Here is a 72,089-nt window from a genome sequence, read left to right as displayed (position 1 = left end):
TTGCTTCTGGGTGTCCTTGGAACTAAATATTTTGCGATGGGGGGGGGGGGGGTCCGCGGCCAAATACATATAATTTTGCACCACTGATATAATAGCAATATAAGTGTTTCAGAATATGTTGGGATTTAGAAGACATTTGTGGAATCTGCCTCAGGTCTTAATGGGTTAATAATTTATGTTGACTACAGCATCCTAAGTGAAAGGGCCCAGTATTGCCAAAGACTGAAACGGTTTGAAATTCTGAAATTGAAATTGAGACATAGTGATGACACACACAGACTATTTAGTATCTATACAGGATGTCTAAACTGTTGCCTGTGTTTTGACTGCAGCCGTACAGCGGTCTCTTCCTGAGCGCTCTGCTGGTGGTGCTGCCTCTGGAGTCACTGACCCACGGCCTGTTCCACGAGCTGGGCAGCTGCCTGGGGGGAACCTGTGTCGGCTACGCCCTGGTCGTCCCCACCGCCAACTGCAGGTACAGAGGGGGGGGGGGGAGTGTTTACTTGTCCTGGGGGAGGGGGAATTACTTTTCCTGTTTCACCCAGCAGTTGGCTGCTCAGAAGACTCGGATGAGAGCACAGGGGGGAGCTGTTATCTGTTAAGTGTCGTGCTCAGGGACACTTCCACACTTTTTATTGTATTCACCTATGGCATACCCAAAACGAGGAGCCAGGTTGAAAGTGGTTAAGTTTGTCTTTTTCTTTATGTAAACAATGAAAAAATATTAACAAGAGTTTGTGACTAAATACAACACATGTTCTTTCTTCCATTTCCTGAGAAGCAACACTTTGGACATACAAGGTTTCCTCCCGACAGCAACCATACTGTATGAGCTATGCACTTAAAAATACTGCACAGCGACCCAGCAATAAAAACGCACACAAACATACAGACTACTGTATGCACACACTCATGCACTTAACACACACTGAATTGGACTAGCTTTGGGGGCCTGTTTGGACATTACAGACACCGGCACATGCAATCACTCATTCCAGTAATCGCCAGTTTGCATAAAATCAACTGGATAAATAGACCAATAACTAATGCATAAACATTTCTGCTAATGTTTAGGCTCTTAAGGGAGCGTTCAACAGCTCCCTCCCCGGAATACTAAGTCATCAAGTCAGAGCCGTTAGCCATTAGATTTTCCCCCTACCAGCCTCTCCCCCTAGCGAGCACTCTCTGTTGGCTGAACGCTTTCAGAATAGCCAAGTTCGATGTAAAGAACGTCAACCCTGTCTCGTTATGAAGTTTTGCATTTTAGCTCTTTTTTTTTCTTGCATCCAGGCCCTCAATTGACCTCTTAAATAGAGGAAGCTAGACAGATGGGATTGTTTTGCCATTAGGCCTTTACAAGTGCCTTTGTGGGTAATTTTGGTATTCAACCCCAGCAGTGGTCAGCAGCGTCCTGATTCCTGAGTGCAAAATACATTAGGTCTTTGAAACATGTGAACCTGTTAGCTTAGCAGCCGGCTTCAACATTGGAGAGGGAGGATCTTTTTCATTTTGAAGTCCAGTTGAAGTCAGTGGACCGGATATCAAGAGCCTTTGGGACTGACCATGACCAGCCTCTCGGTTTTGAACCTGCTAGCCAAGGAGCTGTTAATTTAACAGTGTAAGATCGTTTTGTCAGACATTAACCCATTAAAACCTGAGGCCGATTCTAAAAAAATGTTTTCTGAAAAACTCACGTTGCTACAGTATATCAGCGGTTCTTTTTCATGTCAAGGACCCCCAAAATTATATGTATTTGGCCGTGGACCCCCATCTCAAAATATTTTGTTAAAGGGACCCCCAGAAGCAAAGATTTGAGTTAAAAACATTCAATTTAAAAAATATGTTTATTCAAAGATTTTCACATTTTCGAGATTAAAAAAATAGAAGATCTACAAGGTTGTATATCTGCTATTTTTGAATAGCCAAAGTATAAAATAATGTTTTTAATGGGTTAATTCTGTGTTGTTGTTTGTGGTGGGAGGTTGTATTCATATTCCTTAAAATCAAGAAATATAATATGGTACTGTATGTGTCACTCGGAGCAGAACATCAAAGTTTAGTTTGATGACATATTAACCTGAACAAGTAATTTAATCAGAAAATGCTAGGATCTATTTTTGCATCCTCCTCTTCCTCTCTGATTCAGTATCATTTTCAAATTTGAGGGGCCATTTTGCATTTTGGCTGCTGTCCCAAAAATACCATACTGAATTTGCCGATTCAGTGGGGGCGGCCGTACCTGAGTGAGTAGATTGGGTAGGTTCTAGGCCATCTGGGAATCGGAAGGTAGCTGGTTCGACCCCCAGCTCGTCCCGCTGTATACGTGTTGAAGTGTCCCCTAACACACTGATTCTCAACGTCCGGTCCGGAGATGACCTTTGTACCCTCTCAGAGTTAAATTACCACTGAGGGTTTTACAGTGTGATTTGGGGTTCCAGTATAGTTTAGTTGAGTGATGCTCAAACTTTTTTAATTTGAAGCACTCCCTACTTTGAAAAAAGCCTCAGACCACTGACCCCAATTTGATACACTCAGAGTTACAGACCCGTAAGAGAACCAGTGCCCTACACAACTCCCTGCTGTGCGCTCACCACAACCATCTGAGTAGCCATCAGCTGGGTGGAGCTGCAAAAGCAATATCCGCACCCCCACCCCCAGGTATCTGCTGGTCCCGAGGGACCAGCAGATACTCCCTTCCAGCACAAACGAGGGCATTTTAAGAGTGACGGAGTCATTAGGTCTTCGAACACATTTATGGCTAGTGTGGCCTTTTTCTTTGTTTTTAACTTGTTAGCCTAGCAGCTAGCTCTGGCAGGCTGGCGCCTCTCCCGGTGATTTGGGATGCAGCTCCATGTCCTGCCAGAGCCTTTGGGATGCTCTGTATGCCAGGCCTGCACACACACAAGCACCTCCGCTGGGACAGCAGGGAGCAGCTTCATGGCTGCACATCATGTTTTCACAATGACAAAGAGACCTCAGGGGTGGGTTGGGGTGGGGGGGCGTACCAGGACCAGGAGAGGCAAAGCAGTTGAGAAGAGAGACGTAAGAGAGGTGGATGAAGGGAAAACCGAGATGCAGAGAGAGTCGTAAAAATGTATAAGAAAGAGAGAAGGAAAAAGATAGAAAGAGGATGTTTAGGAGCGAGCCGTAAACACAGAGATGGTGGCGAGGGAGGGAAGGAGGGGCGAAAGGATAAAATGGGGAGTGTTAACCCATTAAAACCGGGAAAGCATCTGCGTAACTACTTTAACCATTATTTTATACTTTGGCTATTCATAAATAGCAGCTCTACAAGCTCATAGCGCTTCGTGCCGTGCTAATGGGTGTTTTTCAGAAAACTGTTAGGATTTAGAAGACATTTTTAGAATTGGTCGGCCTCAGGTCTTAATGGACTAAGGCAGGAGACGTAGTCTGAATGCCAACCTTCAGCCCGTGGCTCCCCAGAGCACCAGGAGACCAGAACAGATAACGTATGGCTATGCTGTGAACACCAGGTGAAGTTTGCAGTATAAGCCCTTCTACAAACCCTTTACAAGAAGAAATAAAAAGAGTTTTGTTTTGTTAGGAATGGAGGGTTATACAGTAGCTACTCTCAACAAGGGAGGACTGGGGCGTCTGTCTGTATGGCGCTAGGGTGAAGTTAACTGCCCACAACCGCAGAGACCGGGGCTTTTTTAATGCTCCACACTGCCTCCGGCTTGCCGTGCGCTCCAACAAGACACAATTTCCTGCATTGTTTATTTTGTTTATTTTATTTTACTCGCGGGTGGGAAGCTGGGTGGTGAGGACTATCTCTAATGCTGCACTACTGACTCCTACAGGTTGGTAAGGGCACCAGGAACCGAACTCCGTAGAATAGCACGTTTCTCCCCATGCGTTACACCCTCTCCCATTAAAAGAAGCAGACTGGCAGCATCGCGTGTATCGGAGGAGACACTGTGGTTGACATTGCGCTCCCCCCAGTATAAGGGGGATTGGTAATTGGCATAATGACTAAAACTAGAAAAAGAGAATCGCAAAAAATGAACAAAGGACTAAGATTTCACCTTAAAGGAATATCATACTTTCAAACATATTTGGAGTCATTTTAACCTCTACTCTGGCTTTTGTGAACACAGCACTCCAGACAGTTTTTAAGTTGCTTGATTCAGTATTTAGAGATTTGATATTCATTTTATCACACACGCCCCCTTCCCATACAAACCCTTCAAACTTCATTTTATCAATGTGAGATTAATTGAAAACACCTGCCCTTGGTTGTGGTGGCTGATATTGGCCTTCTAATGCGTGAAGGGGCTGTGTTACTTTTGTCATTTAATTTCTTATAATTTGTTTGAAAAATGGAAATAAAAAATTAAATGCAGAACGGTGACACTAGGGTTCAGGTGGTTGTCAAGTTTCTCAGTGATGTGTAACTAGACTTGTTGACAGAAGTAGAAGTAGTATTTCAGAAGGCTGTCTGAAAACCCCGTTTCCTCTGATGAGAACAATTGCAGCGCCTTGTGATTTGACAGCTGTGCCCGCCGGCATTGCCATTTCAATATTCTTTGCAATGAACCGTGCGGCCCCTGCACCAGCATTTATACTGTACCAGAATGCTGAGTCACATAGATTCAGTGTTCAGTCGGTGAATTAATTTCACTCGCACAGAGCAGGTGTACTTCTTAATTAGCTGACCCTACCACTCGGTTCCATTTTACTGTGAGCACCAAGATGTGTCTGTAATTACGGAATAAAAAATGAGACAACATAGAGAGGTGCTACCAATGTGCCTACGATTCAACAATTACCGTCTTGTGCTACTCATTATATCGGCACAAGACTCGGTACAAGATGTATTTGTATGTCCTTACTGCAAAAACAAGAGTAATTTCCATTCCACTTAGCATAATTGTCTCACGGCTTGTTGGACCAACGCACAACTTAACTCTTTGACTACCAGAAATAAAACATAATTTGCTAAGCCACTGCCAACAATTTTCGAGTGATTTCACTAACCTTTGAAAAATCATATAATATTCATCTCCAGTATGATCGATCCCCCGATCGCTTTAAAAGACGTATCCGAGTCTCGTAGAATCGGGGGGGGGGGGGGGGCACGTGCCGCTGCAATCATTCATTCCATAGATATGGGCAGTTGTAATGTAGGCTGTTTTCGCCAAAAAGCAACAGAAACATAAAAAGCCATTCTTCCACATCGAATAACAAGGAAGTGAATGCACTGTTTGTTTTTTTTTGCAATCACGTGACCCGCTGCTTCTCCCCTTCACTGGGAGCCGAACGGTGACCCATAGGCGAGCGAACAGCGCCATCTAGTGGAAAACCACTTAGCAAAATATGACGAGAAATCTCGTCATTGGCAGTCAAAGAGTTAACAGCTCAGCATGGCTAATGGCACAAACGTAATGGAATAAATCGATCACGATACTGAGCATGTGAGTGATATTTACACGATGCAACTCATTGGGTCTGCACACTATAAAAATCTATTGGAAATGTTTTGTGTAGGTGATAAAAATAAAAAAAAAGAAATCGATAAAGTAATCGCTAAGAAAGTAATAGATAGTTGCAGCTCTAATTGCATATGGCCTGCTCTGTCACTGAAGTGCTGGGACATGTGTGTCAGTGTCAGTACAGTACATCAGAACATTTGTCTTCACACCAAAGTCACGAAACACATCGTTATTGTACACATTTATCGCGTTCCCTAGAAGATGATTCCAATTCTACTACCGCATGAAACCATAATCACAAATGTATACGCCCTCTGTGGCTTTAACAAATAATGGCTGCCCGCTAGCCACTCTACATGCTGGGTACATAAGAAAATCAATTCACACATATCACACATGATAAACTTTCCCCCCGGGTGTTTTTCTCTATGTGAGGAGAAGAACAAACAGAAAATGTACCAGCAAGAGTGAAAGGGAAGGTATATAAGATGGTAGTGAGACAAGCTATGCTGTACGGCTTGGAAACAGTGGCACTGACAAAAGCAGGTGGCAGAATTTAAGATGTTACGATTCTCATTAGGAGGGACGAGGATGACAAGGTCAGGAATGACCCAATAGAGTGACAGCCCAGGTTTCTAGGGGATAAAGTAAGGGAGGTGAGGTTGAGATGGTTTAGACATGTGCGGAGGAGTGATTATGGGTACATTGGGAGAAGGATGCATGAAGAAGTAGCTGCCAGGCAAGAGGAGAAGAGGAAGGCTTACGGATGCGGTGAGAGAGGACATGCAGGTGGCTGGAGTGACAGAGGAAGATGCAGAGGACAGGAACAGATGGGAACATGATCCGCTGTGGCGAGTGCATGGCGACCCCTAACGGGAATTTGGATGGAAGAAGAAGAAACTGTGTGTGTGTGTGTGTGTGTGTGTGTGTGTGTGTCCATTTTGTGTATGCATGTTTGTGTCCACTAGATCTGGGTGTTAACATCCACCTCTCGTTATCAGGCAGGCTCTCATATGCAATTGGCATTCTAGCAGCAACAGAAAGGGGTCAACTCATCTACCATTCTCTCTGCCACTCTATCCCTCTCTCTGTACCTCTGTATCTCTCTCACACACACACACACACACACACACACACACACACACACACACACACACACACACACACACAGCCTATTATTACATCTCTGCCCTCACCTTCCCTTCACCTCAATTCCCATCCTTTCTTTTTCGTTCAGGCTCTTTGCTCAGTGCTCCGCTCTCTTTCTCTCGCTCTCTCCCTCTCTCTCCCTCCCTCTCTCTCTGCCCTTCTCATATCCACCTCTTTGTTCACGTTTTCAACACGCTTTGCATGCGGCGGGCAGGCCGCCCTCTTCTGCCTGCGCTTGGCTTCATCCCCTCTGCTGCCTGGGAGCAAGTTCAGAAGTCAAACCGGCATGTTTCAGACTTGTTATGTAGGTTAAGAACCCTCCGATCAGCTTCCCTCTGCCTCTTTCTTATTACTTCATTTGACCTTTTGCACTATTGCACAATTCTTTGCAGGAGCTTCCTTGACTGTCTGGTTCACACTGTCTGTGAACTTTCTCTCTTCCTCCCCTCCCTCAAACTGTACTTTTAGCGTACCCCCCGCCGGCCTCACTCCCATTCCCTGTTTTGACCATCAGCCAAAAGAGCCCCTCTCCATTTGGAGCCTAACCTTAAGTTCCTGATCTTTTATCCTCCCCTCTCCTTCTCCCCTCCCTCCCTCTCTCCCTCGCAGTGCCGACGGCCAGCCTGCCCTCCTGCCTCCGGAGCAAGTGCAGGAGTCGAACCTGCGCTCCACGGGCATGCTAAACAACGTGCAGCGCCTCTTCGCCCATCACATGGTGCAGACCTTTGGCTGCGACTACTCGGCGAGCGGCGTGACGCTGGAGGCCCTGCAGGCCAAGCTGCGCGCCTTCCTGGATCTGCGCACGGCCGACGGTCCGCGCCACGACACCTACCTGGTGTTCTACAGCGGCCACAGTCGGCCCGGCACTGGGTCCTGGGCCCTCGCAGGTGAGAAATACTGTTTGGGGATTGGAATTTGTTTTGTTTTTCAGAACGGGGTTTGTCAGTATATGTACTGTATGTCTGTCACCTCAAAAGTAGACCAATCACAGCTCATGCCTCTGCATGCATGATGTCACAAAACGGAACCACCTTTGGCCATGAAAGAATTGATGCAGGGCTGCAACAGTTAATCAAACTAATTTATTTAATCAGTTATTAAGAATAAGCGATAATTGATCATTTAACTAATAATCAATTAGTATTAATTGCTTCCTATTTTGGCCATGTCATTCAAAAACTTTGTGAGCTTCTAGATCTTCTATTATAACTATTTATGCACAACACTGTTATGCAACGAAGTATAAATAATATATCAACGATTAGACACGGGAAAATATGTAATATTTTTTATTGTCGACTAAATCGATTAGTGTCTCAGTGCAAAGTGGCCCAATCCAGTTATTACCAGACCTCCAAATTATTGTTAGCATATCACAGATTTTCAGGCATTCAGTATGTGGACACAGCCTTGAGTTTTATTGCGCATCTGCTCAGTGCACTTGCTGAACTCGCCCACAGTTTTGCTACCCACAGCATCAATCATTCTGTAGTGCAGCTACTCGGCAGGCAACCCTTTTTTTGCTCCTTGTTTTTGCTGGACCGCAGGGGCCAGTCACTGAGTCACTAAGTGACTGATGAAATTGCCCCATTAGTTGGTCGGTTGGCCTAACAACTATCTAGCTGATCGCAAGGCAGTCGTCCCTATGGGCTTTAGTCTATCCTCAGTTGGCCTTGACAACGAAATACCCGATAGAAGAGTATGAGTATTTCACCAATACTGTTTTTGTTGGACTGTATACTGACCTATACAGTCTCAACAAAAACAGTTACTGATCAAATATTTGGTGAGAATGCTTCACTCTGTCATGATCAATTTCACATCTACAAAGGCTAGTTTGAAAGGTTGTCAATAATATTCGGGAGTTTCTATACAGGACATTGTGGTTGCTACCCTGTCACATTCAACAATCTTTAGCTGCCGCCCAGAATACATTGGCAGAACCATTGTTTAAGAAGCATCGCAGGCACAAACCCTCGTTTAACAAATATTATTGGTTTCGCTCATTTATTTAGCCTATTATTAGTTATAGCAGTCTGTATGCGTGCACGCACTTGCTTGGTCAGTGTGCTCACACGCATGTTTGTTGAGTGCGTTTATGTTGTTAGATCGGTAAGTTGCGTCTGACGGGCGTCACATGACTTGGTCATGTCTTTTTGGGAGTCGCCAGACAAAAAGTTTGAGAACAACTGCATTAATGCTGTCATGATTGTTACTGGTTACTGAAGGATCCTGTGGAACTTTTGTTTTCTTGTACATAGAGGTGATTAAGAAAACAATTTCATATTCTACAGAAGAAGAGAACTCCTGCACACTGTCTCTATTTGTGTCACTTGGGGTGTAGATGAGAAAATATCGCTCAATGTCAGCAACCTGATAAGTAACCTTGTGTGTGAGTGGGTGTGCAGGAAAGCACTGTGGGAATTTAGCTGTGGGTCTCTAAGAATGGCTATACCAGTTTGTCAATACAGCAAAAAAGAAAACTACTGACTACAAGGCGCTCGGGGTGGCGCAGTGGTAAAAGTGCCTGCCCACCACCGCAGAGTTTGTGGGTTCGAATCCACCGTGGTGCATCCGGCTTTTTTGGGCATCTAGATACGAACACAATTGGCCCGTGTTCGGGGGGAGGGAAGCCTGGCAGGTGATATCACTGCACGTATCTTACGGGCTGGGGCGGCACACTGGGATAAAAAGAAAAAATAAATAATAAAGGGATGAACCCTTATGATTTTGGTTACCCCAAGGCCTTTCCTCAGGCCAAAAGTTTAACATTTCACACAAAATGTCTTAAAATCAAATGGGTGGATTACTGTGAAAGTTGTTGAGCTAGTGGATGAACCCTAACCATTTGAGTGTCCCCATGATGTAGACTTGACCAATGCTTCTCAGCTTATATTCTGGGGACCCGGCCCCTACGGTTCCATTTGAACCTGTAACTCTCAACAGTTACAGACCTACAGTATAAGGGTCCATTTGGTTCTATTCGTAAGAGTTACTGTAAGGGTCCATGGACCCTTACAGTAACCTCACATTGACCTCACATTGAGAAACGGGGTACCATCCTCAGGCCAAAAAAAATACTCCCTTCATTTTCTCATCCCTTCCCTCTTTTGTTTTTCCCACTCCTAACTCCTCCTCTGCCCTCCTCCTCCAGGAGGTGACACTCTCCCCCTCGCCCAGCTGCTGGAGTGGTGGAAGGAGAAGAACGCCGGCCACTGCTCTCGCCTCATCGTCGTCCTGGACACGGAGAACTCCCTGCCCTGGGTGAAGGACGTGCGTCGGGTGGAGGGGGCCTACGTGGCCGTGCAGGGCGCTGAGACGCCCCTCCCCAGTGGCCTGGACGCTGAGTCGGGAGACGGCCTCCCGCGCCTGGGCGACTTCACCGCTGACTGGGTGGAGTTCAACTGCAACCCAGGCGGCGACGGCGGCAGCCGGGGGCGGGGCGGCGTGACCGCGGCCTACGGCTGCTCCAAGCGCTGGAGCGACTACACGCTCCACTTGCCCACCGGCGAAGACGTCGCCAAGCACTGGAAGACGCACTTCCCGCGGGCGACCTATCCCATGGTGCACCTGTCCAGTTGGTGCTGCGGCCTCAACCTCCTCTGGCTGTGCGGCGTGTTCCTGCGATGCTTCAGGAGACTCAAGCTGGCCTGGTTCCCTCCAGCCGTCCTTGACACCGGGCAGGGAATCAAACTGGTGAATTGGTAAACTTGTGGTGCGACGGTTGGGGCGGTATGACTCGGTCGGAGCGCACATCTGGAGTCGGAGGAGTCGATGCCAAAGGGACAAAAATTGCTACCTTCTGCACAAGCGCAAAACTTACACACACTATTTCCAACTGTATTGACGGAGGTCGGCGAAGTAGTCGAGAAAGGGGAACCTTCAAAATGTGACCTAACGTGAATCAGAGGTCACCATAACAGACAGACAATCCATTTAATTCAATGGCACAGTGGGTTTTTTCTTTTTGATTGGTAGGCTGTTTTTTTTGTTTGTTTGTTTTTTAAATACATTCAGATTAGCCAATTATTTTTAGCCCCTTTTTTCTCCCAATTTAGTCGTAATGTCAGTTAATCCACCGACACATTTTTGTGGTTTGCCAACTGCTGTTGTACTCTTGTCAGTGGGTCACCTGCCAGTGAGGAGCCCCCCACCGGGAGGACGTAGCGTCTTCATTCTACTCCTCCCGGTCAACCCGCTGACAGGCATTGCCTCAGCCCGTACGAGTCACTAGCACAGCAACGAAGATCACCCTCACCGCCCGGCTTCCCTGCCCTGAACATAACCTCGGTCCCAGCTTCACTCATCTGCGAAAAGAAGAGCCTGGTCACGACCTAAAGCAGCGGGTGTCTAGGAACTCCTGAGTGGACAGGATTTCCGTTTCCCCCGGAAATGATATTTTTTGACCAATCACAACACTCGTTTCATTCACGGAGAATGTTAACAGATTTGTAAAGCATCAACGTCATTTCCTTGGGCGGTACTTCCGCCAAATTCAATCATTTCCGGTTGTCAACTTCCTAGACAACCAACATCCCAGGTCTTGCCCAGCCTACCCTGAACATGGCCAGTTGTGTTTGTATAGATGCTCGGTCAAGCCGGATGCACCGCAGTGGATTCGAAACCCTAAACTCTGCGGTGGTTGACATGTACTGTTACCCTTACACCACCCACGCGCTGGTTGGCTGCTTTGTATACTTGGCTGGCTAATTTGTCTGGTTAATTTTGTCAAAGCTGTTTACGTGTTCTGCTTTTTGATGAAAAGCCCTGTTACTGTTTTCTGCAACACTGCTTAAGACTGAAGTTACCTTATATGTGCCTTTTTATTTAAAGCTCATGTACTTTCTTGCGACACTTTATGTGATACCTTATTGAAATATGCACTATACTTCTGTTACTGCATTAATTTCCTTTGGGAACAATTTTCTAATAATCTTTTTTTCTCTTATATTCTGTAGCCTATGCCAATAATGTTGATTTTTTTTGTTTCTTATTGTGGGAGTGCCTTAAAAGCAGAACTTGGGAAATGAATTCTTCTTGATTGTACTCATTTCTTTTTTTAAGTTTGCTTTTATTATGTTATACATACAGACCTTAAGTTGGTGCACCAAAAATAGCCAATCTATGTGAGCTTGTAGATTGGCTGTTTTTGCGTATGACTCCAGCTACTGTATCCGGCTTCATTCAGAGTAATCTGAGTTCCCAGAAGTTTTCCCCAGCTCTCGCATACAAACGGGAAGGGCGAGGAACATTCAGAGCAACTTGGAGTGAGTGAACAGGGAGGGGTCCATTGTCTTGCTCAAGACTTAATAAAGGACCATACTGGTGTCAATACATATAATTGTTCATTCACAGCTTATGTTGTACCTAAAGAGACAATTAGTATATTTCGACTCGCTGATTGTTTACACCGTTATTAAAACATTAGCAAACATAATAATTGATTCGAGGTTGGCTAATCCTCTTAGACTTTTCAAATTAATTGCATGAACAAGTTGAGCCCTATTTTTTTTAAAGATATTCCTAAATATTTATTTATTTATTCTATTTGTTTAAAAAAAGAAGAAGAATTGACCTATAATGACATACCCAAAATAGGAACATCAGGGTTAAAGTGGTTATAACACAATGATGATATATAATATTTAGTGTGTTGGATTACCTATCTCAAGTGAAGTTTCAACTATCTGCTGTTGAGTTCCATACAGTAAGTGAGTGAATGGCATCCATGGGCTTCCTTGGAAATCAAACAAGCTACTGTATGCACACACACAACATGCCAGACCACCAGTATGGTCCTTTAACATGATGAAGACACTGGTTGTTGCGACGACAACCAATCACACCACACATCCCAGGTGTCTCAACCCTGCAGGTTTCTGATAGTTTTAAAATGTCTTCCCTCCTACAATGAACCAAGTGAGACGTTGCCCGTCGGACATGAACCAGCACGATATCGCTAGATAAGCTACTGCTGCCCTCGAGCATGAGAGCTTCCTGTGTAAAGAAATCGATTGTATTAGTTGAGGCGTGTGGGTGGGCTAGCTGGTTCTTAGGCATGTATGGTTTCAGTAAGGGCTCAGGAATGCTGACTATTCATTGCTTCAGACGAGATGCATAAAGTATGGTACTGTACATTCACTGACAAGCAGTTAGCAGTACTGAGGAGTTTCTTATCAAGCAGGGAGTTGACCTGCACAGCGTCAAAGCATCAGGGCATTTCCACTGCCTTTTATTGATGCAGTGACCATAAGGGCCTGTATCAACCAAGATGTATACTTAATTTACCTCTATCTCACTCACACGTAAAATCTGCCGCATTTTCTGGCCTGAGAAGATCTCAAATAAAGAGCTGCACAGGATGACCAGGTGCTCCAGTGTTGTCAGAAATCAAACGCCGCCGTCTACGATGGCTGGGACATGTGCTCCGAATGGCCCAGGATCGAATCCCGAAGGTTGCACTGAGATGGACCCCAGCAGGGAAAAGGAGTCAAGGTCGACCCAAAACCACCTGGTGACGAACCGTGACAGCTGAGCTTCAGGAGATGAACCTTACGTGGGGCGAGGCACAACGTCGAAGCATTATGTCCCACTTGGGACGAAGACGATTAAGTACAGTAAGTCACTCACACACACACACACACACACACACACTGAATCTTAGTCTTCTACACAATGTTTTTGTTTTCACTCCCTTGCTCCTCATCTCCTGTGGCTTTGCTGTCCCTCTTTTTCTTGCTTTTACTTTCTCCCTATCTTTCTCTGCCCTCCTCTCCCGTCTCCCCACACACACTAGTTTTGCCACTAACTGTAAGAAGAGTTCAAGTCATACATTCTCCACATATAACCACACTGCAAAATCCTTACAGTTCCATTTTTACACCCCCTGAGTTAAATGAACACAACATTTTGCTGTGCTGTACTTTTTTCTCCCCTGATTGACTCATACTTCGCATAGTGGCTGGAACTAATGACTCGCACTGTTTGATGACACATAGAAAATAAATAATATATAGATATGATGTGCCATGCCAGCGATGCACTGTGGTATTTGGAAGGGGGTGCTGAGGAACGAGAGCAGGAGAGATGGAGCGATCTTACTGGGGCGGAGGATAACAGAAGTGGAGGAAAGAGGAATTCAGGGATAAAATGGACGGATATAGCGGCGAGGGCCCTGTAATGTGTCTAGCCAGTCTGTCATTACCATGGCGACGTGCGAGGGCCGTGAACAAAGACAGACTCCACTCTCTGTCCAAATACTAGCACAGCCCTGCAAATGTCACGATTGCAAAAAGAGACAAAGCGAGAAAACGAGAGATGAAACGCACGCTTCATTTATCTGTCCCTCCGTACGTCGGTGTATCCATCGATGTCATCTACTTGTCTGCCCGTCTTGTCAACTGCCATCCATCTATTTCTGCACAGTATCAATATTTCATCTATCTTTCTATTACAATAGCTGCACAACAGTCAGATCAATACAGCGAAATGATTAGGCTAATAGGAAGAAATATATTGTCTGTCCGGTGTCCTCTCTCTCTCGCTCTCTCTCTTTCTAACACCTAAAGTCTCCCTCTTACTTGTTGGAAGAGGATCATCATCCTTTGTCTCAATTTGGAGGTATCATTATGCATCCGTCCGTGTCTTCAAGGACAGAGCTTTTATCATACAGTAGGCATAATGTTATGTGCTATAGATCTGCTATGTTTTGCTATTCATCAAACAACAAAGTAGCGCCTAAGTGGTTAACATCCTCTGGGCTTGATGTGTTGTGTTGGTCTCAGACAACAGCAGGGCTGCAGGACCTTCCTCATACCCACGGATGCCATTAGGCATGCATGGTGCAAGCTTTTTTTGCAGCGGTGGAGGGGGGGATCGGGATAGGAATAGAGCCATACACAATCCGGCACACAAGCAAATGTGGCTTATTCATTGTCCAGTCAGTCAGTGTGGTTATGGAACTATTAAATTATGTAATGTTAAGTGTGTGAGCAAGGTGGTGTGCAATCTGCCCCGCTGGCAAAAAAAAAAGAACGATTACAGCAAACTTGCCAAAGATTTACGCTAGTGCTGAGGCAAGCATGTGTGTGTACCACACACCAACACTGGCCTTAACAGTGCTAGTAGTAGGAAGTAGGTTGGTTTTGTGCACACGTGTGCATGAGTGTCCAATAGAAGACTAGCAGCCCAGTTCCCCATACACCACGCTTTTGTGTGAGTGTGTGTTTATACATTATACTGTACTAGAGTTTTTTTTTTTTTTTCCTGGGGGTCCGCGGACCCCTGTGGAACATGGCGGAGCCCTTCGGCTGTTTTTTTTTTTTTTCATGAAGGTGGTTGCTTGTTTCTGCCGCAATTCTGGGCGTGGACAAGTCAGGCTGGGCTGGCCTGGCCTGGTAGCTGTCATCTCTTCAAGCAGGGGAGCATGGTGGTACGGATGATGGTGAGATGGCAAGTCATGTTGAGTTTGATGCCTCATTGCAGCTCTCGGATACATAGTACAATCCTCAGTGTTGAATTGCTCAAGTACAAATTTAAACTCTGAATCACATTAACAATGAGAACTTCCGACACATTAGGTGTGGTCCCCATCAATCGGGGCAAAAAACATCAAGTTGGGGTCATGCCTATGTTCCCTCAGCCTTATGTTCCCGCAATCCATAACATTTCATTATTTTCAAATAAATTATTAGGCCGGTCAGTCTGTCGGACGCTTCTCAGATCTCCTATTTTTTACCAAATGCGTGCCCCATGCGGAATAGGAACACTAGGGTTCAATATAGGTTAAAAACTATATAGGTTAAATAGTTTAATTTGTATCTTGAATTAGATTTTCTTAACTCACATTTCTCATTTATTTCCAGCTAAATATCTTCAGAGATCCTCTGAAATAGCTTTCAGAAACAATGGTTAGGGCTGGCCATTGGTCAGATTACACAATGATGTCTTTCAGGTGGCACAATGGTTCTCAAAGTGGGGTCTGGGGACCCCCAGGGGTCCTTGACGGAACTCCTGGGAGTACCCAGTAAAATGAGAAACATGTTTAACCTTTATACTTTGGCTTGAAATTAGCACATCTGCACACATCGCATCACAACACGTGAGCTTGTAGATAGGCTTTTTTCAAAAGATTTGAAAAATCTTGACCCTGACACAAAATACATACGTATCAACTTGGGGGTCCTTGACATGAAAATGTTTGAGAATCATTGAGGTAGCACACTGGGCCTATTATTATGATATGTTATTGTGCAGCCCTGATCACTGGAATATTGGCCCATGTGTGTTTACATGCATACTAATAGTGTACGTTGATCTTACCTTGTTTATAGAAATATTGTGATCATTTATATGGTTATATGAATTCCTTTATCTGATTTCCCAAATCTCTTCAGATTTCACTGTGCACGTCTTGTTCAGTTGAACCATGGCGTATACCAGAATGCTGAATATTTCCCCTTTACCCAATGTTGTTTCTGTAGAGCTTACAACAATTATGATAATAGTCATGTAGATGTTGTTGGTACTACCTATCACATCAACATGACTATTAGCATAATTGTGCCCCACATTTTGAGTGTTGCATATACATGGCTATCGGTAATGTGATTACTCTACCAATTTGGTGGAGTAATCACATTACCGATGTATATTATGCAACACTCAAAATACTTGCGTAATAATACTGATCTCCTAATAATCTGAGTTTGCCTTTGGGGTGTGTGTGTGTGTGCGTGTGCGTGTGCGTGTGCGTGTGCGTGTGCGTGTGTGTGTGTGTGTGTGTGTGTGTGTGTGTGTGTGTGTGTGTGTGTGTGTGTGAGAGTGAGAGAGACATTATTAACCCTAGTTAATGTCAAAAATAGCAAATCTACAAGCTCACAAACGTATCGCAATGACGTGTTGTGAGCTTGCAGATCAGCTATTTTAGACAAAGAGATTTGGTGAAGAGGAGAAAAAGGAGAGGGTCAAGTACAGACCCCTGGGGGACCTCAGCCAACGAAGTTTATAGGGTTTAAACGGTTATTATAAAGGCAGCCTTACAGGTCGTTCCCTATGAGACTTAACCTCCCTGTCTGGTTCCCAAGTACCCCTCCTACCTCTCTGTCTGCACCACTCAGAACAGGGAGGCTAATCGAATCGATGTCACACAGTCTTAATAGCTGCTATGGTGTAACTGTCACTGCGTGGAGGTAATACCGTAGGACCCACACGCAGACAAACAGGCTGGAAGCAGCCAGGTGACGGTGCAAAATGTATTTGTACACAGGAACAAACAGAAACCTACGATAGAAGGTGACAGCTGTGCTGACAACCTAACAAAACTGGAAACAAATACCATGACTGGGGGGAAAAACAGATGGCGGCTATAATAAAATGATATGCTAGAACTTAGAGTTTATGCTGTAAGACTAAACCTAGAAGTGCTCTTACAGAGATATGTGGTTTGATTACAACAAGAGACACCTGGGAATTAAAAAGGCTGTGGTTTGAAACAACCAAATCAAATCTGATTTACTGTACGCTTACGCCGAATACCGTTATTATAAAACGTGTCACATCGCGTTGGGAGCTTGTAGATCAGCTGTTTTCAGCTATTATTGGCAAGCGAAAAGAAGTTTTGGGTCTGAGAGTTAAATCTCATCAAACGGTGAAGCCGTGGTTCAAATGCCGAATAAATATTGGACCTTGAAATGAAAACGGTTGAAAACCACTGGTCTATATCCATTCAAACTGCAATCAGGAAAACAAAACTGTTTTTTCTTTGAAATATATAGCCTAGAAGAGGCTTTTCTAATTAAGCTCCTAAAATACAACATATAACGGCTTGTATACACGTTCTCTTTCCATTGGCTGTGGTTTTGAACAAGGGCGCTGTTATGGAGGGGGTCAGGGCTCTGTGTGTACTTTATGAGAACATTAGATTAGAGGCTGGACTCATCTTCTAAACTGGATTAGATCATAAAAGAACAACCGGCTTCTGAGGGCTATGTCAATATGACCCCCAGACGTGTGCGCGCACACACACGGACACGGACACACACGAACACGCACACACACAAAATTTCACAGATACAGTACACACAAAAAGAATAATAAACCTCTCATCTCCCTCTCTCGTTCTCCTTCTCTCTCTTTAACATTCTCTCTCTCATCTCTTCATCTCTCTCTCGCTCTCTGCCTCCCTCTTCATCACATCCCCCCTCGCCCTTTCATTCTGTATCTCTTTCTCCCTCCCGCCCTCCTTCCTTCTCTCTCCGCAGCCTATTGCTGAGTCTCTTATTCCATGCAGTTGATGCTCTGTCACCGAAAGATTGCTGATCTACAACCTCACAACACGTTGCGTCCCGGGGTCATGAGTTTGTAGATCTGCTATTTCGGTGTGCCACATAGTCATACGATGAAGTATAAAACATACTTTCCGTCTGTCCTCTCTGTTTTTAATGTCTGCTTTTGCGCCCCGCAGTGTGTCTGACATTGAAATGTCAAAAGCCTTAACTCAAATGTGTTTACTGGCCAATTAGCCTTACAAGGCTCCTCGCTCTTGGGGAAATCATTTGAGAGGGACCGCCAAAACACTCCTCACTACCTTTGTTGCCCTTTCAAACATGGCCATGGTCTTGGCAGTCTCTCAGAACTGCGTATGTGAATAGTCCCTTTCTCTGTATGGCAATTCCAGCCAACAGATTCATCGCACTGGCGATGAGGCAAAGTGGAGATGGACGTTTGATGAAATGCATTGAAGTGATGAACAAGCTAATGAATAGATACTATCTTTGAATGATTGCGACCTTTGTACAATAATCGGTTCAAGAAAATAAAAGACATATCAGACGTTGTTTTCTGTCTCGTTATTCGATGTGCACACTATATAATTTTATCAAGTATAGAGCCCAGTAAGTAGTTTCTGACTGTGCAGTAAGTATGGGCTGTCATTGCTAGACTGTCAATTAGAGACAGCATGTCAACCAATCTTTGCAATGACAGCCCATACTGCCCAGTAAGAAACGTACTCTGTGCTCTTCAGATAGCCTACCTCAATACAATTATATGGTGTGCACATTGAAAAATAAGAGCTCAGAAAACTGAACTATCAGACAAAGGTCGCAATCATTAAGAGATATTGTCTTGAATAGAATGCGACCAAAATACAATTGGAAACGCTACGGTGCCAATTGGACTTTTACCCTGTACCCCATTTTAGTGTGTGTTGTTACTAGTCTTTGCCAAATCATTAAACTCTTTCCAAGAAGCAAGGTCGAGGCACACAGACACAGGGAACTGGACATTAGCTTTGCTACAGAGAAGCAGTGCCCACACACTCACAACATATGTGTTCTGACGTGCATAGTAAGTTTGACATGCATAGTTAGTTAGCATAGCTAGTTTGCAGTGGTGGAAAGTAACTAAGTACATTTACCCAAGTACTGTACTTAAGTACAGTTTTGATGTATTTTTACTTTACTGGAGTATTTACAATTGTCAGTACTTTTACTTCTACTACACTACATCGCAGAGGCAAATATTATATTATAACATCTTTGTAGATTTTGATTATTATTACAAAACATACATTAACCACTTTGAAAATAGCCGATCTACAAGCTCACAATGCGTTGCGATAAGTACTTTCTACTTTTGGTACTTTAAGTACATTTTGATACCAATACTTTTGTACTTTTACTCAAGTAAATGTTTAATTCCGGTTACTTGTAACAGAGTATTTCTGCATTGCAGTATTGATACTTTTACTAAGTAAAACAATTTAGTAGTAGCTATTTGAGCTAACTATGCTCACTATGTCCATTAATAATAATCCATAGATGGTCATTTAGATAGTGATAACAAGATTGCTCAGACAAATCCCAAGAGTTGGTTTAACTGAAACTCCCTCAACTATCAATAAGGCTGGCTGATTTTGTGAGCTTTTTGAAGTTGAAATTAAGCAAGCTGCTGTGGATGTGTCTGCCTCCGGAGGCAGCCAAATATGCTCAGCATGAGCCAGATGATGTTGATGCACATAATTCAATTAACGGTGAAAATCGGAGGCTAATGAGACTGTCAGTGCCGTGGGATCGGAGGTACAGCTAATTAGCCTCTGTTGTCACAGTTGGGTTGAGATGGGACAAGGGATTGAGGCTGAACGACGAGCATGGTGGGTTTCCCATTCTAGTCCCAATGCAAGTGTGAAATGTGTACAGTGCATTTAGTAAGATGTCCCATCGCCAATGGGGGAACATCGTGTATTCTCTTTTATGTCACAGGGGAAACTGGATTTATCATTCATACTGTATAATACAGTATGCTATTCCTATTGCAATTTCTCTTTTATTTTATTATTATATATTCTATCCACGATGTCGAGGAAGCTCTAAGTACAGTACAAGAATGCCACTGACTGCAATTTTGCGACAGCTGCATTATACAGCTGCATGTACTGTAAGTGTGACGGCCCCTTGGCCTTAGATCAGTGGCCTGTGTCCACACACAGGTTTCCTTGGGCTCCTCTGAGGAGAGGCTCATTATTGGGTGGGGTGACTGCTCACCTTATATAACGGGGTTCATGTACATTATGTAAATTATACTTACCGTATTTTCCGCACTATAAGGCGCATCTGAGTATAAGGCGCACCTTCAATAAATGTATTATTTTCATATATAGGGCGCACCGCATTATAAGGCGCATCCGCACTATAAGGCGCACTGACGGAGCGCCTTATAGTGCGGAAACCAAGGGAACCAATATTGATACATATATAAGGCGCATCGGATTATAAGGCGCATCCGCACTATAAGGCGCACTAACGGTGCGCCTTATAGTGCGGAAAATACGGTACTTACTTATACTTATTTTTGAGCGGTGCAACCGCTCCTATAAGAGGGTTTAGGACCCATCCGTGGTGAAAGTTTTTCTTTCTGTCGTGAAAATGTGTTTTTCGCTGTGCTGTGGAAAACACGCCCATAGGCTAAGCTTTGCAGGACGTGCTGTGATTGGCTAGCGAGACACATGATAAAATTAACTTCAAACTTCACAGACGCGCTGTGATTGGCTAGCGAGACGCATGATGAAATTAATAATAATGTAAAAAATGTAAGCGCGTCACTTCGCAGGACGTGCTGTGATTGGCTACCGAGATGCATGATGAAATTAATAACTCATAAATATCACCGCTCACTTCACACTGGGTGTGATTTTTAGCTACTTGATGTAAATAAATCTACTTATCTACTAATTATTTGTAAGAGTCATGTGGGCTCTCCACTTTGTCCACAAATTGTGCCAGGTCGTGACAAAAGCATGTGACAATAAAACCCTTGATCCTTAATCTTCATAAAGATTGAAGATTGAAGTAGGTTAACCATTTAAGCACCATACAAGCTTACAAAGCGTTGTGATGCAAGGAAACGCCAATGATGCAGGGTTAACGTGGGTTTACACTGGACGGGAAACGGCCGGTCCAGACTCAAATTGGACTTAATACAGCGTGTGCCAGGCTATTTCACGGTCCCTGGGAAAAACAGTCACTTTTTTTCAGAGCAAGGCATACGCACGAGTGACCAAGCAGGGATTTGGATGTCAGCCAGTAGCCAGGGAGCTGGCTCACGTTGTCGTGTCCCTATAGACCCACGCGTCCTGGCTCCAGATCCACTCTCATCTCTCACAACGCCGTTGATGATACATGACTCACCTCAGCCCCACACTCCTGTCCTCCCCACTGTCTTGTCTGCCTGCCTGCCGGGCTCAGACTGCGGTTATGGAAAACACTCGCCGTGGCTCTTCCGTCAACCATGACATAACAAGGCCCTCCGCCGCTGACTGTGGAGACAAACCTTTTTAGCGTGGTGTAAAAAAAAGCCTGATGTGTTTAAATGTATCTGCGGCATGAATGGATACATCAGTGGCTTCACCAAGGGTATAGCCAGGGGGCTATCACTGGCCCCCATACTGCCCCACCTTCACAAGTCCAGGTCCAGAATGGCGTTGCCATTTTGTAAATGTGTATGTAATCTTCATTTATCCACTGCACAGGTGATTAGCCTGCAGTTTTACCAGAGCCCTGTTAATCAGCATTATACCTGCTTCCACCAAGCACCACGAGGACTAAAGGTCATTACACACCGGCGATTATGCGAATATACGCAAAATTCGCACTCGTTCCGAATAATTAAAAGACGCTTTTTCGCTTAGCTTTTTCGCTCCGTGGAAGCTTTCATTGACTTTATAAGGTTTTTTAAAAAAAAGGTATTATTCGCATGAAAAAATCGCCCCCGGTGTGTAAGGAGCTGTAGGGGTGGGTTTTGAGTCAAAAGTCAGTCAAAAGTCAAAAAGCATTTGACTGTCCGTCAAAGTGCATCACACTCAGATCCCTCCCTGGCCTTGGTGCTGCACAGATCACAGTCTGCCTCATAGGCAGCAACAGCTAAGCCCAGCCTAGTGTCTCTGGTGCCATCGTCAGATGCTAGCCTAGCTGGCAGACCACCAGACTGCTAACGGCTAAGCAATGCATATACAGTACAGTACCATGCACTAGAAGACTTTGAAAATACTTTGAAAAGATGAAAGTCTGACACCCCTCTCACATATATCATACACTATAGAAGTCTTTAAAACAACTGAAATGACTTTCAAAAAGACTTAAGTCTGACACCCTCTTACATCTGAAGAGAATGCTTAATAAGTCACACAGTTTTTAATCACAGACAATACGATTTTGCATAGAGCAGATTAGGGAGGAAATAACAAATGCAGTATTTGTCTGGCACTGTCCTATGAGAAGCGTTTCTTGGTGTAAAGCCACTTCATTTGCAAAATTCATATTTGCCAAATAAACTACATGGACTGTCACAGCAAACTGCTGCACGGGACCTCCTATTCTACTGTAGAGTAGAATAGGTATACTGCTCAGGGTTCACTTCGGGCCTAAACAGATATATACATATATACATACATATATACATATATATATATATATATATGTAGCAGAGAGAAGAATGAAAAATGTTTTATTTAAAATGGGCTGGTACAATCTGAGTATGCTTCCAGTACACTGGACTAAAGGCAAAAGTCTGCAGACAGTTCATTGGATTCTCCATCCATATACTGTACTGTACAGTATGTGTTTGCTCCATAAGCACCTGTTGGTTTTTGACAATGTTCACGTCATTGAACTTGACATTGAACATGTGGCACTTTTTGACAGTATTTCATTGATTTTATCAGAATGTCAAAATGAGAGGAAAGACTTAAAGGTCCAGTGCAATGAAATCTTCGGTCATTTTATTTTGAAGTTTCAGTCTGAAACGGCCTCGCAACCAATCAGAATGTTCCATCCCTTGACGCTATAGGCACGGTAGAACCTCACTCACTTGGTGCGCAGTGTTATTGTTTGCTTATTTCTAACCTAAAATGTTTTCAGATACATATTTTAGTGTGTTGATTAAGTTTAAAACGAGTAATAGACAGTCTGGACGTCATCTTGAATGAGATTAAAAACGGAGTAGTTCTGTAATTAAAATCAGCTGTGGTTGGAGGAACGTGCAGCTATGGGAATCACACAGGTAAACAAAATCAAGATTCATTTATAGTCATCAAGCAGCACGTTTTCGTTCACAGGAAGTAATTAAGATTGGCTTTTTAGGGGCTTTTGATGTAAATATACACAAAAAATGTTTATTTCTATATATTTTTTTAAAACATATTTTTCATTTCACTAGACCTTTAAGACAGCTCAGACTGAGTTCTATGACCACCATACACCAAACGATCGAAATGACGGTAGAGCACTTCAACTCTAACAACTTTTTGGGGAAAAAGGCAACAAGATGGGAGAGTTGGCCATGCCAAATCACAATCACATACTAATTCTATCAGTATGGCCAGAATATTAAAAGTCAACGGCAAGCAAATGCTTTCTCTGAACCTCCTTAAATGCAGAATATAATAAAAATTGTGTGACGGAAAATAGAGAGTACATTAAAACTGTTGAAGGAACCTGCTCCTCACAGCTACATAAAACATTGCACAGAGAACACATTATACACAAAATATAGGACATCTCCTCTATTATGGAACTCAGGAACTGCTAGCTAAGCATGATCACACAATCAAAAGACAAATGATACGTCAAAGAGATGTACATAAATACACACAACGTAGAAAAGAAAAAAAACATTGCCTGTGGAAATAGTCGACACCTCAATAATTAGTGATGTTATGTAGTTAGTTAGTTAGTTAGTTAGTTAGTTACTTACTTACTTACTTACTTACTTACTTGTCTCGTGTAGCCAGACAACTATTCTACAATCTCCGAATACTATATAGAGTCTGGAACTACACCTCCCGAAATCTGGGAGCTGGCATCTGTTCATCATTGCTGTTCACGAAAATATATTTTTTAATATCTTTACATTTGTTTTCTTTTATTTCCATTTCTGCTAAGCAGCAAGCTATATTAGCTGATTTGGATTTATATTAGGATGAATTTGCGCCACTGTAAAGACTAAATCGAAATCCGTTTTATCGCTTGATCATCAACAGAGCTTCCGTGCTGCAGACTGTAAGACCGGAAGCATTTGAAAAATGTGGGAGGCAACAGTCTGGCCACACGAGACAACTTAGTTACTTAGTTACTAGTTACTTAGTAAAGCTTTCAGCATTATGGTCACTGAGACCAAATACTTTAGCAAGAAGAAGGAACATGTCATTAACGTCTCCCTGTTGTTTCCCATTTATTTTGTTGTTGTTTGTTATTATTACCTGGCTTCCTTTTCCTTTCCCTGTTTCATCTGTCTCTCCTCTCTATCCTTTCCTGTTCATCCCTGTCGCTCTCTGTCTCACTTTTTCTGCTTCTCTGTCTCCCTGTACCTCTGTCTCACTATCTCTGCTTATCTGTCTCCTTGTCTCTCCCTCACCCTCTTTCTGTACCCCTCCGCCAGCCTGCCTTTCCCTACTTACCTGTCTTGTGTTAGCCCCTGTCAGCTTTGTCTCCTGTGTTTTTGCCTGCTAAACCCCCCTACTCATCTTGTTAGCCAATCCTTGTTTCCCTGCTAATTCTGGTCCCTGCCCACTCCAACGTGTGCCTTGTCCCGTGATTCCCCAGTGTATGTGTAGTAGCTGTCTGTTCCTTTAATGTTTGTTCAATTGTCTATTTCCGTAAGCCTGTTTCAGCCTGCCTGTTTATGTAGCCTGTTGTTCTGATAATTATTCTGTGAATCCTGCCTGTACCCGGGCCGTGCCTGTGTGTCCTGTTCCTGTACTCAGCCTGTTGTCTAGTAAACTTTTGCCTCACAATTCCTGTTCGTTCATTCCTGCGTTTGGGCGCAGCTTCTGAATCCTGACCGAACAGATGTCCTTTGTAATTTGATACTATTAAAATGGGTCAATATGTGAACTGTTTCCTCACCATTGAAGCAGCAGAGAGCCTGGAATTATGTCAACGCTTTCACAGAAAATTGTGCAAATACTGCAGAAGTGTGGCTTTGAATACATAAACCATAGTAGGGCAAGCATATGATGGTAGTACCTCTGACATGAGTGCAAAAACACATGGTGTGCAAGTGTGCATTAAACCAGAGGCTCCATTAGCTTTTAATCTTCACTGCAATGCACATTGCTTAAATGTAGTATTAGTTAGTTAGTGTGAAATGCATCCCTGAAGCCTATTGTTTATTTTCTCTTCTGCAGAAATGGTATGTCTTTGTAAAACAAAGGAAAGAATGCGCTGCCTGGGTTCAATCACAGTGGCTCAAAACAGGTGCTCTTCAGTGGAACAGGTATAGGCATAGAAGCAAAGGGACCCAAAGTTCTGCTTGTGGTGAGGCAGACTGTACGAAAAAAAAATACTGAGGCACTCCATCTCCACTTCAGGTGAAAAAATTAAATAATGTATTACAGATGAGCAAGGCATGTTATGTCTTTGTGTCTGACTCATATCTGCACCAAATGTGCCTATAGGCGCAAAGGGAGATCTTTCAGTCTGAGAGACTTACCAGTAAGGGAAATGAACAGTCATTATTGAGAAATAAACCCTGAGCTTGATTCAAGACCCTGGCACAAAGCGGAGGGGTCTTAAAGGGGTTTATTTCTCAGAAATAACCGCCTTGTTTTTCATTATCCCACTTATTACAGAAAGAGAAATCAATAATTTGACACAAAATATAACAACAATGGGATTTTATTGATTTTAATCATCAATAAATTGCATACTCTACGGATAATAGTCTGTTAGAGTGCGCAAATGAGGCCCATTCAGATCGGCTGGCTTGGAAAAGTCCAGTAGGAAGTGTTAATAAAATATGAATAAAGATTCTGTTACTGCTTTGCCTAACAGTATGTTGTGTACTTTTTAGCTGCAAAATGACTTTTATAGGTTTACTTTCATGTACTGTATTTTCAATGCATGCAACACAGTGAGGGACAGACTGCCAGGGCAGCCATCATACGCCTATAGGGTTCGATTAGAATAAGATAATATTAATACATGGTGGGGGGGTATTATATACTTGGTCAGACAAATTATGAAAATAGCAGATCTACAAGCTTACAATCTTGTAAATCTACAAGGTTTTTGGAAATATATACGATGACATGCACGAACGAGCTGCACACCAGTGTCGAAAGTGGTTCATGAGATTTAGGACAGTGCTGTGCCGAGTAATGCAATATCTGTGTTCTGTTGTACTCCAGGCCATCAGGTCACACCAAGCTCTATAGGCTTGAAGGATATTACATTTCCACTCCGATGGTCCAAAGCCCGGTCAACACAGACAAGGAGATATTTCGGACAGTTTAGTTCATTCCAGTTTGATGTGTCTGAGATGAAGACAATATCTCATAATGCAGAGTATACAAGCCTTGAAACCTTGGATGAGTGCAGTCCCACATTTTGGGAGATTTTTGAATTTATTTCCAATTGCCTCATAATAGAACTGCAGTGCTGGTGTTACAGTCTGGCTCTAAGACCATAACAAAAAAGGGGAGACGACACGGAGGTAATACGTAAATAAGTGTAAAGTTTATTTAACCAATAGTGAAATAAGTAAATAAAGTAATACGTTTAAGTTCGCAAATTATACAGGCAGGGAAACATGCTGTCCATTGGAACTGAGGCTTAATAAACCAACATAACCAAACCAAACACAAATGCTCTCCTGTGTACGCCTGAGGCCTGGAAGGACTGAAGATAAAGAGCATTGTAGAGTGGGGGTTTTATAGTGAGAAGACAATTGGCCAGGTGTCTCCCCTTCCACTGATCAACTCAGACTCCACCCTCCAAACCAGCACTGCTAGGGAATCTGGTTAGGCTGTTAAAGGCACACACACACACAACAATATAGCAAAGGCCATGGGGGCCGTCACACTGGGAATCTAGAACATGAGATCCCTCACCTTAAGCAAATTCTTGATAGGAAGCGAACTTGTGCCTTGAAAACACCAACCAGTTTTAATAGAGTTCACAGTCCTCCTTAACCCATTAACCGATTTTACAAATGTCTTCTAAATCCTAGTTTCTATATCAGTGGTTCTCAAACTTTTTCATGTCAAGTACCCCGAAAATGTTTTGAGTATTTTCACAATATTTAACTGTGGCACTGAGTCAAGCGAAATGTAATGCCTCGACTCCTACAATTCCAAGTGCTTGTCAGGGTGGGGGGGGTCCCTAGTTCTTTCTTTTTTTTAGGGGGGTCCCTAGTTCAAATATGATTATTTCGGGGGTTTTCCCCAGCTCAAATATGATTATTTTTGGGGGTCACCAGTTCAAATATGATTATTTTGGGGGGTTGTGGCCTGAAAAGGTTAAGAACCACATGCACTAATCAATACAAGAGAGGATTAAAGTATACACCCCAAAGCTTCCAGTAAGCCGTAAGACTTTTACCAATTGGACCATTCTAAAGCTACAATCTGGAACTTCGTTTGACCCAGGTGTCGGGTAGGACACCTACTGGTTGACAAGTAGTACTGCCTGAAGCTCATTATGTGCAAAATCTCCCCAGGGTATAAGTGGGGCTTGCCTCTTCTATATATGAGCAGGAAACATGTGGTCTCTCATGCAGGAGACAAGGATTCAAATTCCGCGTATGACATAATTATAAATGTTATGGAATACAGCTTAAAATTTTGTATAAAAATGAGCTGAATCCTTTGTGCTTGCTCACTCCTTTGTGTGCACTCCACGCACCCAGTTCCAAAATTGGACCACCACAACCAAGGCAGGATGGAAAGAAATTGCTATGAGGTTTGAATGGACTTCGACCTGTTACAGAATATTCTAGACAGGTCGATGTGTGTGTGTGTGTGTGTGTGTGTGTGTGTGTGTGTGTGTGTGTGTGTGTGTGTGTGTGTGTGTGTGTGTGTGTGTGTGTGTGTGTGTGTGTGTGTGTGTGTGTGTGTGTGTGTGTGTGTGTGCAGTTTGCCTGTCTAAACTATGTGCTTTGTGTGTGCTTGTGTTACACGCTTGTGTGTCCAATGTCAAAGATACCCCAGGAGGCCACGTAGGAGCTGCAGACCCACAGCCAGTAAGCTGCGTTACGAGCCTCACAAACAGGCAAGGAGAGAAAGAAAGAGAGCGGGGGGGGGGAGACGACGACACAAAGTCCAGTGAAAGAGCAGAGTTCTTAGAGGGTAAGAGAGGGACTTGATTTATACTTAGTTGTACAGGTGTCGCAACTAAGCTATTATTGTTTTGGTGCGCAACACCCGTGTCCAACTAAGTAGAAATCAAGCTTCAGAGAGTGAGAGATGCAGAGAGAGAAAATGGGAGGAGCAGTGAGGTGGGGAGGGAAGGAGAGAGAGAGAGAGAGAGAGAGAGAGAGAGAGAGAGAGGGAGAGAGACTGCGGAAACACAAGAAATAGGTTGTGGTGAGATGTTAGGAGGAAAGGTGAAATGGATTTGAAGGCAGGTGTGCCCCTGGCCATGAATATTAGAGAAGAGAGAGTTAAGCCCAATTGCCAATTCATACTTCGTCGCACGGGATGTGTCGAAAATAAACAACATAAATTATAGGTTTTAGGAAAGAGTGGCTACAGACACTCGGGGTTAAAAGGCAAGAACACACACACACACACACACACACACACACACACACACACACACACACACACACACACACACACACACACACACACACACACACACATTTGCAGTGTACACGATGATGAAAGCACACTCATGTGCAGGCCAGCACATCCACGTGCAAATGAGCATGCACAGATCTGACACGCATGGAAACGCACGTTCACAGAGACGAGTATACGTATACGTACACAAACGCACGTGGGGAAAGCACATGTGTACAAAGTAAACACAAATGAACACATGCACACAACATAATGGAGAACTAGCTTGTATGGAAATGGAGCTGCACCCACACATTGTGTTGGCACACACACACACACACACACACACACGCACGCACGCACGCACGCACACACACACACACACACACACACACACACACACACACACACACACACACACACACACACACACACACTCTCTCACACACACACTCAGTCACGCACAGACAAGGTCTCGCTCTTGAATAAGGACACATGATTGCTACAAAAGCAATGCTCAGCGTTTGCCCACACAGATGATCTATGCTGGGCTTATGTTGGGATACATTGGGTAGTGACCCCCCCCCAACACACACCACACACACACACACGCACACGCACTCACACTCACACTCACACTCACACACACACACACACACACACACACTGCTGCGGCCAAAGCCTCATGCTGCCGGGCAATTGGGCAACGAAATGGAATAGCCTAATTTAACAGCACTGGATGTCCCTGAATAGTAGATGGACAAGGAGAGAGGGAGAGAGAAAGAGGGGAACAGAGAGGGTGGAGAGAGAGAAACACTGAAAAGAGAGAGAGAGAGAGAGAGAGAGAGAGAGATGGCCAGAGCCATAAATAAACAAGTGATTATAGTCAGGTTCACTATGTGTTCTTGTTCAAAATTTGTGGAGATTAGCAAAACAATACTTTATTTTTATCTTCAGAACATGGGGAATCCAAAAATCTATGTTTGCATTTGCACAGACACCTGCATGTCCGCCATATTGGACGTTCAAAATGGCCACCATAAAATACATAATTTGTGATATCTTGGCTTCTAAACAACATAGAAAGTTAATTAAATATACTAATCCAATATTTTCTGGGTCAAGGAATCCAATAGAGACCTAAAGGATTGTGCACAGGGACTTGCAGTAGCGCCACATAGGGGATGGCCAGTGAAATTCAGGTTTACTATGTTAAAAAATATATTTTCGTTAAAAAGTTTGGATTAGAAAAATATACACTTTTGGAATCTTCAGAGCATGAGGAATCCAAAAATCCTTGTTTGCATTTGCACAGATACCTGCATGGCCCACCATATTGTTCAATATGGACGACCTAAAATATATAGCCTAATTTGTGCTATCTTGGATTCTAGACAACCAACCTTAGTTAATATGTTTCCAGGTCAAGGAGTCCAATAAAGACCTCAATGTAGTTATTATATAAAAGCAAGAAAACAAATGTAAATGGAAAATATAGTCTTTATATTTGTGTAATATCAACACATCATTGACTTTATTACACCACAGGTTTACAGATGTAAAGAAATGGGTGAAAAACTCCATTGTTTCTGTTGTTTTCAAAGAAAAGAAAAGAAGAGGGCGGGGAGAGCAAGGAGAACAATCTATCAGTAATAGAAAACATGTCAAGGATATACAAATGGCATAAACCAACAGATACAGTATGTACATGAGATTAGACATAAGGTGCAAGGTGGTGACACTTTGGAAGGTCTACACTAGCAGCAGGTATGTACATGAGATTACACATTAACTTGCAAAAACAGTATTGACAAGTTATAAGATTGAACTATATACAATAATATCATCTATCATTCTTTTACGGCCCTTCATCACTGTTAGGAGGGTCATTTTCAGCATTACAGTCTGCGTCGTTTTCGCAGTCACCTCCAAACAAAGTTCTGTGCAAGTTGTGTCTCCTGCATGAACATCTCTGGGTTGTACAATGGGTTTTGCACTGACATCTGACCAACTCTACAATGGCCTGTGGTGCAGGAGGAACCTTTGTGGTAGTAGGTAGTATCTCACCATGGCTCCATGTTTGAGTGGGTCAAAAAGACTCTGCCACGTCACAGTGGCTTGGCACCACACCCTACTTTGATCATGCACACGTTCAATGTTCTCCTCAAGGGCACCAACGGTAGGAGGCAACTTGCTGCTTTATGCCAGATGTTTGCAAAACAGATACCACCTTAGGTCAGGAATGTTTGTTATATGGATGCCCCTTGGGCAGTACATCATACAAAGTTGGCCAATGCATCATTCACCTCCTGTGTTAGGTCGCCTTCCTCTGTTAGTTTCTGTTAGTGGTCAGATGTCAGTGCAAAACCCATTGGACAACCCAGAGAAGGTCATGCAGGGGACACAACTTTGTTTGCACAGAACTTTGTTTGTGTGGAAGTGACTGCGAAAACGACACAGACTGTCTGAAATGCTGAAAATGACACCCCAGACAGTGATGACGAGCTGTAAAAGAATATTCCTGAATGATAGATCTAGTAGATATTGTATGTATATAGTTCAATCGTTCATACTGTTTTTGCACCTTAATGTCTAATATCATACCTGCTGCTAATGTAGACCTACCAAAGTGTCACCACCTTGCACCTTGTGGCTTTTTTCCCCCTAATTTTTATCGCTCGATTCTGTAACCCCTTTTTCACCCGGTGCCAATTAGCTAAGTGATCCTGGGCACTACACTCCCCCCACCAGCCTAGGGAGGCCACGGCCGAGCTCATGCCTCCTTCAATGCATGAGAGCCAACTGACCTTCTTGTCACCTGACAGGGGGGAGTTTCCCTGGTTGGACGTAGCGTGTGGAAGGAACACGTTGTTCCAACCAGTTCCCTTCCCCTCCATCAGGCGCCCCGGCTGACCAGGGGGAGGAAGTATAGTGACCAGGATTACTACATGTTTTTGTGAGGGTATTAACTACCCTAGGAGACACGGGAGAACATGCAAACTCCACACAGAGTAGGCCCTTTCGCCTTATGTCTAACCTCATGTACATACTGTATCTGTTGGTTTACGCCACTTGTATATCCTTGACATGTGTTCTATTACTGTTAGATCTCCTTGCTCTCCCTGACCCCCCCCTCTTCTTTTCTTTTCTTCTCTTTGAAAACAACAGAAACAAAGGGTTTTTCCACCCATTTCTTTACACCTGTAAACCTGTAAAGTCAATGATGTGTTGATACTACACAACTATAAACACTATGTTTTACATTTACATTTGTTTTCTTGCTTTTCTATAATCCTGAGAACTACATTGAGGTCTGTATTGGACTCCTTGACCTGGAAAATATATTTAATTAAGGTTGGTTGTCTTGAATCCAACGTAGCACAAATTAGACTATATATTTTATGTGGTCCATATTGAACATGCAATATGGCGGCCATGCAGGTATATGTGCAAATGCAAACAAGGATTTTTGGATTCCCCATGCTCGGAAGATTCCAAAAGTGTTATAGTTTTGCTAATCAAAAATTCGTAACAAAAGTATATTTTCTAACATAGTCAACCTGCATTTCCATGGCCATCCCCTAGGGGGCGCTGCTGCAAGTCCCTGTGCACTATCCTTTAGGTCTCTATTGCAGTGGTTCTCAACCTTTTTACAACAAGTACCACCTCAGATTTTATCTGTCATTCCAAGTACCATTACCGCCAAACGTGCACGCGCGCGCAGCGCGCGTGCACGTTTGGCATCGCACGCGCGCGAAGCGCGCGTGCGATATTTTGCGCGCGCGCAGCGCGCGCGATTTTTTGGGCGGTTATTAGCGGTTATTGATGCTTTTTGGGCGGGTTTAGGATGGATTTAGGGCAGTGGTTTTCAACCTTTATCATGCCAAGGACCCCTAAATTGATAAACATTCGGCCGTGGACCCCCATTTGAAAATGTTTTGTGCCAGGGACCCCCAGAAGCAAAGATATCAGTTCATTTTCGCTTTAAAAAAAAAAAAATATTCAAAGATATGCAACACTTTTTCAAGGTTTTTCCAAAAATAGCAGATCTACAAGCTCATAGCGCGGTGCCTGCTATTTTTGAATAGCCAAAGCTAAGTGGTTAAAAATGATTGTGAAGCTATTAACTCATGTCCAACTTGACCATACTGTACAATACCAAGTACATTTTCAAAAAGCCAAAGTTTAAATGGGGCTGAAGCGGTTTATGTATGTTTTGTCATAATAATTAAAATCCACAAAGTTACTAGTAGTAACTAAAGTTTTCAAATAATTGAGGTGGAGTAAAAGTATAATATTTGCCTCTGAGATGTATTGGAATAGAAATAAAAATATTGCAAATTGGAAATACTCCAGTCAAGTAAAATTACCTTAAAATTATACTCAAGTACAGTACATGTACTTAGTTACTTTCCACCACTGTCAGCATTAGATAAGATGAATTACTCACCTTCTGAAAAGATGAAAGAAAACACACTTTTGTTCCATAGCCCCACATTGTCTTGGTTTCAGAGATCATGGTTGTAAATATGAACTTTTGCCACAGTCTTTATATTCCATAATGTCCCATGACCCACGTCCGTGTTATTGACATTTTGACGATGCACGTTAGTCAAGTGGAGCTGTGTTCCGTGAGCAGAAAGCTGTCAAGTGGCCTCCAGAAAATAAATCTGGTTTCCTTTCAAAACGATGTGCATTTCAGAATAAGAGGTTTTTTAAAACTCTATCCTTGTAATGTTACAATTCAACACACGTTTTATTTTGAAATCATACTACTGGAAGTAGAAGTACCTAGGTAGCCTAGTTGAAACTACTTAACTTCACGCGAAAGCAGCTGTTTATGCGGAACGGGGGAGAAAAAAAAAAGTCAGACAAACAGTGGGGGGAAATCACGGATCTGTGAGAGTGTCCCGTCGTCCCGTTTGACTTTTTCTTAACGGAACGGCGTTCCGCCACCGAATCTTTTAACGGAACGCCGTTCCGGACCGTGCCGGCCCACTTTCACCCCACCGTGTTTGTTTTGATCGTGGCTACCAGTACCGGCGCATTCAAAGTAACAGCCAGGAAATGCGCTGTTCCCACACTGACAAAGTGTTCAACAAAACCTTTTTTAAATTAAATTTGAGTGATATTATGGTAATGTTATTTCCATTCAAAGTAGTATTTCGATAGTTTTATTATGTTTTCATATATATAATTTTTTTTTTTTTTTTTTTTTTTCACCCACTTTTTTCATTTTTGGGAAGATTCTTCCGCGTACCACCAGGGGGGGGCTCAAGTACCACCGGTGGTACGCGTACCACAGGTTGAGAACCACTGCTCTATTGGATTCCTTGGCCCAGAAAACATAGGATTAGCATATTTGATTAACTGTCTATGTCGTCTAGAAGCCAAGGTAGCACAAATTATATATTTTATGGCGGCCATTTTGAACGTCCAATATGGCGGACATGCAGGTGTCTGTGCAAATGCAAACATAGATTTTTGGATTCCCCATGTTCTGAAGATAAAAAAAATGTATAGTTTTGCTAATCTCCACAAATTTTGAACGAAAGTATATTGTTTTACATAGTGAACCTGACTAGTAGGAATGGAGAGAGAGACATTGAAGGAGAGAAAGAAATGTGCCAAATTAGTGTTACATTTTCTAGATAAGACAGTACATGTACAGTGTTTACAGTATAAACTAGAAAAAGTGCTCCTCGAAGCACAGGTCTCCGCCAGGTCAGGTCATATTGCATTTCAGATCACCAACTCCATCAGACTCCGCCTACTTAGTTGATAATGCAACACAAGAACGTTGGTCAGCAGAGGCAGAAGGTTTCTGTTGAAAATGAGAGCGATAATATTACTTTGCTTGGTGGGGCTTATGCTGGCTGCACCATCAAAAACCTTGGTAAGATGAAAATATGTATATATATATATTTATTATATATAATATATATCTTTACTTTGAAGTCCATCTCAGATTATTTGGTAAATATTTCAGGTTATGGTTACATCATGATGTTTATAATATTTAGGGTATTTGCTACACTATTATCCAGCTTACAGAAACTGAACTTGAAAAATGTGTATGTGTGCATGTGTATGTAGGCATACCATGTATAAGAGAGAAGAGTAGCCTATAACATCCATTTTCATCTTGACTGAATAAGTCTTTTTGATGACTATGATTACTTCTATTTCATCATGGTTAACCGTGACTCCTGTTAAGATACTGTACAGTGTTTAACATAAAACAGAGTATACAATCGTCTGGTTCAAGCTATTATGGACCAGGTTAGACTGGTCTACTGTACGTAGTATTTAGAATAGTGATATAATTGAATTAATCATTTACTGCTTTGTTTTAACCAGCATCAAAGTCCTGTCAGGACAGGGTAAACATGAGCTTTTAAAGGGGAACAGGGGAGAGACACTTTCTTCTGGCCATTGCCCTACATAAATGTTGGTTTTATAACTTTTATAATTATATACATAATACTGTTGCCAATATTATGTACACAATAACAATAATTTGATATACATTTTCAGTTGCCAAAAGGAAGCACAAGGTCTTTAGAAAATGACAATGGCTTTGGGGCTCTAGTCATGGTAAGATGCCTTTCTTCATCCATATTACATGATTATGATCTTATTAAAAGTTAAAGTGGGTACACCATGCATATTATATATTACACACATACATACATACATACATACATACATACATACTACATATATATATATATATAATATGTATATATATTCCATTTTACAGACTCTGTGGATCATTCCAAAGTTGCGTTAGAGCATCCCAAAAAATATATATCTATTCTCCTCACGTAGATCTACGGTTATGGCAATCATTGTGTTAACAGGTTTGGCCATTACATCAGTGGTGTCAGTTCAGCAAAAGCTAAGGTATGGGCAGGTCAGGGTTGAGATGACTCCCAGAGATTAAAATAAGGGACACCTATCCTGAAAATCATTTTGGGGTCAAACCCCCCAAAACCCAAGAAATGCATAGAAAACTATGCATTATACCTAGAACACAATACAAACACAATGGTCTTACACTACTAGATATTAGGCTACTTACTATTCATAATTATTTTTATTTGTTTTATAATTCTTTTAAAAAATACATATATATGTTTTTTTGGAGCCAACATACCCAATTGACGCCCCTGCGTTACATTAATCAAACCAATCAGAGTATCGGCTGCCATTCCTTTGGAGCCCAAGGTTGCACTATGTGCAGTTCTATCTTCCATGCTCAAGAAGTGACAAGATCAAAAGGGCAGAGAAACATCACATTAAAAGGAGAGATATCCAAGCACACTGCATGGCTGTTGGAAATGTCCGACATTTATAATCCAAGCCGTGTAGCATTAATTGCCTTGTAATAAAATCATTTTGAATTAACACCCGCTTGTTGCTGAATGAAACTGGTGTGTTTTGGAGCGAACACCACCACAGCACAAATCATTGTTTTTAGATTTTTTTTCTAAAAACTGTTAGGATTTAGAAAACATTTTTAAGAATCGCCTCAGGTCTTAATGGGTTAAAGTCATCTTTTTTCTTTTCTTTCAGATACCAATCAACATGAACCTACCTGGAAATGATGAGGGTTTTGGAAGACCAGTAGGTGATGAAGGGGAAACCCCGGGGGTGAGAAATACCCGACATACACACTGTGAAATCCTTAGTGTTCATTTTAAATCTGTGAGTAGAAAAGAAAAGACCCAAATGGACCCTGGATAGTTTTTGTAGGATTTTACTCTGCACGGTTAATGCATGTACAATAGTTCCTTCTTTTTTCATTGCAGTGCAATGTAATGAATATCTTCCTCTCCCTATAACATACTGAAAAAGGCTTCAAGTAAGGGTCTCCCTTGGGATTTCTGAAGGCCCAAGCCAACTGTGCAGGGGCAGACATCAGGTAAGATCACATGGAGGTGAAATAAAACAGCCCAATAGAGAAGAGTGAGCTATTCTGTGGAACACCTCGCTCACTAATGCTCATCATAGGATGGCACTGTTTCGGTTTACTTACTCTGTTTCAGACGTAGACTATAGATAGTTTGAAATATTTCTTGCCAATTACATCATCAGGGGGTTTTTAAAAGCTTGTTTTAATTGATGCAACAACTGTGGCTACTAGTAATAGCCATTAGAGATACTGAATATACAGAAATTATACCATAGTGAGAAGTTAGGACTGGATATGGAGATAACATTGACCATGGCACACCATGTTAATGTATGAGAGACATAATATGATGTGAATACTAAATGTATATTTACATTCTGTAAAATACATGTTGTCTTTTTTCTTTCTTTTTTCAATAAGCAGAATCTTCCAGAGAAGTAAACCTGAATAACTGGACCCACTGGATACATCAACAGCAATCAAATAAAGCAAAGGATTAAATCCAGCAAAAATATGAGAAATAAAACACATTTTCTCTGTCCTTCAAATATGCCTTTATTACTTCTAGTGGTGAAATTGAAAATGACTTCATTGTACATTCATTAGCATATGTTGAAGTCAATTCAAATTCCTTGTGGATATTAATCCCTCAACTTTCTCTGAAATGAAATTTTATATAACGGATTTCACTTTGGATGTCCCAACCATGTCAGCTATAAGGATACCTTGTGCATATAAAGACCAATTACCGTACACATCAATTCCAAGAAGTACTTTATTATTGTGGTTGCCTCAAACATTCAGAGGCCACCACAATAGTTCTTGCATCTTGCATTATATACCATGTTTATAGACTATAAATGTTTTTATTTTCTAACCAGGGATATCACATCTTATCTTACAAATTACGCAATCAATACAAACAATAGTTAATAGCTTTGGTGTTCATTGTGGTTAAAATAGTTTTAATATGTTGATTCAAAACATACGTGTTGTTTGGTACTAAATGTAGACTTGTGAATACAGAAAGTAATTCCCTTACAGTATGCCTGGTAAGAGAATAATGTTATATACTCTTTAGTTTTAGACCATCAGAGACGCCACTCAAGTAAACAAGTAAGAACCATGATGCAAATGTTTCTTAACACACATGCACGCACGCACGCACGCACGCACGCACGCACGCACGCACGCACGCACGCACGCACGCACGCACACACACACACACACACACACACACACACACACACACACACACGTTCAGATTGTGAACGACTTTTTGGGTTGGGACCCCAGGGGGATCCCCATAAGATTTTGGGGGGTCTCCAGATGGCAGTGAAGTGAAAATTTATGGGTTTAAAAAAAATACCATTACTGCATCAAAAGTAATCAACAAACTATACTATAACAACTGGTCAAACATTGGCCAAATTGTCAAATAACATAAGAAAGAGGCACAATATTTATCTGTAGAACCGAGCCAAACTAAATGTAATGTCTCAACTCATACAATTCCATGTGCTTATCAGGGTGGGGGGGGTCCCCAGTTCACATATGATTATTTTGGGGTGGTCACTACCTGAAAAGGTTGAGAACCACTGCTCTATTGCACGTATAAGGATAGACACTATTGGCAGCAGAGCGCTAAAAAGCAGTCCACAGCAGTGGGAACATTGCTACGTTATTTTACGGGTCTATGAGCATATGCTGTTGCCACTTGCCAGTAAGGCCAATGAACTTATACCAAGGTCCTAATAGTAGTAATTCATAGGTAACTAGAAAAAGTGCTCCTCGGCGCACAGGTCTCCGTCAGGTCAGGTAGGTTATTATGGGCCAGCAATGTTCGGAATTGGCCGAACATTGCTGAGATTAGAGATAATGGGTACCGATTTGCATGATGTTTGGACACAATTTGTAGGAGTAATATAAAAAAGAAAACTGTTGCAAAAATTGTCCTCAAGGTGGCGCTATAATAGGGCAATGTTAAAAGGGTGGCATTTGTTCCTCAACATAGTGCGAATATGCGTGCAAAGTTTCACCGCAATCGGACGCTGCGTTCATGATTTGCGGCATTTTGTGCAAAACCGGCCACTCCTGCAAACAGATGTCAATTTTAGCCAATCAGGATGGAATATGAAAAATCTAACAGATCCTTCTTGATCACATGACTATAAAGATCTTGTGTACCGATTTGCGTGAAATTTGGATAAAATCTGAAGGCTTACAATCAAAAAAATTGTTTTACATAAGTCGGCCTCCTGGTGGCGCTATAAAAGGCAAATGTAAAAAATGCAGGGCAAAGGTTTTTCCTTGGCCTCTAGAGAGTGTGCATACAACATTTTACACAGATCGGTGCAGTTACAGGAAAAAACACAAATCGGCCTGTTATAGCGCCACCATGAGGCTGATTTAAAAAAAAAATAAGTGGCATTTGTTCCTTGGCGTAGTGGGAATGTGCGTGCAAGATTTCACGGAAATTGCATGCTGTGTTCATTTTTAGAGGCATTTTGTTCAAAACGGAGCATTATTGCTGCAAACTTTGGAAGGCAATTTTAGTCAATCAGGATGGAATTTGAAAAATCTGAAGTACCCGTTTCGTTTAATGACTGTAGAGATACTGTGTACCGATTTGCGTGATGTTTGGACAAAATCTGTAGGATTACTGTCAATAAATGTGTTTTGCACAAATCGGCCTCCTGGTAGCGCTATAACAGGCCCCTGTGAAAAATTTGGGGCAGAGGTTCTGCTCTGGTATCCAGGGACTGTGTGTGCACAGTTTGGCTGCGAGCAAGCGAACGGTGCCGGAGATTAGCTGTACACAGATAGATCGAATGACGGACGGACGGACGGACGGACAGGGGGTAAAACATACTCTCTCGCCATGCCTTTCGGCCTGGCGGAGACAACTAGAAAAAGTGCTCCTCGGAGCACAGGTCTCCGCCAGGTCAGGTAGGCTATTGTGGCCTCCTGGTGGCGCTATAATAGGCCAACGTGAAAAGGGTGCCATTTCTTCTTAGGCCTTGCACGACAATCGGACACTGACTGCATTCGTGATTTGAGGCATTTTGTTAAAAACATGTGTTTCGGTCAATTAGACCTGCTGGTGCCGCTATAACAGGCCAATGTTAAAAGGGTGGCATTTGTTCCTCAACATAGTGTGAATGTGCGTGCAAAGTTTGAGCGCAATTGGACGGTGCGTTCATGATTTGCAGAATTTTGTTCAAAACAAGCTAATAATGCAAACTTTAGATGTCAATCTTAAACAATCAGTATGGAATATGAAAAATCAAACACATCCGTCGTGATCACATGACTATAGAGATCATGTGTACCGATTTGCGTGAAATTTGGATACAATTGGAAGGAGTAGTATAAAAAAATGTGTTTTACACAAGTCGGCCTCCTGGTGGCGCTATAAAAGGCAGATGTGAAAAATGCAGGGCAAAGGTTTTTCCTTGACCTATAGGGAGTGTGCATACAAAGTTGTACACAGATCGGTGCAATTATAGGTAAAAACACGAATCGGCCTGTTATAGCGCCACCATGAGGCTGATTTGAAAATGTTCAAATGGTAGTTCTTCCTCGGCCTAATGGGAATGTGCGTGCAAAATTTCACGGAAATTGCATGCTGTGTTCATGATTTGAGGCATTTTGTTCAAAAACGGTGTACTCCTGCAAACTTTGGAAGACATTTTTAGCCAATCAGGATGGAATATGAGAAATCTGAAAGACCCGTTTCGTTTAATGACTATAGAGATACTGTGTACCTCCTGGTGGCGCTATAACAGGCCCCTGTGAAAAATTTGGGGCAGAGGTTCTGCTCTGGTATCCAGGGACTGTGTGTGCACAGTTTGGCTGCGAGCAAGCGAACGGTGCCGGAGATTAGCTGTACACAGATAGATCGAATGACGGACGGACGGACGGACGGACGGACGGACGGACAGGGGGTAAAACATACTCTCTCGCCATGCCTTTCGGCCTGGCGGAGACAACTAGAAAAAGTGCTCCTCGGAGCACAGGTCTCCGCCAGGTCAGGTAGGCTATTGTGGCCTCCTGGTGGCGCTATAATAGGCCAACGTGAAAAGGGTGCCATTTCTTCTTAGGCCTTGCACGACAATCGGACACTGACTGCATTCGTGATTTGAGGCATTTTGTTAAAAACATGTGTTTCGGTCAATTAGACCTGCTGGTGCCGCTATAACAGGCCAATGTTAAAAGGGTGGCATTTGTTCCTCAACATAGTGTGAATGTGCGTGCAAAGTTTGAGCGCAATTGGACGGTGCGTTCATGATTTGCAGAATTTTGTTCAAAACAAGCTAATAATGCAAACTTTAGATGTCAATCTTAAACAATCAGTATGGAATATGAAAAATCAAACACATCCGTCGTGATCACATGACTATAGAGATCATGTGTACCGATTTGCGTGAAATTTGGATACAATTGGAAGGAGTAGTATAAAAAAATGTGTTTTACACAAGTCGGCCTCCTGGTGGCGCTATAAAAGGCAGATGTGAAAAATGCAGGGCAAAGGTTTTTCCTTGACCTATAGGGAGTGTGCATACAAAGTTGTACACAGATCGGTGCAATTATAGGTAAAAACACGAATCGGCCTGTTATAGCGCCACCATGAGGCTGATTTGAAAATGTTCAAATGGTAGTTCTTCCTCGGCCTAATGGGAATGTGCGTGCAAAATTTCACGGAAATTGCATGCTGTGTTCATGATTTGAGGCATTTTGTTCAAAAACGGTGTACTCCTGCAAACTTTGGAAGACATTTTTAGCCAATCAGGATGGAATATGAGAAATCTGAAAGACCCGTTTCGTTTAATGACTATAGAGATACTGTGTACCTCCTGGTGGCGCTATAACAGGCCCCTGTGAAAAATTTGGGGCAGAGGTTCTGCTCTGGTATCCAGGGAGTGTGTGTGCACAGTTTGGCTGCGAGCAAGCCAACGGTGCCGGAGATTAGCTGTACACAGACAGATCGAATGACGGACGGACACACGGACACACGGACGGACGGACAGGGGGTAAAACATACTCTCTCGCCATGCCTTTCGGCCTGGCGGAGACAATTATACTGTGTACGATAAATATCTGCAGTTTGTGTGTTTATTTGTTCAGGTGCACTGATATTGTCTTTTAATACTGATACTGCAAAAGAGAGATGTCACAGATTTGAGATAGAGTATGCCGCCAGGCACAAATATATAGCGACAAGGGTTGTGCATGTACCTGCATATGCATGAAATGAGATCAGTGCCTGTGTGTGTGTGTGTGTGTGTGTGTGTGTGTGTGTGTGTGTGTGTGTGTGTGTGCGGAGAGAGAGAGAGAGAGAGAGATGCAGATATGTTTGCTAGTAGTCTGTGTTAACTAAGAGAGAGTGAAAGAGCTTGAAAAGGAGAATAACGCAACATAAATAAAAGTCTGACTGAAGTATATACAGTATACTGTAATAGGTTTACACATAGCCTACTCATTTACTCACTTCACTTGTACTTGTGCACACTTGTTCACCCTACTACAGCTGCTGGACTGCCCAGTGGTCACTTCACACGACTTTACTCCGATTTCTGTTTGGAAAAAGCAGAGAATTGAGAATAGCCTAATATTCTCAATTCTCAGCACATATTATGTGCACAATAATTCTCACACTATTATTTTCAACCTACAGTATCTTCATATAATTGGCCCTCACTAGAACGCTCATTATGAGATTGCACCATTTCTGTCTACTCAGAGGGTAGTGTCTCAGAGGAGGGCTGGCATGTGGACAGTTATAGAAGCCTGCCTACTAGCATTAGGACTAATTATATGAAGATATGCGTGAAAATGGGTGAAGGGCTTCTTTAATGCAGAATAAATGAGTGCTACTTGCTCCTCAGTGTCGGTCAACCCTGATTTTGTTGCGCAACAAGGTCACGTGCCGAAAATAGCCGATGTTCAAGCTCACAACGTGTGAGCTTGTACCTCAGCTATTTTCGGCACGCAACAGGTCGTCGGACGGAGTATACATGAAGGATTACACGACAACGCCCATAGAGCCATAGAGGACAATGTCTGCCTGCCAACACCACCCGTTGTGTCCTCCTCAGCCTGTTGGGAAATCCCAGCAGGTTTGCCTTTTCTTTCACCAGGGTTTCCTACAGCGATACATGGAATCCTGGATGTCGTTCAAGTTCTAATCAAGTCAAACAGCAGATTTTGACAGGTCCTCGACCCGACTTGGCAGAAACAGGGTGCAACCACTCCAGAAGCCACAGGGGTAGCCTACAGGTGTGTGACTGTATTGGATTCCAGGGCTGCAATACTTAATCGAACGAATCGATTTAAGTAAATTATACAAAATAATCAATAATGGATCATTTAATAAAATAATCGATCCCTATTTTAGGCATGACATTATTTATGACGTGTTGTGAGCTTGTAGATTGCTATTTTCACTATTATTGGGCGACCCTGTTATGTGACGAAGTATATATATATATTTTTTTTAAATTTAAGCAATAAGGACATTATGAACTTATAATGAACAATGTTCTCATTGACAGTAGACTTAATGTTAATATATGTATTCAGCTAGAGTATAAGCTATGCTGATTCATGTTCTAATTATACTGTTCAGTAAGAAAATAACAACAGCAGACACTGAGCCTTTGTTTGCATTCATGATGATTTATCTACAGCAAGCAATATGTCTCCTGAAGTGTAAAGTAAAAACAGCACTGTTTAATAAATACACAAATACAGTCCAAATTGACTGTAAGGTTAATATACAGGTGATGTAAATGATAATACGTTTTAAATAGTTGTATATCCCCATAATAATACTTGATATAGAATATTTGTCAACAGCGGTCTCATATTTCCAGCTCTTTAAGGAACAGAAAATATATTTTCAGGTCGGAATACCAATTTTATACAGGATAAACAAGTGGAATTGGAAGTGATAAAACAAAGAAATGAGCGGACAAAATTGGAACTGGAATGTTATATTACCGAAGCTGATGAATAGTCTTTGTGGAGTACTCTCTCCTGTTTTTATGAAATTGGTGTCCCACCTGAAAATGCATTTTCTGTTTACTTAAGAGCTGGAGAGCCTTGATACTGAGCAAACACTTGGCTTCGAATATAGAGCTTTAAACGAAAACCACTTTTTAAACAAAAAAAAATATCACCTACAGCTTCTCGTTGCTGTCGGGCAGAAACCTCATCTCCAAATTTTAACTTTTTATGTTTTTTGTTTATGGCCTACTTCACACAAAAGTAGCAAAAGCACATTGAGCTTGTAGATCTGCTATTTTTGCTATTTTAGAATTTGAATCCTGAAAAGTCACAGTTTTGGACATAATGAGGTTTCCACTTCCACAAACAGTAATTCCTCGTAGTCTTTGTGAAAAAAGAAGGCTGTGGGGATACTATCACCCGGTATTCATCTTTGGTGTTGCGTCCAACCTTGGGGCACAGCATATCACAATATCACAGACAGACTATCTGAGGTGAGAGGAAGTTGGCTTCTTAACACAATTTTAGTTTTCATATTATCTGTGTGTAAAGTGGTTGCAGTGAAGGCCACTATGCTGACAGTGCACTGGAGAGACACCGCAGTGTCTGACACACACACACACACACACACACACACACACACACACACACACACACACACACACACACAGTTATACTATGTGTCCTAAATGCAGGTCAAGTTCGCCATAACAAAAACTAATAGAATACGCACATCTTTTTCTTCTTTTTCTTCAAGTTCACCATAACAAAATGTACAATACAAAGAAATAAAACGTGTTCACCTCAAACTTTCCAGGGTTGGGTTGATTCGTATGATCATGTTGCCAAGGTGTGAAACAATCAGTCTGACTGCTGTAAACTAGTGCTAGGCAATATATCAATAGTATATCGATATGGTAGATGAGACTAGATATCATCAATTACAATGTTTTCGCTTCAGTTTGTTGCTGTAAAAAAAACATTTTTCGATTAATAAAAAAAAAAGAAAATAATCGATAGTTGCAGCTATACTTTGAGGGTAAGAGTGAACAACCTAGCCAACAGCTAGGTTTTGAAAGCCACCTCACCTGTAAATGTAGCTGCAATTTTTTCCATCATATCTGGAGGCTCATTGTATTGTAAAGGCCAAGAAGCCATTTACCATCAGAGAGGAATTAATTTGACCAGCCACCAAGGACATCTGTCGCGAGCTGTTGGGAGAGACTGCGGTCAATAAAGTATCCAAAGTCCCACTTTCAGATGACACTGTCGCTCTGAGGATTGATGACATGTCCGAGGATTATTTATTATTTATTCAGACAGACATCTATTTGCACAAGAAAATATCGACTGTCACATCGACAGTCTAGACAAAAGTTACATAATTAAAAGTCAACAGTAATCAAAAAGTCATATCACTAACAATGGTTATCAACAAAGTAATAAGCTGAAAGCCCAAACAAAACTTAACCCTAGTGTATGTTTGCGTGAATTCTTTAAAGTATTTACTTCCAATTTATTTAATGTGTGTAATAAGTTCCACTGGCTGGAGGCTCTATAAATTAATGTTTTTTTAAGTAGAATAGATTTTTGCTTTGGAAGTTCAAGCTGTCCCATGGATTTGATGATTTTGAGTTAGACCTGTCTTAATAAGATGTTGAGGGACATTAAGTTGATAAATCAGCATACTTGGATGACCAGGCAACACTGCTCTATGTGCAATGTAATTTATATTTAAAGAATATAAATGATCCTCACATGATGATATGTTATGTGCCCTGCCTAGTGCTAGTACAGTATTTGAGTAAATGTACTTTCCACCACTGATTGAGTGATGTGATTAAAGAAATAACTAGAAGAAGTGCTCCTCAGAGCACAGGTCTCCGGCAGGTCAGGTAGGTTATTGTGGGCCAGCAATGTTCGGAACATTGCGCCAATCAGAATAGAATATGAAAGATCGGACAGATCCGTCTTGATCACTTGACTATAGACGGGTTTCCGAGCGACGTCATCACAGAGCAGAATGCGCAATCTGCGCATGCCTGGGGGTGGAAGGCGCGTTCGAAAATACAGCCCTGAGCGGCAGTGAGCGCACTGGCCAATACAAACTAATAGGCGAGTGTGCTCCGGTGCGTAATTTCCAAACGCACCCATAGGCTTACCCCCTCCTCTGCGCGGTCATATCCTCTCAATGTTTACAAACATGAAACCCGTCTATAGAGATTGTAGAAAAGAGTCACCTAGTCAGTAACAGCAACCCTCCCCCTGGCCTATTCCCATGGCTTGGCTCCACCCCTCTCACCTGCTCTCACTCACTCTCAATCCCTAATCACACCTGTCCCTCACTCACTCCTAATTAGAGGCCTGCTATATATACTGCTTGAGTGCCTGTCCCTCTAGTTATTGTTTGTCAGCAGCAGCAACAACTCCTCTGTCGTGGAGTCAGCAGTCAGCAGGCCTCGGTTATGCGTCAATGAAGTGAGTCCTGTAGACAACCTTTGAATCTTTGTTGCATTATATTACTTTTGATAAATGTAATTAATGTTAGTTCACCTGCTTGCCTTAACATTCAAGAGAGTATTGTGTGTAATGTGTAGTGCACATAATGTACTTAAAGTAATCTAGGAAATGCAGTAAATTAACTTAAAGAATATTGTGCAATGTGTTTGGTGTTTAGTACTCTGGTGTATTAGTGCTAGTGGTAGGCCTACCCACTCCAGAGTGCTACTCATCATTGTCTTAATTGTTGTTTGTGTTGTTGGGTTGTATAATAATTATGTCTTTCTTTCTTTCATAGTAAAAAAACATAACCGTGAAGCCGCATCACCTCCTTGCAATAAATCATGTGTGTGCAACGGAAATAAATGGCTTAAACGGAAATCAGTGTCCAACATTCTTGCCGATGTGCCGTGGCGATGTTAAATAACCTTTGAACCAGAACTCTACCTTACAGAGATGATGTGTACCGATTTGCATCAGGATGGAATATGAAATATCTGAAAGACCAGTTTTATTTAATGACTACCGATTTGCGTAATGTTTGGACAAAATCTGTGGAGTACTGTCAAAAAATGTGCTTTGCAAAAATCAGAGATTTACTAAAGAAGCTCACAACGCATCACATCGAGACACATGGTGACCTTTTACATCTGAGAGTGTACATCCTATCTACTCTGTTCAACATAGTATAGGGCTGGTCAAGAAAATGTCCCCCTTATAAATTGAGATCAATCAAAAGTATTTTGTTTCTGGCATTCATGTTTGCCGTTATGTTATCCGTTTATTTAAGCTACAGCGTTCTAATAACGCAAATGACACAGCGTTCGAACCTAGCACGAATAACCTGGCCTTTCGCTTTGGAAGTGCTCTGAAAAAATAAATAAATAAAAAGGTTTTGTGGAATGAATGCAGCGACTGATTTACTCAGCCTTTGAATGTTTGAAACCTGTGACATAACCATACAGTCAGTACGTGGGTGTGTGTGTGTGTGTGTGTGTACAGTATGTGTGCGTACATGCGCGCGTGGGTGCGTGTGTTTGCTCCTGTGTCAGTACCTGTGTGGGTGTATTCGTGCCAAGCTGTAACCTTGTGTCTTCCCCTGCATGCACACATTCGTGTGCTGTCTCTTCACCCGTGTGTGTGTGTGGGTTTATGCATCCATGTGAAACTGCAGTTGAACAAAAATAAACATAAACATACTTGTATGATACCCTCAGCATTGAGAATGTGATGCTTACTTTGTAATTGTAGCCAGACTAGCCACTTACATAGGCTACTGGCTCAGGAACGTGATCCAGGACAGTTCTCAAAGTAAGCACCGCTACATAATGTTTATGTTTTTCTTTTATGTAAATAGCATTACCCCGACCCCACACAATCTACATGCTCACAATCGAGATGTCCTACTTCTTGTTCCCCTGGGTGGCAACAGTGTGACTCTGGGGACAGAGATACTGTTTCATAAACACAAGGTCACGAGTGAAATAGTTGCTGTCCCAGACTGGGACAACAATTCAGGCCGGGAGTCTCACACCCCAGACAGTCCCCACCTTGCCAGCTGCCATAGACCAGGGTTATTATAGTTAACTAAAATAACGAAATAACTGAAACTAGAATTGGAAAAACATTGTTGTAAACTGGGGGGAAAAAGCTTTACAAAAAAGATATGTCACAAAGCAGCCTCTTGACTATTGTTCCCCATATGTTTAAATGAACCAGTATTCATATTGAAATGTATGTTATGCTTGTAGATTCCCAGTCACAAAGTGTACATATCTGTTGTGATTGGAATCTCTTTATGCCTGTTGAAGCCTAGCTGTGTGCTTGGGTGATTGGTGCCTGAAGATCTGATTGAGGGGTGCCTGTTAATCCCGTTAGCTGATTGATTAGATTAGATTAGATTATGGGGAGCAGCTTGAGTGGATTACTATTATACTGTGGTTGGTTGATTATGGAAGGGTGGAGTCTGCAGAGTAGGCTATATAAGGGAAACAGCTCAGTACATTTAGGGTGCCATGGGGAGAGGTTGACACATTGCCTCTCCATAAGTTGCAGTTGTTTGTTTTATTTTTGAGTTTTTGTAATTTTTGTTGTCCTGAGCTGGATCAAATTAAAACCTTTATGATTTTTCTGCAAGCTTGCCTCCTATAGTCTATTTTTGAGGTTTTCACCGTTTCACTGACTAGGGCCATTTCACACTCCCAATTGTGACATGGTAACAAACAATTTTGTGTTTATAAAACTATGAAAACGAACTAAAATCATAAAGAGAAATAGCAGATCTACAAGCTTGCATCCTGCAGAACATCAGGTCCTCTAGTCTAAAGAAATAGCGATGACAACTAAAGTAAGGAATTTCAATGTCAAATCCATCCTTCTCTACGGTTCAGAGACGTGGAGGATGACAAAAGATTCATTAACGGCTGTCTGGAGCGCATTTTCTGGATTCGAAAGTGAGGACATCTGGCTGAAAGGGAGACAGCTAGGAGCCAGTGGAGAAAGAGATCCTGAGACAAAAGTGTGGATGTATCGGTCACCCTGAGGAAACCAGCAGCTATAGTACTACACGCCAGGCCCTGACTTGGAACCCCCAGGGGAAGCAGCAGAGAAGGCGCAGCCTGAGAACACCTGGAGGCGAGACACTGAGGCAGAGCTCAAGAGGCAGTGAACCAGCTGGGGAGAGGCAGAAAAGACAGCCCAAAGCCATGTTGGATGGAGAATAGTCGTCAATGGGCTATGCTCCACTGGGCCTCAGTAAAAGTAAGTACAAGCTTGTAGATGTGCTATTTTTCGGCTTCAATCCATAGCTATTGAAATGAAAAACTAACACAAAAAATAATATTGTACAAACTAAGCCTTTTCACAAGATAAAAACTGCTAGAAAAAACAATTAAAACTAGAAAAAGTGCTCCTCGGAGCACAGGTCTCCGCCAGGTCAGGTAGGCTATTGTGGCCTCCTGGTGGCGCTATAATAGGCCAATGTGAAAAGGGTGCCATTTCTTCTTAGGCCTTGCACGACAATCGGACACTGACTGCATTCATGATTTGAGGCATTTTGTTAAAAACATTTGTTTTGCTAAAATAGACCAGCTGGGGGTGCTATAACAGGCCAATGTTACAAGGGTGGCATTTGTTCCTCAACATAGTGTGAATGTGTGTGCAAAGTTTGACCGCAATCGGACGGTGCGTTCATGATTTGCGGAATTGTATTCAAAACAAGCCAATAATGCAAACTTTAGATGTCAATCTTAGCCAATCAGGATGGAATATGAAAAATCAAACACATCCGTCTTGATCACATGACTATAGAGATCATGTGTACCGATTTGTGTGAAATTTGGATAAAATTGGAAGTTGTAGTATAAAATAATGTGTTTTACACAAGTCGGCCTCCTGGTGGCGCTATAAAAGGCAGATGTGAAAAATGCAGGGCAAAGGTTTTTCCTTGACCTCTAGGGAGTGTGCATACAAAGTTTTACACAGATCGGTGCAGTTATAGGTAAAAACACGAATCGGCCTGCTATAGCGCCACCATGAGGCTGATTTGAAAAATGTCAAATGGTAGTTCTCCCTCGGCCTAATGGGAATGTGGAATGGGAACAAAAATTTGGGGCAGAGGTTCTGAATTGGCATCCAGGGAGTGTGTGTGCACAGTTTCGCTGCGATCAAGCCAACGGTGCCGGAGATTAGCTGGTGACAGACGGACACATGGACACACGGACGGACGGACGGACGGACGGAGAGGGGGAAAAAAACATACTCTCTCACCATGCCTTTGGGCCGGGTGTAGACAACTAAACTGAAATTGAAAACAAAAAGTCACAACGAAATAAAAATAAAAGCTAATTAAAAACTAGAGTAACCTTGCAGATAGACTAAGATTTAGAGAGCAATGACCTCTAAATACATTAGGAGTAAAACATGATTTGCATGACTATTAAGACCTCCAAACATCGCAAAGGTGATAATGTGTTTTTTTCTATGTTCACCTTTTTAATAACCTTCTCTAAATTAGGAACACAGTCTCAGTTATGCATCATGTCTAAACGTTTTCCATGTATATGTGTGCTGTTGTTGTGACCAAATGGAAAAGAGGACTTTCAACCTAGCATCCCTATTTTGGTCATGTCATTAGAGGCGAAAATCTTCTACAATTTTCAATGATAAAAAAAAACACACAACACGCCACATTGGGACATGTTGTGAACCTGTAGATCAGCTATTTTTGCTATTCATCTAGTGACAAAGTACTGTACTAGTACTGTACTATATATGGCCTAAAATGTGCCATCCTTGATTTCTGCAGTTCTTGTTTCCTTCTCTCTACATCTCTTTATTTTCATTTATTTTAATTTCCTTGTTTTCTTGAACCTTAAATGACTTACTGGTAATTCAAGATTGTACCCCCAAGATGACGAGTATATCCACAACTAAAAGTGATCAAACCGTTTCAAACTTACACTGTATACAAATTTGGGTGTGTTATTTTTGTTGTGCTTAAAGCGATAGTTCACCCAAAAGAAATACTTTTTTCTATCGATTAGTCACCCCATAGAGACTTGAATTCATGGATATTTTTTTGTCTTTGTCGCATTCCTAAGCCAATAATTTTGATAATCAGCGGACCGGCGGTAGGCAGCGGTTCCGGTAGGAGACACAAAGGAGACTCTTTGTGTCTCCTACCGGAACCGCTGCTGGTCATCAAATTATTGGCTTAGGAATGCGACAAAAAATATCCATGAATTTAAGTCTCCATGGGGTGACTAATTGATAGAAAAAAGTAATCTGGGGGGTGAACTATCTGTTTAAGTACTGTAATGATGATAACACATTGAAGCTAGAGGACACTGTTTTTCTTTTTGCACATCTTTATTGAGCTTTATACAGCGTGGCTCCTAGGAGGTGAATTCATAATCTCACATCATCCACAAACCCTTCCAGAAGAGCCACAGGGAAGTCACGCCCTTATTTTACCCTGTCTTGTTTGTGTCATTCTTGTGTGACCAACGTTGTCATTTCTATCCACAACAAAAAATACCATCACACAGGACAAACAAAAGGGTAGTTCCCCTATTGATCTTCTGCACTCTGTTTTTGACTTCAGTTGTGATGAAATAAACAAAAAAAAATGTAAAGCAAAAAAACACTTGAACCCCAGGATTATGTTGGGAACAATAGCCAAAAATGGCAGATCTACAAGCTCATAGCGCTGTGTTGTGAGCTTGTAATTTTGGCGAAGAGATTTGGTGTAGACGGGAAGAAAGCAGTTAAAGAGCCAATTCATGTATATTTTACAAAGTCTAGAGGGTTTTTAAGGTGATGGCAGAAGAGGAGGAAGTTTAGGAGATGAGGATATCATAGTGGTTGACATCAGTTACTTCTTGAAGTGATGGAAGTATCTTTCAGCCATCTACACTAATCAGATTACAGGTTGTAATCTGATTAGTGCAGTAGCTCACAGTACAACATTTTGTTGTAATCATATTACTGTAATCCTCTTGTATATGCATTGTTACTCCACACTTGGCAGACACTTTTAGTCCTCCGGAAACACCTCACAGCTCTGTCATTTTTAACCACTTAAGCCCTATTATGCTTCGTACATATTACTTCGTCGAATGCGAATATAGCCGACCTACAAGCTCATAACGTGTCACATTGCGACACGTTGTAAGCCTAAAATGACTTACATGACTTTTCGCCTAAAATGAAATGGCCATAAGGAAACCAGGTTGATATGTGAGGAATTTGGGCATAATCTACTGTACTACCACAATGTTCCTGTCTGCAGTTATACAGTAGCTTTTATTCAACCAGGAATACATGGATAAGGGGCCACTTGAAATTCAAAGCGCTCGCGGCCCACTTAACCTACCATTTGGTCAGGTGGGTGGGCCTCAGATTACATTTTCAGATTATGATTATTAATGTTTTGGATAAATGGAACTAACTTAGTATACAGACTTTAAGTTCCTACTTATCAGTCTCACAAAAAAAAAAGAAATCAAGGTTTTAAAGAAAACTACCATGTGATTTTTCTTAGTTTAGTCCCCAAAACAAACATGCGAACTTTCGGGGACAGAGCCTTCAGTGTGGCAGTCCCCACTCTGTGGAACTCCATCCCAATAGGGATTCGCCATGCTCCAACACTGGACTCTTTTAAAGCTGCCTTGAAAAGACACCTATTCTCTCAGGCTTATGGCATAGTTGTTTGTTCATTTGTCTGTTAGTTGTTCATTGTTCTGATGTAAAGCGTCCTTGGGTTTATGGGCGCTATATAAATTCAAGCTGTTATTATTATTATTATTATTACCTGGAGAGCTCTTTCCGATTCAATACGCTGATGAAGACTCACAAGACTTTCTGATGCTGTTCACTGGGCAATATGTTCTACAATGCTCTAGGGAGGGATCCCTCAGGACAAGGTACTGGTCCCCAAGCGATCATGTCTCTATTCTGGCTCTGTGATTTGCAGTGATGGAAAGTAATAATAATAATAAAACATACAATTTATATAGTGCTTTTCTGAATATGCAAAGTTGCTTTACAAAACAAAAACAAAATAAAAACAAATGTATTAGGAAAAAAATAGATTAAAACTTTTAAAACTATAGAAGTAAAGGTAAAAAAGGGGGATTAGGTTTGAAAAGGTGGGTTTTGAGTGTGGATTTAAAGGTGGGGAGGGTGGGCGCAGCTTTGATGTGAGCTGGGACTCGGGAGTGAGTTCCACAGTGAGGGGGAGGCCACCGTGTCACCCCAGGTTCATTTCTTTGTCCTGGGGAGGTCAAGGAGGTTGGCATCACCCGACCTGAGGCAGCGGGAGGTGGTGAAAATATTGGTAAATATATAGTACTGTACTTGAGTACAATTTGACATTCTTTTACTTTACTTGAGTATTTCCATTTTTTATACTGCTGTATTCCACTACTAGTCCATGAGCCAGAGCCTCAAAATTAAGCAATGATTATCGAAAGAGTGGGCAAAACCATACCTATATTACGTTTTTATAGGGTCAATATAAGTAAATAAATATATGATAACCTTTCCACAGGAGTAGCTTTTTCATATTTATCCACAGTCCATGAGCCAGAGCCCCAAAATTGAGCCAGATATTGAATATTCCCTCGTTAAAAACCTTTGACTCTAACATCTTAACAAAATGAAATAAGAATGTTGACTCTGGCTTTGTCCATTGTTCCAATGTTGATTCTGGAAAGTTATGCAAATTCGGGCATATTTTCCTAATGTCTAATTTGCATATTTAAATATACAATTTCAGAAAACTTTACGTCTCGGACGCAAATGTTGTAATTTTTTACTCCAATACAATTATTTGACCACTTTATAGCTAATAGATACTTTGTAGATTTAGATTATTATTACAAAACATACATTGACCACCTAAGCCCTATCTTATACTTTGACTTTTCAGAAATAGCCCATCTACAAGCTCACCACGTGTCACATTGCATCACACTTAAATCTTAAAAACGTTGAACTTAAAATCTTAGGCTTATGCTGAATACTGAAGCTCTGATTCTTGCCCAGTTGATGGCTTGTAATGCTGTTGGTCCAGGACTGGGATGTTATGGTCTCTTACTCCACAATAGGGCTGGTTCTATATTGGGCTGGTTCGAATATTCGTCAGAAATAGCTGATGTACAAGCTCACAATATGTCACAATGCAACGCGTTGTGAACTTTTGAAAATTTGCGGTGAAGAGATCAACTCATGTCAGGTTTACTATAGTATAAAGGGTTTAATTCTTTAACAGCCTGCTGTGGAGTGTGGATCATATTCGGTTTAATTACCTCTGCCTGGACGGGAAGGCTGGTAGAAATCACAAGCAGATGCATTCAATAAATTGACTGAAACAGCAAAACCTAATGACTGCCAAGGGATGTGAGTTCATGGTATGACCTCCAGATACTTTCATTTCAGCAGTAAAATAATGCAGGCATTCCAAAATACTGCATACAGATTTATGTTGCTACTGAAATGTCTACAGCATTTCAATAATGCAGATGATTCTGTATTTCAACATCCCAGCTCTAATTTCTGCTTTGGCTAATTATGACATATTATGTCAATTAAAACAAAAAAGCTAGCTAGTCTGTGCACCTTCAATTATGCCAAAATGTCCAATAACACACTGTATACTGTATTTCAACAGAAATGAAATGGGGCTTTTATATACACGTATAGTCTTGTTCTTTTTTTTTTTTTCAACAGTATTTTTATTGATTGTTTTACATTTTAGACAAAGACAAAACAGGACAAAACAGACAAACAACTCAGCTCAGACACGTTGCAGAAAGGATAGGACACGGATACAAATATAAACTCCACATACCTACAATGGACCAGAAAGTACAGCAGTATATACATACGGTACATTATTTGGTGCTTGATATTATGTAGATGGGTGAGTAACTACACCAAGAACAAAAATAATAAATAAATTACAGTGTAAATCCACAACAACAGAAAAAATAAAAATGAAAGAAAATAATACAAAATAAACAAAAAAGGATAAGCGATTATACATTATACATCAAGGTTAGCGGTATCACTTCTGTTAAGGAACCCTATTGTTAAAGTGTCAGCAAATTGAGGGCCAAGAAAATGCAGATATGGGTCCCATATTTTATAGAAGGCATCGGTCGTGGAGCGTAGCAGGCAGGTTAAAAATTCCAACGGCATGCACTGCATGATTATTTTGTGCCAGTCTTTCTTTGTTGGTGGTCTCTCATTAATCCAAGACAACAGAATATTTTTCCTCGCAGCATAGGTTAGAAGATTAAACAAGCGTCTATGAAACTTGTTAACAATCTTTTTTATCAGGAAGTCCCAGAATCAAACACATAGGGTCAAATTCAAACTCCATATTGAAGATCACATTCAACTGCTGCACAACACACAACCAATATCGTTCGATCTTATGACATGACCATATACAATGAATATAGTCTCCCTCTTCAATCTTACATTTCAGACAGAGATGTGATAGATTAGGGTTCATTTTATGACGAAGGCTAGGTGAGATCTGTAACCTGTGTATGGTTCTTAGCTGAATCGACCAGGCTCTATTGCGCACAGAAAGTTTCTTTGCATTTTAAGATATTTCACACCAAACCTTGTCTGCAATTTCAACCCCAAGATCTCTCTCCCATTTCCTCTTAGTATCCAGGGTGTTAACAGTCGCATTTGATCTTAACAGTCCATAGAGAATGCTAATAAAACCCCTTGTAAAATCCATTGTCAGTGCTCTTTCAATTGGAGAGGTACCTATATGAATTGATAGTGTTGTGCGCCTGAGAATGAAATCCCTCACCTGTAAAAACCTGGAAAAATTGTTGTGTGATAGACCATATTTTTGTTGTATTTTCAAATACATTCCCTAATGTTGTTATACCACAATCTTTCCAATAATTAAACCCATGGTCATTAAGGCCAGGAGGGAAGTTTGGGTTCCCCTGAATTAAGGTGAGAGGTGATCAGTGGCGTGCACAGACATTTTGAGGGGCAGGTGCTCAAGTAAATTATACTTTTTTTTGTTGACTTGGTCTGCTCTTTTTCCCCTCTACACCTATACCTCTTTGCCAAGAATAGCCGATCTACAAGCCCACAACGCCTCGCAGTGCGAGGCGTTGTGGGCTTCTAGATCTGCTAGTTTTGGCTAAAGTTCTCCTCAGAAAAGGGATGCTAGTAGGTTTCGAGTGGTTATGGTAAAAAGAAAAATAATATCACATAAAGAATTGGCGGACCGCCTGTAGTAACTCTGAGGACCCCCTAGGGGTCCCGGACCCCCTGTTGAAGACCCCTGCTGTAAACTGAAAAAGAAAACTTTTTTTTTTCTTTTTTTCAAAAGGGCACTTCTGGTCAAGAGGGCAAAGGGCAGGTTGCTCTAGCACCACCTAGAGTCTATCTGTGCACGTCCCTGGAGGTGATGTTATTTTGGCTCGTCCCTCCAGGAGCCTCGCCACCCTCCATGCCCTCAGCGTGTTGGAAACAATTGGGTTTTTACAACATTTCTTCACTGTTTTAGGGTCTCTAAGAAACAAGAGATTCCGTAGAGAACAATCACACTGTGCAGTTTCAATATCTAGCCAAATTGAAGGCTGGTCACCCTTTAACCAAGCCGCTACAAACCGAAATTGTGCAGCTGCCTGATATAGTCTTGTTCTTGAATATATTTCCTTCCAGCCCACGTAAACTTAGATTAAAACAACCATTTGGAAATGTGTGCTGAGCTGAAATATATCTGCTTGTAAATGTAAATAAGCATACAAATAATCTACTGTATATGGATATTGAATTGTAGGCCTACTCTCATTGTGTTGAGGTGATGGTACAGGGGCATCACTAGGTCTAGATTGTTTGGTCAAACAGGTTGTAGACTGTGGGATTCTCTTTTCATTTGTCTCCATTTGCGTTGTTAATGGCTCCTGAATCCTGTAAATTCACGAACTCTCTGTGTGCGCGTGTGAGTGAGAGCAACTGTCCTCAGCACCAGACACCTTTAACGTATCTATGATGTATGACTCCATATTTGGGCAAGGTTTCATCCTGTTTGTGTCTGACTGCAATTAACTTTTACATTATTAAATGACTCAATCCATTCATCCATCCATCCATCTTTAACCCGCCTGGAGTTGGGTCGTGGAGACAACAGTTCCAGCAGAGAGCTCCAGACCTCCCTTTGAAAGTTAAATATTTCAAATGTAAAACTTTGGCCTATACTGGCAGCTTACACGATAAATTAAACACTGATCAGTGTAGTCGTAGTGATTTGAGAGATAAGCCATGGAAAGACAGACAGAGACACGCAGGGTGATAAGATAATCAACTGGGGACAGAATACTCTTCATACATACTTGAAGAGAAAATGATGAGGCAGAATGCCATACAGAGACTGTGATCCATATAGTCTCTATATGCAGGGGCATGCGGACAGAAGGTACAAGCTGTCACTGTTTGGGCTGTCTCCAAGCTGGGCAGTGGTGAAACCATCCTGTTGGTAGGAGGGAATTCTAAAAGGTTTTTAGTTTGTCGCCACGGTAGGTCAGTAAGACTGCATACCATCCGACCAGAAGCACTTTATTGTAATGTAGGTCATCATGCCAAAGCATCATTGTGCTCCTACTCAACGACAGTTTACTGGAAAAAGTACTCGCATGTTTTACTTAAGTGAAAGAGTCAATACTGTGTTCTAATAATGTAGAAATGCTCTGTTATCGTATTGGCCTTTTGGATTTTGGCCTCCCTCCTGGGTCATTCTCAACCTCCAGAGTAATGGTTTTGCCTGTGTGGGTTTTCACAAAGATCTGCATTTTTTCACAAATTGTTTTTTATCTTAGGATTCTCTTGAACAACCAACAGTAAGCACTCTGCAAAGTACGGAGCTCTCTCCGTATTTTACGTCACGTCACAGTTCTGACCTCTCCTTGTGGTATCTATTTACGACCAAATATGGAGTTCCTCACAGCTCCATATTTGGGTAAGACTAATCGGTGGAGCGGTAGATATGTGTTTGTGTGAAAAATATTCCCACTGAAAATATTCACAAAATCTGAAAAATATTCAGGAATTGATTCCTTGACCTACTGGCAGCATGCACAAGTAATCTGGTGCTGATCGGTTTAGTGGTTTGCGAGACACACACACGGAACACAAACAGACAGACAGGGATATAAACATACTCTCCCATACCTTCGGCCTAGAGATAATATTAATGAGAATAGGGTCAGGTCAGGTCTGAGCAGAATGAGAAGTGTGAACATTAGAGACTTCTGATATAAATAATACACAAACATTGATTGACCGTGGGTATGCTCTAAAAGTGTGAAAAAACACATTTTTCATTTCACCACGTCTTTAATGCTTTAATTACAATAATGTAAAAGATGCACTGTCTTTGTTTATTTCTGAATACCAGTTTACAGGCCAATGCAATGCTGTTATTGTAACCTAGGATAGTCATTTGATGAAAAAAACTAAACAAATCCCCATAAATTAGAACAATTTCACCCAAACAAATCCCACGTTTGGGTGAAATCCCATGTTGTGATAAGTCAAAAGGTGTGTTACCATAAAACAATGAAATGCTTAACAAAGCACTACACAGCATATGGCATATAGAAACCCCTAAACACACTTTTCAAGGTTTTAAAGAAAAAAATACCATGTCCTTTTTTTTTTACATAAATGTTTTTTTATATTAATGTTATATGTTCAGTAAAATCTGCTTTGTCAATTATTTGGGGGCCAAATTGCAATACCCTCGTGTCCCACCAGCAGTCCCCGGCCCACAGGTTGGGAATCACTGCCCTAAACTGCTGAGACTAAAGAGGGAATCAGTTTTATGTGGTGCAAAAAAAGAAAGGTACGCCACAGCCATGAATAATTCAACATAAAAGTCTTGACTATGCCATTATAGTATGCATGAACTCCTGGGGAGACTGTTTTCATGCGTCCTTCATGTCTCTTTCTGTGCCTTTTTAATGCAGCGCTTCAAATGCGAGTGTTATGCGAGGCACGAAGAGCGTTCTTAAATTAAACATGGCAGTAACACACAGACCGCCACCTGAGAGCCACCGCCATCTGTAACATGAATGGAAAAGATGGAGCTGCGGATTAGAGAGCCTGGGGAAACAAAACAATAACATGCATCTTAGAGATGCTGTCTAAATGTGCCATAGTCTATATTTCTTTGTAATGTAAAGGAAATGTGGAGAAAGCGCTCCTAGTTGGAGAGTTTTTTCAGCATCACCAGTGTGCAGGCTTTGTTTTCTTTTATAATAAGTATTGCCCCCCCCCTCCCTATAGCTATGATGTCAGATGAGGTAAAGGTCACCATCTTGTTTTTGTTAACCCTTTTACAAACCCTATTCAGCCACACCCTCAAGATCAGGGTTTGTGTGTATGTACTTACTGTATATGTCAGTCTCCTCAAAAATAGACCAATCATACAGTAGGTCACATGATCAAACAATGATGCAGCACACCTAGCCATTCTCAAATGAAAAAATGCTATAATTATTATTCCGCCATTGATCCTATATTATAGCTACTGGGAGTGCCGGCGACCACAGCCACTCTGACCAGTGGTAGAAAGTAACTAAGTACATGTACTTAAGTACTGTACTTAAGTCAAATTTTGAGTTACTTTTTACTTTACTAGAGTATTTCCAATTTACAATACTTCTACTTCTACTCCACTACATCTCAGAGAGAGAGCGAGCGAGCGAGAGCCAGAGTGTCTTTTTCTTTATTTACTCGTCGATGATGTTTACCAGGGGCTGATAGATTGAAGTTGTGACGTCGAGGGCCAGCTTCTTTATTACCCAGGGGTCCTTTGCATTACTCCCTGTCCACTGTGAAAAAAAAGCTTTGTATTGATTGTCTCAGACCGACAACAAAGGGGATTTGGAGGCAGAGGAGAACGCGAGTATTGAAAAGGCAAGGTCCCAGCCGCGCTTAATTAATTTCTATGAAGAGCGTTGACCTCCATAAGTTAGGTGTTATCCTGACTGCATGGGGAAAAGCTGAAAATGTTCAACACGGGGGGATGATTATCTTTTCCTGCTCTTTTGCTCTTGAGATCTCGTTCATAAAGTGTGTGTGTGTGTGTGTGTGTGTGTGTGTGTGTGTGTGTGTGTGTGTGTGTGTGTGTGTGTGTGTGTGTGTGTGTGTCTGTGTGCATGCGTTCGTGCGTGCATGAGAATGCGTGGCTGAACCTACTCTCAAATGTAGTGCCCTCACTTGAACTATGCGCACATTTACTGATGTGAGAATCACATTACGGAGAATTACGTGCCTGAATAACTTAAATCGCTCTGTGCAGTAATTAAAACGGCCCCCGCTCACACCAAAGGCATTGCAGCTACAGTGTAGGGCAACGGTGTGATTCATTTCTCAATAGACACTTTCAGGACGCGTCGCGAGGATGTTCCGAAGAATGCCAAAGTCAAACTGTGCCATGCAGTTTGCTTGAGGATGCCCCGGAGACTGCCAAGGTTTAAAACCAACACACCTTGTATCTTTAAGGCGAGTTATCACAGATGTCAATTTGTTATGGCTCGATCGTCCGATGACATAACAGATGGCCTGTGGTGGATTCTCTTATCCAGAGCACCTTACAGAGTAGCCTACTATGAACGTGCACATTTACAGCAGTGGTTCCCAACAAGGGGTAGCCTACAAGGTCCCTACGGGTTCTTGAATAGCTTGGAAGGGGTACATGGAGAGATTGGGGATTTATTACAGTTTATTTCCAAACTGATGACTGAGAAAACATAAGGATATTTATATTATATAAGTATAAGAATATATTCCAAGTCATTTCAAAAGCCCATTGCTCAGGGACGATCCTAGAGTCGGTGGGGGCCCAATAGGCGGAAATTCCACGTCCAACGCGAGTGTGCACGGTGCATGCCAAAATGTTTGGGTCCATTTTATATTTTTGGGCGGCCTTTACAGTTTTGCTATGGCAACTTCACACCAGAAATGTATACATTATGTTAACATGTCTTATGCTAACGGGGGAAAGATGTTCCACAATAACCATGAGAAATAACTAGCATGCTCACTCTCTTCAGATTGTTGCCTCATCAATATTAAGTGAAAATTGTGTTTCCTCTGTGTTCTCTATTGACTTAATTTGCTGTGAATGTGCATTCCAGTCCATGATTCATTTTGTATGCAGGACATTGAAACTTCATCCACATTACAGTATGCTTCACTTGCCACTGTATTTCTTTCTTTCTTTCTTTCTTTCTTTCTTTCTTTCTTTCTTTCTTTCTTTCTTTCTTTCTTTCTTTCTTTTGTATCTTAACTCTGGGTTGCATTATGTACAGTATTCCATCTGAAATGATTTAGTTTTAGTCTAGTTTAAGTTGACTAAATATCAGAAGATTTTAGTCGACTAAATCTACAGTTGATTTAGTCGTCTAAAATGTATTTTGGCGGGCCTTGATGGCGTCTTAATGCCCGATTTTACACTTTGTTGCATGCTGAAAATAGCCGATCTACAAGCCCAGCTTGACGCGTTGTGGGCGTGTAGATCCGCTATTTTCGGCTTGTAGATCTGCTATTTTCAGAGTGTAACACCCGAGCACAACCAAACATAAAATGACTTGTCTTTTAGTTCAACTGAATCTCTTCTCCACTATAGTCCCTCCTTAACGTTTTAGTCTAGTTTTTATTTGTTGATGAAATTGTCAATATATTTAGTCTTAGTTTTAGTCATCATAGCTTAGTTTTTATTTAGTTTTCGTCAGTGAAAAAAGGAAGTCGACGAACATTTTTCGTCATAGTTTTAGTCGACGAAATCAACACTGGAACAGACGCCCTACAGAACTTCTCCATAAAGGAGGCCCAATGTTGATCATCTGCTGCCTCTGCCGGCTGTGTTTTATCCAGTAATGTTATGTATTCCAATGTAGGAAAGGGGCTTTACATTATACATTCCCCATAATCTCCCAGTGGTTGTTCATTCAGATTAAATTCTACTCCCGTACAAAGACAGTGTGTAGGCAGGCTGCTGTCACTGAGCTGTCCTTGTCAGCCAGCCTTATTATGAGTCTTAAATGGATTTATAGAGGAACCCAGTGTGTCAGTCCACGATGTCTCACTCATAGAATACTAAATCTACCTTTTGGAGGTGATGTGCTCCCCTCACCATCTCTCTCTCTGTGTGTGTGTGTGTGTGTGTGTGTGTGTGTGTGTGTGTGTGTGTGTGTGTGTGTGTGTGTGTGTGTGTGTGTGTGTGTGTGTGTGTGTGTGTGTGTGTGTGTGTGTGTGTGTGTGTGTGTGTGTGTGTGTGTGTGTGTGTGTGTGTGTGTGCGTGCGTGCGTGCGTGCGTGCGTGCGCGCGTGCGTGTGCACGCATGCATCTGTGATGAAAAGGTTTTCATCAATGTCTTTGTCCATCTTTGAAATATTATGCACTTAAACGCTTTAATTATTGGTGGAAATTGAATAGGAAATTAAAAAATAAAACAATGAGGATCTTAGAGCACGGTTTCAGCCTGATCGAAACCCTGTTGACTTCCAGTCGAATTTTTCTAAAAGTTCTATCTTTCTACCGTGATAAACTACTGTAGGACCATGCAGTAAAAATCCAAAAGGTTTGTATATATTTATACAGTATATGTATGTCAATCTTAAAGTAGTATAATTTATACCAAAGTCTGTTATTATAAAAGTAGGTGACTATTCATTTCACTCTCTGATGTCACCAGACCCTAACAGGTAACTATTGCAGCCAGCACTACAAACAGACCCTATGAAATGTGTGAAAGACATATAGACACATACTACAGATTACACAAACAACTATACATTTAACGCAATAGACATTTCATTATTTTAAATATAAAGAAATATCTTTCTATATTTTAATGTATTCGTTGAGTAAATCTGTAACTTTGTATACTATGATGAATTATTTGCCAAATTATTTGACTGAACGAATTGGAAAACATTTAAGATGATTCATGAATTGGGTTTGGGTAAAATAGGTGATGAATGAGGATCCAAGCATTAACCAAATACACTTTACTTTACTTTACTTTACTTTGTGTTTATTTGGCAGGGAAAATGCACATTAATTAACACTAAAACATGATATTGTATTACATACACATGATTAGGTTTAAACATGCCAGACTTATAGAGCTAATTTACATCCGTAGTCCCCAAAACATTAAAACATTATGCATAAATAACAAACAAAGTATGCCGTGTCGTGCGACACGGCATACAATAAAGTATAACTAATTGTGCAATAAAATATGTTTTCCTTTTTTTCAAAAACTAGACATTAAAGTTAAATAAAACATTATTGTTCTACATTGTTGTTCTACCTAGTGTAGGGGTATCTATAAAACTAAAGCCTTTTACTGAAGTTTTGTTCCTCTGCTAAAGGGTCAAGAGGAATTACAGTAAGTGACCCAGAAAGCAGTACTAGCAGTGTAATGCCTGATTTAGCTATACTTCGTTAGCCACCGAAAACAGACGATCTACAAGCTCACAACCCGTCGCTGTGTGACGGGTTGTGAGCTTGTCGCTCTGCTCTTTTAGGCGCGCGACACGACGCGCAACAGAGTATAAATCAGGCATGAGCTATCACTCTGTCCGAGCACCATTCATTTCCATCAAACCCTGTACAGTAATAATGGTGGTACTCATGCGCTCAAAATTGCTTTTTGCCTTTCGCACCGGCGCTGCTACAGGCCTGTGCAATGGTGCGATTGGGGTGTAAGTAGAGGTGTACGTGTGTGTGGGGGGAGGGTGTTGAGTGTTTTCTGACAGGTGTGTGTGTGTGTGTGTGTGTGTGTGTGTGTGTGTGTGTGCGTGTGCGTGTGCGTGTGCGGTGAGGGGGTGTGGGTCGCTAGGTCAGCAAATGTAGCGCGCTGCGGCTGATTATTAGCGGGATTCATTTATAGGATATGCTCGAAAAAATGCGGGGGCTCCCCCCTAATGGAGGTTTATGACACTGTGATAGAGTCAAGCACTCCTAGTACTTTGACTGCACTGCTACTTTCCTTCCCTCTCTCTCGCTCGCTCCCATCCCCCACACCCCTCTCTCTGTTCCTCTCCTGTCTCACACACACTCTTTGTGTCAATCATTAGATCTATTAGTGAGTAGTGAGCACAAAATGAGAATAATACATCCTTGGTGGAAAATGTTTTGCTGACATCATGGCCAAAGCTCTCTCGCTCCTTCTCTTTCTCACTATCCGTCTGATTAGCTATATGTATAAGAGGTGTGTTGGGATAAAATTACGTTTCTTACGCCCATCAACAACATCAAGGCTTACCGTGTTTCTGCAGGTGTACTGTATGGCTTAAGTCTTAGGATTTTGGCTCAAGGATGCTGGTTCAAATCCAAAATCAGTTCACTACTCAGAAAATGTGAGTAGTGAATGAGACTGTCCCCTCCCTCCATAACTAACTTCAAGGTGCCCTCTAGCAAGGCACTCTACCCATGCAAAAGATGTCCTCAAGCAGAGATGATCAGCGATGAACAGCAGAAATCTGTCTTGTTGTACACTTCCATATGTTGGTCCATATGTGGAACTAGGATTGTGAAACAGTGTGTCACTGAATAAGAGGGGTTTAAAGAAAAAAGAGGAGAACATTGGCAGATCTGTGAACTCCTACGGGCCTAATCTCTTGAACCAAATTGCATCACTTTGGGAACAAATATAACCAGACCGCCTCTCAGCCAGGCACCTCACTGTATGAAAGGGATTAATTCTCTCACTCTGAGAAAGAAACGCATTCATTATCTGTATTTTGGCAGAGAAAAGCGCCTCAATATGTTTTGTGTTTGTAAACAAATGACGATAAAAGAACTGCAAGGAAGGAGACTAGAAATGTAAGAAGCCTACTGTCTTCTAAATGCCTAAATCCAGTCCTATATTGCTCTGATCACTGAGCTATGACCATTTGAAGTGTTAAACACTGCTGTAGCGCCCCATATGTGTTCAATATTTTTTTTTATCTGACTATTCTCATGGCCAACCCCTGATAGTGTTTGTGGCCTGTTTGATTTGGATTGGAGCAATGGTGGCCTGTGGCCCATGGGGGCCCCTGACGTAGCCCCTGGGTGCCACTGAGGTGTGGCCCCTAGTGTGACTATTGTCATGGCAGACCCCTGAAAAGTGTTTGAACCCAGTTTGGTGCAGATTAGAGCAACAATGTGCGTATGACCCCTGGAGGCCTCTGACGTGGCCCCTGGGGGCCACTAGTGTGACAATTGGCATGGCAGACCTCTGAACAGTGTTTGTGGCAAGTTTGGTGCAGATTGGAGCAATTAGGTCCACATGTGGCCCCTACAGTGTGACAATTGTCATGGAAAGCTGGAAAGAAAAGCCCAGGACAGAAGACTCTGACGATATGTGGTCAACAGCCTATATGCTCCATGGATAGGTGTGATAAGCGTAGCTAAGTAAGTATCTGCACACCCCTCTTTGCAAAATGGATAAATATGAAGGAACTTTAAACCTCATCTGCTTTGATGAAACACAAGTGACCCAACAGCCGGTGTGAGAGTTCATGTTTGGTAGAATTCCTCCGTGAGTTCTTCCTCCGTGCGAAGGGCTTATCGATACTTGTGATGGTGCTACCTAGTGTTTGTTGTTTATTTTGAGCGAGGGAAGCACAGAAGCGAAAAGATGGGGGGGAAATGGTAAACAGTAGTAATTTGCATCAAAGTGTGATCAAATAGATGGCAGACAGGGCTTATGGAACCATATTGAAGTAAACAAAAAGGAAGGCGTGAGCAATGAGAAAATGGCAAGAAAAGACAAGACGGAATTGGATTGTGTACCCTAAAAGATAATGGAAAGGTGAGTAATGAATGATGAAGGAAATGAAAAAGACTAAAGCCCGAAAGGAAATAAACAACCCTGATGCAGATAATGAAACGGAGATGGAGGGAGCTAGAGAGAGAAAGATAAATGAGAGGAAAAATAAGAAATAAAATAGCTTAACCATTACACAAACTCAATAGTATGTATGTATGTATGTATGTATGTATGTATGTATGTATGTATGTATGTATGTATGTATGTATGTATGTATGTATGTATGTATGTATGTATGTATGTATGTATGTATGTATGTATGTATGTATGTATGTATGTATGTATGTATGTGTATGCATGTATGCATGTATGCATGTATGCATGCATGGCTGTTGGAACGTGGTTGCACTCTATTTTAATGACGTGACGCGCACATCGCTTAACACCTACACTACAGGTCACACAATGGACAATTGATATGCATCTAGGCTCATTCCTATGTTAATTCACCTGGTGTGAGTCGGGAGCCTATGTAAACTTTGTTGAGGTATGAATTTAAAGTTGTTTAAAATCTATATGCATGTGCCTGCGCGTGCTCCTGGTCAAATAGGTTCCTGCACGGCGTGCAAGGCCGTCCCATGAGCAATGCAACCCTGTGTGTATGTAAGTAGTATAAGGATTCATGTGGTTAAAACTATAAAACATTCATTCGGGGTCATACAAGGGAAGAGATTTGACATGTCAGAACTCATGCATAAGATCATCATTGAATTAGATATGCATGATGAACAGAAGTTTCACATTAACAGCACTTCCAAAACATTGATAAAAAAAACACTTGAAGAAGCTACAGATGTGAATATTTAAAAGTCAATCAACAGCACTTAACAACCAGCACCATGATAAACACACCCACACATTTATATAGAAAGCAAACTTTGAATTTAAATTGTATAGGCATGCAGTGCACTATAATTATTTTGATGTAGTTTAAGACCTTAAAGTGCTTGATGCTTAGATAACCCTCATGTACTCACTGACTCATTTGCAATTCAATTCAGAGATGAAAAGTACTCATGGACATTGAGGTCATGTACCATAACCACTTAAACCCTATACTTTGTTGAGGGCTCTATCCTTGGTCCCCTGATTTTCTCCCTCTACAAAAAAAATGTCTTCGTCATTTGTACCTTTTCAGTAATTCTTTTGACTGTTTAGTTTAATAAAAAATACATTTTCGACTCTAAACTATTTACTATATTGAGCCATGCATGTAACAAATGGGAGCTTGTCTGTAGGAACGATCCTTGAGGATTTAAGATCCCCAGAATTGTAGGCTACTGCTCAGTTTGTCTACTACTACAGGTCTTATTGTAAAGCAGTGGAGAGTCTCACACACCACACACAAGGTATTTGTGAGTCCAAGTGAGGATTGTGAGGAATACTTTTACTGTGGAGAGTTGAGGAATGTGTCAGATCATTTTCAAATTACAAAAAGGACCATATTATAAAGGAGAGTTTGGTTCACTGTAAGTACCATTCAGGCTAGTGTGTCACCGGCTGCAAAATGTATACTTGAAAGGGAACAGCAGCTACTTGAAGGAGGGTAAGTTCCAGAGTGAGTCAGTGACAGTGCCTCAAGAGTCAATTCCAAGTGCAATTCCAAGTGAGAGCAGTTCACATTTTGAAGTTTCTGGTTGTATACGCTTGCTTCCTAGATTCTCAGAAGAGGAGATAGATAATTTTTTTGTGCTGTTTGAGAGGTTGGCTAACAATAATGAATTGGATAACATATCCAATGTGAGAGTGAGTGTGTGTGTTCAGTGTTGTAGTGCTACTTTTAGAAGTGGGGGAGTGTACAGTACATGCATGCGCATTCACGTGCACGCGCATTTTCATGCATGTGCGCAAAATGCGCGGACACGCACACACTATAAAAACATGCAGATGTAATGAGGAAACATTGTGACAGTGCACCTTGAATTTGCACGGCACTTGTTTACCCTTTTTTGGGCGGTGTAGGTTGGCCGCTGAGGTTAAAACTGTGGAACAATTGTGTGAGCTACTGTTGTTGAAGCAATTTCTCCCTGAGAGAGTGACTACATATTTGTGTGAGAGGAATCCATAAACATTGACGGAAGCAGCTGTCATAGCTGACAATTATACCTTAACTCACAAAGTATGGGGTGATGGGGGTTAACAGGAAAACTCAGGAAGCGAGGGTGTTCTTTTTGAACCAGAAAAGAAAGGTGGCGAATTCGACACAGGTCAGACGTGTAACTATTGCCTTGGTAAAGGACATTGGAAAGCTGACTGCCTAGTGCTGAGATCAAAACAAAAATCTCAGACAAGCAGCTGGCCTGTAAAACCTATGGCCCTCCATGCTCCGGTACGAGAGATTGAGAAGGCTGAGGCCATTGCTCTATAGTGCAACAGTTCACAAACTCGGCTGCAGTTGCTGATCATGCCTCAGTGTTGAATAGGTTGTTTTCTGAGCATTTTCCCGTGGTTTTGCCTGGAAAACCAGCACAGGCTGTTGTGGCTAAAGATGTTGATCCAAGTTATAAGCCGTATGTCACCAGTGGGTTTGTCTATTTAGCAAGGAGTAATACAAAAGTTCCTGTTGAGATTTTAAGAGACACTGGAGCATTGGATTCTTTTATCTTGTCATCAGCCATTTTCGTCTGATACCAATAGAGAGTTCTGGTTGGCTAGTGAGAAACGGCATGACTGTTTTCCCTGTTCCTTGTATAATGTAGTTATGGATTCAGATCTGGTTAAAGGGGAGGTTGTTTTGGGAGTGCAACCTGCTTTACCAGTTGATGGGGTGCAGGTCATTCTGGGAAATAATTTGATTCATGGTTGTGGCATTGCAGATGGATCACTTCCAGTATTTACTTGCAGTATTGAGGGTGTCATCCCGTCCCGGTTCGGTTGACCTTTATAGTCAGGACCGCCACCCTCCTCAGGCTGTTAAAACCAACTGTTCATTTTCTCATTGCTCTGGGTACAAATAGTTGCTGAGTGGGAATGGGTAATGGTAATGGGCTAAAACTGTCTTGACAGTTCTTGGAGTTACACAATATTGGGGATTGTATTTGATTGATGTTCATTTGGCCAGTGAGGACCCCTTGGGCCCTCATCTCTATGGGAGGCGGAGTGACAGATCTGTCTCTCTCTCTCCTATCCTTCACACTGATGTCTTATTGGGTGATTGTCTAATTGCTAATGCTTGTCTATTTCCCAGCAGTGTTCATTTTGGGCAGCGGTGCAGTGGCGATTTTTGGTGGTACGCTATTTTAATGACGTCACTAATGCCTGACTAATGCCAGACGTCCACTGGGATCTTTGTGTGGAGTTTGCATGTATAGGTTTCAGTTCTAGCTGGAGCTGTTCTGAAGACGCTTCTCAGAGGAGGATTTTACCCCAAGGGGAATCAATACAATATAATAAAGTATAACTTAACTTGCTGTGGCACTATTTACAGCACATGAACATAATGGTGATACTATTTCCTATCAACCAAAATGCTTAATATTTCACTTTAATGGCTAATTGACTAATCCAATCATGCCATAATAACATTCCATGAGTACCAGAAAGATACAAATACGTTTTTACTATCAAATACTATCAAAATGCCTCGCAGGTCTGCATGTTACGTGTGTGTGTGTGTGTGTGTGTGTGTGTGTGTGTGTGTGTGTGTGTGTGTGTGTGTGTGTGTGTGTGTGTGCGTGTGTGTGTGTGTGTGTGTGTGTGTGTGTGTGTGTGTGTGGGTGTGTGCGCGTGTGCGTGCATGTCTTTAAGTGGCACATGTGTTGCACTGTCTCCTGTTTGTGTTGAATGTGTAATAGTGTAACTGGTTGCATCTTTGTGTTGCGATCAGCTGCAGCTGTTGTTGCCATGCTCGGACGGACATACAAACACACTCGGTCAAATGTAGGAGTGGTTGGCACCACTCAAAAACATCTGGTGGCAATTGATGCAAGAGACTGGATGGTATTATGTGCTCATATGTAATGCAAGGCTGGTTTATTTGTAAAGCACATTTCATACATACATGCATTTCAAAGGGCTTTATAATTTTAAATGCATAAAAAGACATTTAAAGAAAAAAAAAAAAAAAAAACAAGCATAAAATAATCAAGGTCAATTTGCAATGATACTCTAGGTTTTTCAAGTTGGTTAAGTTGCACACTATCATAAATCTGTATTCATATTGTATTATGTAAGATCATTTGTCCTTTTGTTCAGCCATCAACAAAACACCAATTCCAGTGGTTTCTCAAACAGTTTCATGTCAAGGACCGCCAGATTGATGTGTTTGCTCGTGAACCACCATCTGAAAAAAACGTAAGAGAAGATTTGTTAGCTCACAATGTGTCGACACGCTCCAGAGCCATGTTCGTTTGCAGCTACCCGTTGCTCCCCAAACCCCTTCTGCTCTTTACTCTTTCTCTAAGAACGTTCCCCTTATTCTGGGTTTACCAGGCATTTGTGCGTTGGCTCGTGACCCCGGGGCCCTTCAGGGCTATTTTAGAACAGCAGTGGCAGACACGGAGCAGGGAAAAGGCCTTTTCCTGCAGAGCCCGCTGTTGCAGAAGTCGTCCTGGGCCGCAGGGAGCCGATTGCCTATTTGTTTCATCACCAGTTCACCAGGCACTGAGGCACATGGTAAGAAGAGACGGAGGACCGAGTGCAGGGTCCCCAGAGGTGTGCCACTGTCTCTCACCATGTTTTTGGGGTGTTTTTCTTTTTTTTTTGACAGTGCCTTTTTGTGATGAATTCAGACAGACTCTTGCGGGGGAGTTAACCACTTGAACCCCACTGTCCCTGTTCTGGTCATAGTAGCCGAACATTCCGTGAAAATAGCAGATCTACAAGCTCACAAGCGTGGATATTTGCTGTTGAGGGGAGGAAAAAAAGGAGTACACCAAGTAGCCTAGACCCCTGGGTGACCTTGGTCATCGAAGTAAATATGGGTTTACGTGGTTAAGCCATGTTGGGATGGGATTCATTTTATTACCGGAGGGGTTAGAAGGAATGTCATCCTCTGTGTAAGCATAGTCTCGTGAGTCAGCCTCTGTTCACTGTCAGCGTAAGCATAACAGTGTCATTTGTAACTAGTACACGGTGTGACTTCCACAGGGAATAATGACAAAGACATTTTATCATAATGTTTTTCAATGGGCTACCACACGACCCCATACACAGTTCAAAATAGTGTCGGTTAACTTTTTAGCTTTTCCTCTATAGGGTAGATGTATTTTAATGAACACTGAAAACGATTCATGAGGACAGTTTGACATCATCTAGCTTGCGCTGAATCACCCAGAGGCGTCCCCCAGGGCAGTGTGCATATTCATCATCGTCCGTCATCATCCATCACTTCAAAAACAATGCTGCAGACAGACCAGGAGTGTTGCTACCAAAACCGCTTTCTCGTGTAGCCAGACGATTGAAAAGCTCTGCCTGCCAATATGTCTGGCTAACACTGCCTGGGGAGAAACATTTTGGAGATTAAATATATTTAAATTAAATAATTAACTGCATTCCAGAATTAATGCAGACTTTATGGTGTTCCTTCATAAGTAGTAAAGTAAGAAAGTAAGTAGGCCGAAGTAAGTAAATAAGTAAGTAGCAAGTTGGAGTGGCTTAATGTTGGTCGAGGGTGTCAATCACATTTTCAATGCACTATAGACCCCTGGGAGATTGCTGAGTTGGAATGCAACTACCATTAGCCCCCAGTACTTACCACACACTACTTACATTAGTTACCCAAGCTGGGCTACTCATGCTGAGTTTTTGTTGCCTTGGATCGAACACAGAATGTTGTGATCCAAAGGGGACTGAGCTTCTGTCCTAAATATTGGGACGGTGAAAGTCATCAGACTTTGGTAGGCAATATTCAATGAACTAACATTAGCCACTGCTAGCGCTGTGGGGCGGGCTTAGAGGACAAACCAGGGCCAATCTGATGACATCAAATACGTCTTTATGAATCTCATCAGTTCAGTCCAAGGATGATGAGCCATTTCACAGAACCCACTGTGAAGATTGCTGGTGAAGATTTAATAGGTCTGTTGGATTTCCTTGGATGGACAGTGACAATGACATTGCTAGCCAGGGGTGGTCGACACTCATGTGTAAACCATAGGAAACACAAGAGACTGTATCACTGAGACATTTGACTTCTCTTGACTGACACTGCAGACTTAAATCCCCCAAGGGTACATTTATTGTTTTCTTTTGCTTTGGGGTATACTATACTGTATACCCCCCCAAAAAACGTTTTTGTTTTTTTTTGGTCCCAGCTGTGGGGTTAAAAATGTTGCAAAATATAACAATAATACTGATGATAATATTGTTTCTTGCCACTATCTATCTGTTCCAGTAGCTGAACCTTAGCCATTGGTCCTCACATATGATTGTGAGTTACACTTACATCTGTTTACATCAGCTGATTCTGTCATATAGCACTGCCTCTAAAGCACTCTGCAGGAGATTCTATGTGGGAAGAGTGTGGCACACATTTTACGTTTATTCCTAGCTGTTATATTATGCGGTCATTTCAAACGCCTGTGTGAGTTTCTCAATGAAGTGGCCCCTGGCCAATAAGCATAGAGAGAGAACCTCACATCCCCTCTCTCTTTTTCTCTGTCCGGGAGCCAACCTTCAGCCAGGCTGCAG

General features: G+C 41.9%; 1 protein-coding gene and 1 long non-coding RNA gene across 2 annotated transcripts in view; both read left to right on the top strand.

Annotated features, from left to right (window-relative positions):
* Positions 1 to 11,633, top strand: part of tmem168a (transmembrane protein 168a) — an 18,333-nt gene extending 6,700 nt beyond the window's left edge. Inside the window, exons 4-6 of the mRNA XM_084049737.1 lie at positions 333 to 475; positions 7,212 to 7,489; positions 9,757 to 11,633. Coding sequence (XP_083905863.1) covers positions 333 to 475; positions 7,212 to 7,489; positions 9,757 to 10,310 — 975 coding nt within the window. The 3' untranslated portion in view covers positions 10,311 to 11,633. The remainder of the gene's footprint in view (positions 1 to 332; positions 476 to 7,211; positions 7,490 to 9,756) is intronic.
* A 22,785-nt stretch (positions 11,634 to 34,418) lies between these two features.
* Positions 34,419 to 36,316, top strand: LOC311039692. The gene is made up of 3 exons (XR_014600187.1): positions 34,419 to 34,555; positions 35,197 to 35,256; positions 36,238 to 36,316. It is a non-coding gene; the product is annotated as an uncharacterized lncRNA (long non-coding RNA).
* The last annotated feature ends 35,773 nt before the right edge of the window (positions 36,317 to 72,089 follow it).

Source organism: Gymnoscopelus microlampas (genome assembly GCF_963454915.1).
Source record: "Gymnoscopelus microlampas genome assembly, chromosome: 23".
In the NCBI taxonomy this organism is placed as follows: Eukaryota; Metazoa; Chordata; class Actinopteri; order Myctophiformes; family Myctophidae; genus Gymnoscopelus; species Gymnoscopelus microlampas.
Note: the sequence above shows the minus strand (reverse complement) of the source record. Positions and strands in the feature narration are given on the sequence as shown.